General features: G+C 39.1%; 3 protein-coding genes and 5 long non-coding RNA genes across 12 annotated transcripts; 3 read left to right on the plus strand and 5 right to left on the minus strand.

Moving 5' to 3' along the window:
* Positions 1–3,187: 3,187 nt before the first annotated feature.
* LOC132787873 (zinc finger protein 675-like) lies at positions 3,188–7,696 on the plus strand. Its single transcript, XM_060795211.1, has 2 exons — positions 3,188–4,189; positions 7,586–7,696. The coding sequence occupies exons 1-2, from the start codon at positions 3,188–3,190 to the stop codon at positions 7,694–7,696; spliced, it is 1,113 nt and encodes a 370-aa protein (XP_060651194.1).
* Positions 7,697–9,355: 1,659 nt separating this feature from the next.
* On the minus strand, positions 9,356–12,122 carry LOC132785881 (uncharacterized). The gene is made up of 4 exons (XR_009632370.1): positions 12,069–12,122; positions 11,475–12,004; positions 11,185–11,369; positions 9,356–11,109 (listed from the first exon to the last, which is right to left on the minus strand). It is a non-coding gene; the product is annotated as an uncharacterized LOC132785881 (long non-coding RNA).
* Positions 12,123–12,150: 28 nt separating this feature from the next.
* Positions 12,151–13,978, minus strand: LOC132785880 (uncharacterized). Its single transcript, XR_009632369.1, has 4 exons — positions 13,759–13,978; positions 13,453–13,683; positions 13,021–13,377; positions 12,151–12,960 (listed from the first exon to the last, which is right to left on the minus strand). It is a non-coding gene; the product is annotated as an uncharacterized LOC132785880 (long non-coding RNA).
* A 1,616-nt stretch (positions 13,979–15,594) lies between these two features.
* Positions 15,595–19,139, minus strand: LOC132786887 (uncharacterized). 2 transcript variants are annotated; one of them, XR_009632485.1, is made up of 6 exons: positions 18,952–19,139; positions 17,144–18,869; positions 16,764–16,965; positions 16,297–16,699; positions 15,991–16,221; positions 15,596–15,915 (listed from the first exon to the last, which is right to left on the minus strand). It is a non-coding gene; the product is annotated as an uncharacterized LOC132786887 (long non-coding RNA). The 2 variants fall into 2 exon arrangements; XR_009632484.1 differs by having other exon boundaries at positions 15,595–15,915; positions 17,144–19,139.
* A 26-nt stretch (positions 19,140–19,165) lies between these two features.
* Positions 19,166–23,362, minus strand: LOC132786888 (uncharacterized). The gene is made up of 2 exons (XM_060793598.1): positions 21,298–23,362; positions 19,166–21,238 (listed from the first exon to the last, which is right to left on the minus strand). Exon 1 carries the CDS (start codon positions 23,340–23,342, stop codon positions 22,140–22,142), a length of 1,203 nt encoding a protein of 400 aa, XP_060649581.1. The 5' UTR covers positions 23,343–23,362; the 3' UTR covers positions 19,166–21,238; positions 21,298–22,139.
* Positions 23,363–25,954: 2,592 nt separating this feature from the next.
* Positions 25,955–27,020, plus strand: LOC132786125 (uncharacterized). Its single transcript, XR_009632411.1, has 2 exons — positions 25,955–26,229; positions 26,301–27,020. It is a non-coding gene; the product is annotated as an uncharacterized LOC132786125 (long non-coding RNA).
* LOC132786124 (uncharacterized) lies at positions 26,249–36,415 on the minus strand. Of its 4 annotated transcripts, XR_009632408.1 has the most exons (5): positions 36,217–36,415; positions 35,724–36,035; positions 35,538–35,656; positions 27,068–27,141; positions 26,249–27,004 (listed from the first exon to the last, which is right to left on the minus strand). It is a non-coding gene; the product is annotated as an uncharacterized LOC132786124 (long non-coding RNA). The 4 variants fall into 4 exon arrangements; XR_009632407.1 differs by lacking the exon at positions 36,217–36,415 and having other exon boundaries at positions 35,724–36,060; XR_009632409.1 differs by lacking the exons at positions 26,249–27,004; positions 27,068–27,141; positions 36,217–36,415 and adding an exon at positions 34,171–35,471 and having other exon boundaries at positions 35,724–36,060.
* Positions 36,416–52,006: 15,591 nt separating this feature from the next.
* LOC132787883 (uncharacterized) lies at positions 52,007–55,188 on the plus strand. Its single transcript, XM_060795221.1, has 6 exons — positions 52,007–52,086; positions 54,280–54,351; positions 54,411–54,464; positions 54,519–54,721; positions 54,802–54,961; positions 55,067–55,188. Exons 1-6 carry the CDS (start codon positions 52,062–52,064, stop codon positions 55,186–55,188), a joined length of 636 nt encoding a protein of 211 aa, XP_060651204.1. The 5' UTR covers positions 52,007–52,061.
* The last annotated feature ends 16,651 nt before the right edge of the window (positions 55,189–71,839 follow it).

The raw sequence follows: 71,839 nt of genomic DNA on the forward strand, positions 1-71,839 counted from the left end.
TTGTCCGTTGGCCAAATAAAGCAAGGTCCAGAGTGTCCAATCCTCCAAAAGACAAGCCTTGGGTGGATTGTCTCGGGGCGGTAAAGCCGCCGTACAAGTCGTACATAGCTTTATTCGTCTGTTTTGCGTCAAAAGCGGTTCACTTAGAAATTGTATCCGATCTGTCATCTAATGCATTTCTAATGGCTTTCCAAAGGTTTGTTGGTCGAAGAGGATGCCCGAGCCGAGTCCATTGCGACAACGCGACGAACTTCGTCGGAGCAAGTCGCCATCTGGAGGAGCTAAGGAGGCGAGTCGAGGCCGAGGAGAACGCAGTTCGCGACTTCGCATCAAGAAGCGGATGCGAATTTGCGTTCATACCGCCGAGGGCTCCTCACTTCGGAGGACTATGGGAGGCAGGTGTGAAGTCTGCAAAGCACCTACTCCTACGGACGGTGGGCAACGCCCTGCTCACGGCCGAGGAGCTGCAGACAGTGGTCGTGGCGGTCGAGGCGGTGCTCAACTCCCGCCCGCTAGGAGCCGTAAGCCACGACCCCAACGACGGCGAGGCGCTAACCCCAGGGCATCTACTGGTGGGCGGTCCACTGGTGGCACCGGCAGCATCGCGGACCCCGGACCAGGAGGGTCTGAGTTGCTTAAGGCGATGGCGAGCTGTCTCGTCGCTCAAGCGAGCGTTCTGGCAGCGATGGTCCCGGGAGTATGTGCTGGGCCTGCAGGCACGGGCCAAGTGGGACCGGTTGCAGCCAAATCTGCAAATCGGAGAGCTCGTCGTCGCCGCAGAAGACAACCAGCCGCCGATGCAGTGGATGGTGGGTCGAGTCGAGGCGGTGTACCCAGGAGCAGACGGGGCGGTGCGCGTCGCAGACGTGCGAACTAGCGCAGGAGGGCTGTATAAACGGCCAATACACAAATTGGCGCCTCTGCCAATCGTATGGAGGCACAGCCGTTCATCGGGGCCGGTGTTGGCGCATTTGAGTAGTATTAGTTAAGAGCATGAAGTACCAAATGAAGTTGTTAGAATTAGGGCGAAGCGAGAGCGCAATAAAGCTTTCGTTTGTTGCTCTCTGAGCGAATTCGCCTCGCTTCGCCACTCTAGTTAAGTTAGGCTTAATGTAACTTAGCATAGAATTATAAAAGTAGTTGAAATCAAGAACTTATCAGCGCGTCATCACTCGTTATCTTTTCGTTTTCGTTTTCGTTGTACCAACAACAATTAGGCCTACTCTTTGTGTTCGCGAATAAAGCGGAATATTAATAATCATAAAAACTCTTGTGATTTTTCAGAAGGAATCATGCTCTTCGCGTCCAGTCGACATTTTATTTCACTTGCACTTTTCTTCTAAGTGATTTTTTTTTGTTTTTGCTATTTATTGACAGACACTTTTTTTTTTTAATATGAACACTTTCTCTTCAGCACGCAGACAATCATTCATTGATCAATTTTGCTCGGTCTTCACTTCCAATTTTTAATTAGACACCAACAACATTACCATCATTGAAAACAAATTTGTTTAAACAAATTACATAATTTAATATACATTGCTAAACAACAATGTATAAATAAATTAAGCAATTAAACACAATAGTTCAATAAAAATAACCAACAACCAACAAAGACAAAAAACATCAATAATGAACAACCATCATCAATGGGGAATATCGCATTTTCTGCCAACATTGCCTTCATGTAGGTATGCACTGGCATTTCTACGCCCGCACCGAGTTGCATATATACAACTCTATCTAACTGGTGGACGGAAGAATCAATCAGATTGTTAATTGTTGGAATACCCTTCTTGAAATAGTCAAAAATACCATTTATTATATTATATAAGTATATTGAATGTTGGGCATGTTGGTCACATTGATGTGTTCTCTCTCACTTCGTCCGTAATCTTTGAAGAGTTTACATGTGGTCTGGTGTCGAGCAAAATAAAGAAATAAACAATAATTAAGTAATTAAAAGGACTATAACCAAAAGCTCGTGTGTCTCTTTAATATAATTGAGCGTAATAATATTAAGCGACGTATTCTCTAATATATGTTTGACAATGTCGGAGCAATATTAGGATTCCCGTTGAATTCCTAAATGAGGCTGGTTTAGCACTGATCCCTCATTTGGAAAGGGTGATGACTTCCCACCTATCATCAAAATGCAAATGTAAGTTGTTTGCATGATACTCAAGTTGAAATAAAATGAACAATGACACGGATCATCAAGTTGGAGCTCAATATTTATAAATGTGATCTGACGAAAGACTCTAAACATTTTGAGCTTCCTCGTAAATTAAAAATAGAAAGACAGTTGTTAATGCACACAACAATGATGCGTTCTGTTTTAAGTGGGTAGTAATTTTGGCCCTCAAACCAATAAATAGATCATACCATTGCAATAGCTATGGTGTTGGGATCACATCATCAATGAGATGAACAACGTAAAGGATGACTTAAGTGCATTAACATTCCCCATGGAAACAAGGAAAATAAAAGAGTTCACTCAACGAAACCCCCACTTCAGCTTACACGTTTTCGGGTAAGATGGGGAAACCGATAAAGTAGCGAGTTAAACGTTGGTTATACAATCAATGCTTACAATACTCAACGAGTGAGGAGAGGGCAACTCAACATTCATCGAGATGCAGTCGGGTGGTTACCGAGGGACCTAGGAAGGATAAGAAGATTTCCTTTAATAACCGTCACTTCCAACCCGAGGTCCATTCGTCGTGTATGCAGACTTTGAATGCATATTGGAACCAGTAACTTTAGATGTAAGTGAAAACACAAAAATTATAAAAAAGCATGTGCCAGACAGGTAATGTCGTTCGCACTTTTGTTCAAAATATAACGTCAGACTTGTCCGATTTATGTGACAACCACATAAAGAGAGTGGTTCCAATGCGCATAAGTCATAACGACTTAGTTGATTTTACGAAAGCGACCAATTGTCATATGTGTAAGGGTACTTTAGATAATGATAGAGTAAAGGATCACTGTCATTTTACAGGTAGATATAGAGGTGCAGCCCATAATTCTTGCAACCTCAAATACAAGACAGGTGATTTTATACCCATATTCTTTCAAAATTTCTTAAAATACGATTATCACTTATTTGAGCTCTGTCTGTAAACACAAGACAAAATTTGGTTTGCTGCAAACAATGTCAACAACTTTGTCACATCAGGACACTATGAATGACGACGAAGCGGATCCACGCAATTGTCGAACCTGCAATGTATTAACCACCCGCTACTTATCGCTATACGAGCCCTACACCCATGCCGGCGAACTGACAACGCTAGCAGCGCTGCTGAGCAACTGCGCCAACTTGGAGATTTTACAATCGGAGCGCTTTCTGCCCAGGCACATGTGCGAGCAATGTGTGGAGCTACTACTGCAGTTCTGCGACTTCCAACGCATGGTATTGCGCACAGATTTCAAGCTACGCAAACGTCATGCCCATACCCAGAGAAAAGTGAATGCGCCGCAGTTGTCCAAGTGTTTGACAGAGCAGCAAATAGAGGAGGATGCGGCTGCCACTGCGGATGAATATGTGTATGTGCTGGAGGAGACCGTCGACAGCATAGTGTCCGAGCAGCGTCTCGATAGCGCGTCGCCCAAAGTGGAACTGTTTGAGGTTGACTTTGAGCCCGAAGAGAAGTATGTAGAGAAACAGCACGAACAAGAGGAGGAAGAAACTTCAATAGCAACAGTGAAGACAGAGGAAAGCAATGTCAAACAACGTTCCCAGCATCGACGCAAATCCTATAATCCCGCTCTACAATGCCCGATGTGCAGCATGCAGCTGAGCACGAGTAACTCCTTTAAATATCACATGCAATTGCATGGCGAGGATCGTCCCTATGTGTGCAACATTTGCGGCGATTCATTCAAGACACGCAACGCGTACGATGGCCATGCAAGGCTTTACAATCCCAACAATCCCAACAAATGTCGCACGTGCGGTAAAACGTATCGTCAGGCCTCTTCGCTGCGTTCCCATCTCTTGAGCTACACCGGTGTCAAGCCCTTCACTTGCGACATATGCGGAAAGGGTTTAACACAGAAGTCCGGCTACAAGAAGCACATGCTGGCGCACACGTGCGAAAAGCCGCACACCTGCGACAGCTGTGGACGCAGCTTCCGCTACTCCAGCAATTTGATTGCCCACAAACGTTCGCATTCCCGCAAAGTTGGTGCCGTCGATATATATATATATATATATATATATGTATATATATATATAGTCGTATATATAGCATTATTCGAGCTGCTTTTGTTGATCGACGGCACCAACTGTTTTGTTTGTTGATTCTTGTACATAAGGTTTTCATAAGGTGGAAGTGTTTTGGCTTCGTGGTGGCTTCTTCTACTATATATATATATATACACGAAGCCAAAACACTTCCACCTTATGAAAACCTTATGTACAAGAATCAACAAACATCAATCGCCAAATTGCTGTTAAGTTTACTTCTAAGTGATTAAGATTAGAATTCGGCTGGCACCGCATTTTCCATTTTGGATATTCATGCCCTGCGGCAAACTTAATAATCACCTAGAATAAGTAAGATACATTTTAATATATTTTAAATGTAGAAATTCGAAAGATTTGACAGCGAAAGTTTTCCTTGTAATTTCACTTATTATTGTTGAAATTATTTTATCTTTTAATTTTGGAAGAGTTGTACTCTAATTGACATTTGCTACTAATATAAATCTTCTTAATTATTCTATTTGTGAAAGAACTATTTTAAGTAAGGAATTATATATTTCAATTTCGAAATATCTCCCTCTTCGGAAAAATACGTTAAAAATCAGGTTTTGGAAATTCATGCCCTCTAGTCTAGACTCACTCGTCGGGGAATTTGAGTGAGGACAATTTCAATGTGCTGAAATCACAGTACACAAACAATTCCGATTTTGAACTACTTCGCAGGAAAGGTGTTTTCCCCTACGAATATTTAGATTGTGTTGAAAAACTAGAAGAAACTTCTCTCCCACCAAGGTCTATGTTCTATAATAATTTAACAGAGTCAGAATATTCAGAAGAGGATTACGCTCATGCCATCCAAGTATGGCATCATTTCAATTGTCGATCATTGAAGGAATACTTAGAATTGTATTTGAAAACTGATGTTTTATTGTTAACAGACGTTTTTTAAAATTTTAGAGCAATTTGTAGTTCAATTTACAATCTTAACCCCGCCCATTATTACACTACACCAGGATTGTTGTGGGATGCTATGTTAAAAACCACAGAGATTGAACTCGAGTTACTCACTGACATTGATATGATTACATATTTTAAGAGTGGAATTCGGGGTGGGTTGGTGCAATGTAGTCATAGGCATACAAAAGCAAACCACAAATACTCAAAAGATTTCGATCCTACTAAAGAATCGGAATTTTTAATGTATGTGGATGCAAACAATTTATACGATGAGTGGCTAGACACGAAACAGGTTTAATTTAATAATTTAATCCAGAAAATATTCCTGAAAATAGTGAGTATGGGTATACTCTAGAGGTTAACCTAGAATACCCTTACTCAATCCACGATTAACATATTGACCTACCATTCTGTCCGGCTAACAAGCTACCATCAAGCACTATATCATTTACTATAAGACATTAAAACAGTGTATGAGAATTGGCTTGAAATTAAAAAAAAAAAATCACTCCATCCTTCAATTTAGGCAGAAAGCCTGGCTCAAATATATTGATATAAACACTGAGCATAGGACCAAAGCCAAAAATAATTTTGAAAAAATTATTTTCAAATTATTGATTAATGCTGTTTATGGTAAAACCATGGAAAACAGTGAAAAAAGGGTGGATGTACGAATAATAACGGAACGGGAGTATCCTATTGAAAATAATAATAATATCAAAATCTAATTTTCATAGTGCATCAAAGTTCATTGAAACTATGTATGCAATTCAAATTTGTAGTGTTGGAGTTGTCCAAATACAAAATGCATGACTTCCATTATGACTACTTGAAACCTAAGTTTGGGAAAGCACTAAAATTAAATTATATGGATACGGATTCATTTATTTACAGTATAAAAACAAAAGATTTTTATGAAGATATTCAGAATGATGTGGAGTTAAAGTTTGACACGTCCGAATACTCAGATGAATTGGCCGAGTTGTATAATTTTAGGAAATGTAATAAGAAACGATTGGGTTTCTTTAAGGATGAGTTGCATAGTAAACCAATGACTGAGTTTGTTTTTCTACGCCCAAAAATGTATGTACACATGTGCTAATTTTGCATAATAATAATAATAATAAATATGCATAAAAAAAATAAGGGGGGCATGTTGTTTGAGGGACATTACATTTTTGAACTATTCAAATACTTTGTATACAGATATTTAGGTCTAGAGGGCATGAAAAAGGTACAGTCGAAAGAACAAAAACTACATTAAAAAGCAAGGATAATAAGCGGATAATAAAAAAGATAGGATTTCAACTCTAGCGAGAGCACATTATTTAATAATTCCCTTTGAAATTGAGAGTTCCATATCAATTCTAAAAGCACAGTCAAGAGTTTGGCGCAGTCAAATGAATGAGCTAGAGAACACACACGGTACTCAAACTAGTGTGAATAAAAGAAAGTTGGAGAATAATGAAAGTGCGATCGACATTTATGAAAGAGAAATAATATTGCATTTCATGTTAATGGATGGGATGAAAAAAAGCAAACTAGATGATTAGAATAATAAAACAATACTTTATTAAAAATAAAAATGTATAAATAAAATAAAGAAATGCTTAAAATTAAGTGTACATATTAGTAATTTAAGAAAAAAAAAATAAATAAAAATAAAAAATATTAAATAACTTGAAATAAATTTAAAAAAAATTAAAAACACAAAATTGTTTTCAATCTTATGTTATATTATTACAAAATTTCATTCTTATGAATCCAGCTGTCTTCGGTTTTGGGGAAACCCAACCAGCACACTAGAGCTCTATTGCCTTTCTTTTTTAACACTTTTTCAACCAGATAAGTGTTAGGAAAACTTGTTTTTTTCAGTTCCTCTTTGTAGAAACCACCTTGAATTGGATTCCCATTGAAGTCTTGTAGTAAGTATGTTGTTGGGTAACTATTTTGTACTTTGCTTATTTTAAAAATTTCAGTTGTCCAATTAGGAGTATAGCATTTTTCAAATACGTGTTTGTACTTGCTGATGCGTACATAATCACCCATTTTCAATTTGCTACCCTTAAACATTTTAATATTGTTGTAGACAGTTTTCAAAATATGTTTCTCATTATTAGTGTTTACATTAACGGGTGGCATTCGTATAGTTCTATGATGTCTATCATTGTAACCGGAAATTAGCGTTTTAAATATATCTACCCACTTATATGTCCCATTGAAACTGAATTCACGCCACATTAGGCCTTTTAATGACCTATTAAATCGTTCAACAAATGACGCCTTTAGACTACTAAATGTTGAATAGTGGTTGATTCCATATCGTTTCATTAATAACTTAAATTGAGTGTTAAAAAACTCTTTACCATCGTCTGTTTGAAGATTTTTGGGGAATCCTCTCCCTGATTGAAATAGTTTCTCCATGGCCTCATTGTCTCGTGGAACCTGAGCCCCACTGTGGCATTGGAATATCTGTTAACGTACCAGATACACGTGGCATTCCACATCACCAAAAACGGGATCTAGACGAATCGAAATTGGCAACGAGTTGATGTTCAAAAAAGTTGCATTATGGAGAAAGGAAGCCACAAAGGAAATAAAGGAAAACGACCCGGTTCCAAAGTTGCCGATGTTGAGAAAGCTACGTGAATTGCTCGCTCTCGCAGTCGCAGTCGGACGAGTTTTTTTTTTCTTCTTTTTTGTTTGTTACTGGTTATGCGACAACGTTGCTCATGAAGTATGTGCTGGATTTAACGGCCGTATTGTGGATTTGATTTTGGCCAATTCAGGATTGAGATGGACTTGTGAACACTGTAGGGACTCTGAACGCGATATTGCTGGGTTTATACGGCAGACGCGAACTGTGGTTTTAAAGATATATTGGCGGGTTTTAAAAAAACTCTCCGACAGCTTTTCTGCCTTGGATTCTGGGTTTAAGAGTATGAAGCTCTTGACCGAGTCTCCGAAGCGTAAAAAGGCCAATACGCGTCTGTCGATTACCCCAATCGAGCTTTCTGTCCCAGTTGATGTTCAAAGTTTATCTGTACCACCTGCTGGGGAATTAATGTCATTTAGTTCTCCGTCCTCTCAACCTTCGGTAGCTCTGGATGTTCCACATCATGACATTACGTCATTAAGATTGGAGTCTCCTGCTCCGGCTTCGATTTCGTTGTCGACTGAGATGGAGACAGTTGAAGAAATTCAATCATCACCATCCTCTGTTGAGATCGTTAGTGCTGTAACGATAGAAGAATCGTCTCCAGCTCCTACCTCAGTTGTCCCTGATACGACATCTAATGATGTTCGGGCTTATATTAAGTCCAAATCTCAAGCCAGGGTTAAAGTGGATAAATTTAATTTCTCTTACGAACGGGAGATTTCGTCTTTTAAAATAAGTGTTCCCGCTGAACAATTTAGCATGATGTGCAGGAAAGAGTTTTGGCCGGAACACCTATTAGTCAAAGAATTTGTTGCTAAAAAGAAAAATCGGTCTCCGGTTTCTCTTCCTAGTAGTGGCAAGAATTCTATTTCAAAGCCTTCTTCTATGTCTGTCAGTTCAAAAAACTAGCATCCTCTTTACTTCTTGGCTATCAGAATGTAAGAGGTATTTGTAGTAAACTTACTGACTTATATTTAAATATATATATATATATATCTTTATATATCTTTTCCTTTTAATGTCATTGCCTTTACTGAAACATGGTTAAAAAATGACATCCTTGATACGGAAATCTTTTCTGGTAGATTTTCCGTATACAGACGTGACCGCAAGGTACGTCGCGGTGGTGCGGTTTTAATTGCAGTAGATGCTCAGTTAAATTCAGAGTTGATTGAGCACACTTCTGATATTGAGCTAGTGGCTGTTAGATTATCCTTAGGTAGTTTTAACATTTTTATTTCTTGCTCATATATCCCCCCTGCTTCAGATGATGCTTTATATTTAGCACATTTTTCTATTATTAATAACATTTCTAATATGCTATCTGGTCGTGATAACTTTATAGCCCTTGGTGATTTTAATATCGCTGGGGTGTCATGGCATTCCGCCAAGAATCTCAGTGGACTTTGCCCCTCTGTATCCCATGTTTTTATTGATAGTCTCTTCGGGGTATCATTGTCTCAGATTAACGGTACTCCAAATTGCTTAAGCAGGTCTCTAGACCTTATTTTTGTTTTAGACCCAGATTCATGTTCTCTATCGAGAATATCTCCTATATCTTCCCCTGAAGACCCTTACCATCCCACTTTAGAAATAATGTTGGAGCTCCCATTTATTGCGTCAGAGTCGAGTGTACGTTGTGGTGAGCTTTCTCGTTGTTTTCGGAAAACCGATTTTGAGAAACTTGCTCTGCTTATATCTCAAACTGACTGGTCCCAACTTTCTTTGTCTACAAACTTCGATATAGCGGTTGAATTTTTCTATTCTACTTTAAACTCGCTATTTGATGCTTGTGTTCCATCAAGTATTCCACATTTGGCTGATAAACCCTTATGGTTTACAAAGAAATTATCGAATTTAAAAAATCGTAAGTCGAGATTTTACAAAAAATTCAAGGGAACTGGCTCTTCTTTAGATTTTCTCCGCTATTCTCTTGCTCAAGCTGCTTTTCGCACTCATAACAATGTGTTATAAGAATTATTTGAGTAGGTGCAGAATAAGATTTCAGCGTGATCCAAAACGATTTTACGACTTCGTTAACTCAAAGCGTAGATCCGTGTCATCACCAGCATTTATGTCTTTGGAGAATATGACAGTATCTAATGGTCATGATGTTGCCGATTTATTTGCGGACTTTTTCCAAACGATATATTCTGTCCCAAGTTCTCAAAATTCCTTTTCTTATCCTTATCAGTTAAATTCATCTAATTGTATTTTTGGTCCTTTAATTACTGAAAGCTCTATTTTAACGGAACTATTGGCTATAAAACCTGTTTTTTCGGCTGGTCCGGATGGAGTACTTAGTTGTGTGCTAAGGTATTGTGCTGGTAGTATCTGTAAACCGCTTTTTATATTGTTTGAATTATCCGTTAACTCATGTTCTTTTCCTAAAATCTGGAAAAAATCATACATTATACCTATCCTAAAACAAGCGAGCAAATCTAAAGTTCAAAATTATCGCGGTATATCTAAATTGTCTGCGATTCCGAAAGCATTTGAAAAAATTATAACTTCTCAACTGCAACATCTGTGTAAATCTATAATTTCACCTTACCAACATGGGTTTGTGAAGTCTAGATCCACTTCTACTAACTTATTGGAGTTCACTTCTATTGTAATTAAAGGATTCGAGAATAAAATGCAAACGGATGTCATTTACACCGATTTTAGTAAGGCTTTTGACTCTGTTAATCATCACCTTTTACTGTATACGTTTAATGCTTTAGGGTTTCCTCTTAGCCTAATTGAGTGGATATCCTCATACCTTTCCAACAGAATTCAGAATGTTTATTATATTAGTTTTGTATCTAAATGTGTCCAAGTCACTTCTGGTGTGCCCCAGGGCAGTCATTTGGGTCCTCTATTGTTCACTTTGTTCATAAATGATCTTCCTTCTGTTATTGAGCATTCCCGTGTACTTATGTACGCCAATGACGTAAAGCTTTGCCTGACATTTAATGATAGTCTTGCGAGCTCACTGTTACAATGTGACCTTAATTGTCCAGAATCTTGGTACAGAGTAAATATGTTACATCTCAACTGCAATAAGTGTAAGCTTATGACCTTTTGTAGGGGTTCTTCCCAGTTAAATAACTATATGTTAGACCTAGACTTTAGTATAGACGTCGAGTGCGCATCAGCAAATGAACAGATTTATAATGCCTAATCGCATAGGTGATGCTGCAGCTTATCCAAATCTGGACTCTGGCCCAGGCTCAATTCCAAGAGTGCTGCCAGATCCAGATAGCCATGACACCCTCAAGATCGCCTTCTGGAATGCCTGTGGAGTTAAGAATAAAATAAACGAATTAGAAATATACATCAGACGAAACTCGATAGACATAATGATACTAACAGAAACACGAGCGCCAATCAACGACAGTGTGTTCGAATTGCCGGGATTTGCCAGATACTTTGCCGTCAATCCGAACACACACCGCAAAGGAGGTGCTGCCCTCATGGTACGTTCTGGCATCAGTCATTCGGCACTGCAGCCAATTAATGAAGATTTGATCCAATGCGCACCCATTTTGCTAAAAGCTGCTAACAAAAAAGAGTCAATTATAATAGCAGCAGCATATTGCCCGGCGTTTAAATGGAGTAACGAACATTTCACGAAACTGTTTAAACATATTGACAACTTACCTGGCGATACAGCGGCCCGCTTCCTCTTATGCGGTAACTGGAATGCTAATCATTCATGGTAGGGAAATCCACGTGCGTGCCAGAGGGGTAGGGCATTGTGCGAGGCTATCCATGCAAGCCGCAGGTACAATGTCCTGGCCACCGGTGGTGCCACTCACTACCCGCATGATCGCAGGAAGCGTCCGTCGGCCATTGACTTTGCCATCACCAGTGGCATTGATGGCAACGTCATAAACATTTCATCCAGCACTGAACTGAGCTCTGACCATTTGCCGCTTAAGATTGAACTCTGTGACAATGTAAATGCAAATTTGCGCTGTTGCCGAGTAAATTCCAGGCTGCTGGCCAGAGGCGCTGATGTCAGATGCTTTCAGTCGTCTCTCGAAAACTCCATTCACCTGGCAACACAGATTAACGTGGCCACTGACATCGATGATGCTGTAAGCATATTACTCAGCAATATCCAAATAGCTGCAGCTGCCGCGTTTACGCGAGCAAGACAGCAAAACCGCCAGAGACAGCAGCATAACCTAGTATTAGATGACGAAACTAGAGAACTATGGAACGACAAAAAACGATGCAAACGCTACTTACTCTTGACGCATACGCCGGAGGCTAGACAATGCTATCGAGCTGCACAAAATCGTCTGAAAAAAACGCAGAAAAAGAGGAACAACAATAACATTAACAAACTATTTGAGGGTATAAACACTCAGGATCCATATACAATTCCAAAATTGTGGAAACTGACAAACAAGATAAAAAAGCAGCCGCAAACAAATCACCCTTTAAAGTACTCAAAAATCTCTATTGACACGGCCGGCAATGTTACTGACAAAATCACGTGGACGAAAACTACAGATGAGAAGCTGAAGTATTTGTCTCCCAGCTGGAAGACAGATTTACTCCAGCTCTCTTAAACACGGAGGAAGACCGCGCAGATATTAAAGAGGATTGGTGTAAGCGACACCAGCAGTTGCAACAAGGCCATAAACTAAACTTCAAGCCAGTAACATTGACGGAAATAAAGATGGAAATTGATGCACTGCAGCCAGCCAAAGCACCTGGATACGACAAAATCGAGAACAAATTAATAAAATTACTGCCGCAGAAGGCTCTACTATATTTGATACTCATATATAATTCTTTTGCGTATAGGTTATTTCCCTAAATGTTGGAAATATGCCGAGATCATCATGTGTTTCAAACCAGGTAAATCTCCAGAAGATGTGGCATCTTACAGACCAATCAGCCTGATATCTGGCCTCGCAAAACTCCTTGAGAAACTCCTGCTCAAGCGCCTATTTGAGCACAAGGATTTTGCCACTGCAGTGCCTAGCCACCAATTTGGCATCCGTCGCGAGCACGGCACGGAGCATCAGCTGGCCAGAGTGACTTAGCACATACTTGCCGTTCTTCGTATGCCGGCAATACTGCTCGGCCATCTACATTGACATATCGGAAGCGTTCAATAGGGTCTGAGGGTCTGTTGAGTAAAATTATTAAAATCCTGCCTCTAAATTTATATAAAATCATTGAAAGTTACCTGTCTGATCGCACTTTTGCAGTTAAATGCAACGATGGAGTAACATCCAGAGTCGGCTGCATATCAGCTGGTGAACTACAGAGCAGCGTCTTGGGCCCAATTTTATATACAATTTACTCCTCTGACATGCCGCTGCCACTACTCACGCAAAATCGTCGCCATCTCGAGCCGAACGAAAGGTCGATGCTGTTGTCAACATATGCGGATGACACAGTCATCATGTGCTCCGCTGATCATCCGGCCAATGCGATAAACGAGACCCAACAGTACCTGCACCATTTCGTAAAATGGTCTAAGAAATGGTGCTTCAAGATCAACGCGACAAAGACAGCGCATGTCATATACATGCTGCGTGACCTGAATGAACGAGAAAGGACAAGAATGATTACTATAAACGAACATGAAATTAAAATGAAATCTAAACACACGTACCTGAGAGTGACACTTGACTGCAAATTAACGCTGGCCACACACGGGACAAGATTATGCGTCAAATCCAAAGCAAGAGCTATTAAATTGGGCTGGCTTATTGGGCGTAACAGCAAATTGGCAAAAGACTGCAAAATGATGATTGTTAAGCAGCTCATCATGCCAATATGGAAGTATGCTCTGTCCATCTGGGGCGCTCTCACCTCAAATTTCCAAATCAATCGCTTGCAGCGGCTGCAAAATAAAATCATTAGAAAATCGCTAAACGTATCTTGGACACTCAGAAATGAATGCATCAGAAATACTTACCAGCTGTGTACAATTGATGGCGCGTTCCATGTGGCCAGCGAACGATTTGCAAATTCTCTGGCTGCACATCCAAACCCAGAAGCGACAAAGCTGGTTAGAGAACCACTTGTCGTGCAACGCCTGCAAAGGCCCAGATATACGGAGCAGCTAGACAAATTCATAAGGCCGTTGAGCGCAGCGCTAAATGCAAATACAACAAATGCAACACACTTGCGGCAGATGCAAGGCGAGCACCTGCGTGCTGAATCAAACCAAAGAAACAATCAGCAAATTTTTAGAAAACAGATTCGGCCTTTATTACCAACACTGATTCGCATACAAGAGGAGTATAATGAAGCTAAAGTGAACGAGGAACGAGAACGCGATCTTGCACAGCGGCGGCGACAAACTGATATACAGACAGCTGCGAGATTTAATGAAATTAAAATCAATCAACTGAGACGTAAATATACACAAGGTCTACTCACCAGATTATGGATCACATACGTGGCCAGCCAGCGCAAATACAAAAACTGGTACTGCCGGACATCACAGCGGAGGAGCAGCAAATTCTGCGCAGAAAGCTGCCAGAACGTTTCTGCGAATCGACCGTAAATACGCTTCGAAAACGCTTGAGAGATGGCCTCCTCGCCAGATGTGATGCTCTGGATATCATCAGAGGGCAGCCACCTGAAATTAAAAAGATTATAGTACCTGACATCACCATGGACGAGCATATGGCGCATCTTGAGTGCACAATGCAAACAATTGATGAGCTACAGACTGAACAGCAACTAATACCAATCATCTGTATTGAAGATTCGCCACCATTGCGGCATACAAATTCACAGCTGCAATATCCACTTACCCATCACGTGGTGACACGTCCTCTTTTGGTGCCGGCAACTGCAAACGAGACGCTTGACTATGGCCTAGAGCTGGTGAGCAGACGCTTGGAGCAACTCCTGGACGATGAAGATCCGCCTGTTCAGGCATAGCAACCAGCGCACACAGCCGAGAAAAAGTCCAGATGCAAGCAGAGACGCCAGCGAAATACACAAAGCCCAGCAGCGGCGGCAGCAAACCTCCTAATCTTAGGATGGGCCGCCATTGCCAGCATTGTATGTATACCTGCTGTCGCCTCATTGCGAGATTCTATTTTTCAGACTCGGCGACGGCTGCGTACTCCAGCAGACAGATGCTCCATCCGCTGCCCAAACAACTGCTCTCTCCCAAGACGATGGCCAAGCAGACTCCTCGACGAGGCCACGAAGCATCCAGGGCCACGACAACTGGGCCACTGCCGGAGACCCATTTCTTGAAGCTGAAGGATCTTGAGGTGGGAGCCATCTGATTTGGGCTCGATTTCAACTTCAAACAAGTTATATGGCTAATTTGTGAACTTGTTTCTAATGGCTTTTGCGTATAGGTTATTTCCCTAAATGTTGGAAATACGCCAAGATCACTATGTGTCTCAAACCAGGTAAATCTCCAGAAGATGTGGCATCTTACAGACCAATCAGCCTGATATCTGGCCTTGCAAAACTCCTCGAGAAACTCCTGCTCAAGCGCCTGTTTGAGCACAAGGATTTTGCCACTGCTGTGCCCAGCCACCAATTTGGCTTTCGTCCCGAGCACGGCACGGAGCACCAGTTGGCCAGAGTTACTCAGCATATATTAAGGGCCTACGAAGAACGACAATACTGCTCGGCCATCTACATTGACATATCGGAAGCGTTCGATAGAGTATGGCATGAGGGTCTGTTGAGTAAAATTTTTAAAATTCTGCCACTAAATTTATATAAAATCATTGAAAGTTACCTGTCTGATCGCACTTTTGCAGTTAAATGCAACGATGGAGTAACATCCAGAGTCGGCTGCATATCAGCTGGTGTCCTACAGGGCAGCGTCTTGGGCCCAATTTTATATACAATTTACTCCTCTGACATGCCGCTGCCACTACTCACGCAAAATCGTCGCCATCTCGAGCCAAACGAAAGGTCGATGCTGTTGTCAACATATGCGGATGACACAGTCATCATGTGCTCCGCTGATCATCCGGCCAATGCGATAAACGAGACCCAACAGTACCTGCACCATTTCGTAAAATGGTCTAAGAAATGGTGCTTCAAGATCAACGCGACAAAGACAGCGCATGTCATATACATGCTGCGTGACCTGAATGAACGAGAAAGGACAAGAATGATTACTATAAACGAACATGAAATTAAAATGAAATCTAAACACACGTACCTGAGAGTGACACTTGACTGCAAATTAACGCTGGCCACACACGGGACAAGATTATGCGTCAAATCCAAAGCAAGAGCTATTAAATTGGGCTGGCTTATTGGGCGTAACAGCAAATTGGCAAAAGACTGCAAAATGATGATTGTTAAGCAGCTCATCATGCCAATATGGAAGTATGCTCTGTCCATCTGGGGCGCTCTCACCTCAAATTTCCAAATCAATCGCTTGCAGCGGCTGCAAAATAAAATCATTAGAAAATCGCTAAACGTATCTTGGACACTCAGAAATGAATGCATCAGAAATACTTACCAGCTGTGTACAATTGATGGCGCGTTCCATGTGGCCAGCGAACGATTTGCAAATTCTCTGGCTGCACATCCAAACCCAGAAGCGACAAAGCTGGTTAGAGAACCACTTGTCGTGCAACGCCTGCAAAGGCCCAGATATACGGAGCAGCTAGACAAATTCATAAGGCCGTTGAGCGCAGCGCTAAATGCAAATACAACAAATGCAACACACTTGCGGCAGATGCAAGGCGAGCACCTGCGTGCTGAATCAAACCAAAGAAACAATCAGCAAATTTTGAGAAAACAGATTCGGCCTTTATTACCAACACTGATTCGCATACAAGAGGAGTATAATGAAGCTAAAGTGAACGAGGAACGAGAACGCGATCTTGCACAGCGGCGGCGACAAACTGATATACAGACAGCTGCGAGATTTAATGAAATTAAAATCAATCAACTGAGACGTAAATATACACAAGGTCTACTCACCAGATTATGGATCACATACGTGGCCAGCCAGTGCAAATACAAAAACTGGTACTGCCGGACATCACAGCGGAGGAGCAGCAAATTCTGCGCAGAAAGCTGCCAGAACGTTTCTGCGAATCGACCATAAATACGCTTCGAAAACGCTTGAGAGATGGCCTCCTCGCCAGATGTGATGCTCTGGATATCATCAGAGGGCAGCCACCTGAAATTAAAAAGATTATAGTACCTGACGTAACCATGGACGAGCATATGGCGCATCTTGAATGCACAATGCTAGCAGAGGATGAACTGCAGACGGAGCAGCAGCAAACACAAATCATCACCATTGAAGATTCGCCACCATTGCGACATACAAATTCACAGCTGCAATATCCACTTACCCATCACAAGGTGTCACGTTAATTTTTGGTGCCGGCAACTGCAAACGAGACGCTTGAAAACGGCCTGGAGCTGGTGAGCAGGCGCTTGGAGTGGCTGCTGGACGATGAAGATCCGCCTGCTGAGGCATCGCATACAGCGCACATAGCCGAGAAAAAGTCCAGATGCAAGCAGAGACGCCAGCGAAATACACAAAGCCCAGCAGTGGCGGCAGCAAACCTCCTAATCTTAGGATGGGCCGCCATTGCCAGCATTGTAAGTATACCTGCTGTCGCCTCATTGCGAGATTCCATTTTTCAGACTCGGCGACGGCTGCGTACTCCAGTAGTCAGATGCTCCATCCGCTGCCCAAACCACTGCTCGCACCCTAGACGATGGCCAAGCAGACTCCATGCTGGCCGGCAATTCACGGCGAGGCCATTTTGGGAGCCTCGAAGCATCCAGGGCGACTACCACTGGGCCACTGCCAGCGTCCAAACGCTAAACGATGACCCGTCAGCAATTCGACCGTGGCAAATAAATCATATACATAATTATTTTATTTTTATAGGTAAACTTGGATTCCGATGACGAGAACTTGCCGCCACCTCAAATGTAAAGAACATTTGATGTCAATCTCAGCTGGTAAGTCAAACAATTTTACTATTATAATCAATAAATCAATTATAATACATAATTACTGGCAGGCAGGGCGAATATGACAAATTTGCGGACTCGTTTAAAAAGCAGCAAACACCTCAATATGTCGGCCTCAAAGTTTTCCACATTTTAAGTAGGAATAATTTCAAAGGTCGAGCTGAGCCAAACAAATTGCAATTGAAAGTCCAGGGAGATTCGTGAAATAGACCTATAATTTGTATGAATAAAACATTTAAACATTTAAAGAATTGTACGGAAGGCGATGAGATGATTGATTTCCATAAAAACTAACAGATAAATAATAAATAAATAATAAATAATAAAATTGCAAACTAAATTGTGATTGTCTGTGCCTTGCGATGTCAAGATTTTATTGAATACAAAATGCTCACTTAAAATAAGAGCGTATAGCGATATATTTTAGTAGTCGCGCACACAACGAGAGGAAACAAATCCAAATCTTTGTTGTTATATTATTCGCGTACAGTTTTTAAATTGTGCGCCAACTTTTGTTTACATTTGAACAGCTGACATTTCAGAGCGGCCATATTGAGAATTTTACCGTTGTCCATATTTCTCGGTTCGTGCCAATGGAAACCCAATTGAGTTTTATTAGTAGACAATATACAAGTTTTCTTCCAGTCCCGTCTTGTGTATATGCGGAACTGATTATCTACAAGACTCGTCGAGTATAAATTCTTGCCAAAGGGAAATTTAAATTTCCCTCGGCTGCGCTGGCAGAATTTGTACTCGACGTTTCTTGTAGAAAATATGCGGTGCAGCTCTTGCCGAAAATCTGTGCTTAGATTCTAGTGCGTAGTTCGGAATATGCAAAATAAAAATACGCTCAAAAATATATGCAGTAAATAAAATGTTTATTATACTTGAAATTAAATTTATTAAAACTAATACAATGAGTACTTAAATTTATATATAATATTATCTAAACAGTTTTACTTATAACTAAATAATATAATAGCTAAAAGAAAAAATTAATTTATTTCGCCGTTTTCAATATTCTTCGCCCTGAACAATGCCTTGTAGTTTCTATTTTTATCATCCAACGTAGCTCTTTCGTGGTCCTCAAAACTGTAAATATAAATACAAATACAAATATATTTTTTAATTTAAATCAGATTAGAATAGTAGTTTAATAATATTAACAACTTACCTCTTATTGTTTTATAAAAGACGCGCAGGAAAAAACCAACTTTCTTGTACAACACTCACAAAACAAATGACAAATGATACACAAAATTGCACATGTTCGAGAAAAGTAGGCGTTAGGGAAATTACGCGTTGCGCTAAGAGGGCGCGTACACCAGACTCAATGCAAGAAGCATTCTACTAGACGATTCATCTAACGATCTTTAAGGCACCTGTACTGTCTCTTGCAACAGTTTCTCTTTACATGATTTCATTACTGTCTCTTTCAACAGTGTCTTTTTCCTTACTGTCTCTTTCAACAGTTTCTTTTTTACTACTGTCTCTTTCAACAGTTTCTTTTTCACTACTGTCTCTTTCAACAGTTTCTTTTTCACTACTGTCTCTTTCAACAGTTTCTTTTTCATTACTGTCTCTTTCAACAGTTTCTTTCTCATTACTTAAATCCTTATTACAACTTTCAAATTCAACTGGTATTTGTCCATCCGGCATTTTTCTTATGTCATCATGAGCATATTTATATTTTCTATTATTTGTCAAAGACCTGACCATATATCTATCCCCCTCTAACAATTCAGTTATTTGAAAAGGCCCCCTAAATTTTGGACTCAACTTTGTTTGATGCCTCTCTTCATTTTTTAACAATACGAAATCTCCAACCTTGCATCCAACAACTTTAGTCTTGTTTTTATCAAATTGCTCCTTGTTATATGCTGCTGCAGTTAAAATATTTTGACCTGCTCGTGCTCTCACTTCTGCCAAGTCGACCTCTTCCAGCATATCGCAGGGAGGAAGCAATCCCAACGGGCGGGCAACTTTACCGATAAGCAATTCTAAAGGGCTTGCCTTTGTCACTCGACTAACCGTACAGTTCAAAGCTAATTGAACTTCTCCTAAGGCATCTTGCCAAGATCGATTGCTAGTTTCAACGGCAATTAATAAGTTCTTTAAAGTGCTCATAATGCGTTCGACTTGTCCATTCGCTCTACTCGCACCTGTCGCAATCAAATGCAATTTAATTTTTTGTTGTGAACAAAACTCACTAAATCTTGTGCTGGCAAAACATCTGCCTTGATCATGCGGTTTGGTACTCCAAACAGAGAAATAGCTGACGTGACGGCATTTATGCAATTTTCAGCATCAATTTTAAGCGTGTGGGTTAAATAAACAAATTTAGTAAAAGCATCCACCTGAACAATGATATACTCTTTTTGATCAGACTTGCCACTCAACTTCCCAGTTATGTCGATGTGAATGGTGTGCCAAGGTGTATTTACTTTTGGTATTGGATGAAGACTTACTTGAACTTTACCCGAAGAAGACTTTGACATTTTACACGTAATACAGTTCTCAACGAACTTCCGAATGTACTTGGACATGTTATCGAACCAGTAATAGTCATAGGCCTTATCTAAGGTCTTCTCCCATCCCAAATGCATGATGGACTCATGGATCTGATTTATTACGGACCATCTAAATGATCGAGGAACAATTGATAAAGATCGAGTTCTACCATTTCGCTGAATTTTTCGATATAATATTCCTGCTCTCAGCTCATAAGTTTTAGCAATGTCCTCAGCAAGAGAATTTTCTTTCAATTTATTTACAATATCAACAATTTCAGAATCTTGACGCTGTTCGGCCAAAAGCCAATTGTCCGATATTTCTGCCAAATTAACTCGTTTTTCCGGAATTTTGCAAGTCAACTCTGCTGAAGGCAGATTTCTTGAAAAGAAGTCAACATGAGACATTCGTTTACCTTCTTTATATTGTATGTCAAATGTAAAGGACTGTAAGTACGCCCACCATCTTTGCACTCTGGGACACAGATCCTGTTTAGTTCTTGATGCTTTAAGTGAGTTACAATCAGTGAAGACAACAAAATTTCTACCCAATAAATAATGGCGAAAATGTTTTATAGATAAAACAACAGCAAGAGTTTCTAATTCATAGGAATGATACCGTGATTCAGCAGGAGAAGCAGCCTTACTGAAATATTCAATGACATGAGACTTATTGTTGATTTTAATTTGTAACAAGATGGCACCGTATCCCCTAGAACTTGCATCGGTATGCAACTCAATAGGATGGTGAGGATCAAAAATTACTAAAACTGGCTTTTGTGTAAGAATAGAAATAACTTTCTGTCTAATTTCTTCATGTTCCGATCTCTAAACAAAATCATTCTTCTCCGAAGTCAAAAGGTACAACGGTTTCATAAAACAGGAAAATCCTTGCATGAATTGCCTGAAATAAGACGCTAATCCAATAAATTGGCGTAAAGCAGAAACTGACTGAGGAGGTGGCAAGATAGTTAACGCTGTAACTTTAAGCGAATTTGGGCGGATTTTACCTGCACTCACTTCATATCCTAGATATTGAACTGTCGACTTAAGGAAAGAACATTTTTTTATATTGAATGAGAATCCAGCATTCGTAAGACAATCAAGAGTAATTTGCAACCTTTCCAAAGCCTCACTTTTTGTTGCAGCAGCCACCATTACGTCATCCATATAAACGACAACAAACGTATTTGCAAGGTCTCCAAGTGCTTGCATGACTGTGCGTTGAAATACTGAAGGTGCGTTTCTGAGACCAAAGGGCATTGCCAAAAATTCATATTGCCCGTCTGGAGTGACAAATGCTGTACACTCTACCGATTCTTTGTGCATGGGAATTTGGTAATACCCGCTTGCCATGTCTAAACATGTAAAATATTTCGCTCCATAAAGTCTGGCTATCTGGTCCGATATGAGGGGCAAGAGATATCTATCTGCAACTGTATTAGAATTTAATTCACGGTAATCAACACACAAACGATGAGTGCCGTCTTTTTTGTTAACCAACATTATGGGACTTGCGTATGGTGAGCAACTTGGCTGTATAATTTTACATTGTAATAATTCATTAATCTTGTCTCGTACCAATTCTCTTTCATTTGGGCTGAGCCGATATGGTCTTCTTTGAACAATTTTTCTTGGGTCTATTAATTTAATTTTCATTTCACCCGAACTAACTCTAGTCGAAGGAATTCCATTAATAAAAGATTTTGAATATTTTTCCAACAAATCTTGTAATTTATCTTTATCTTCCCCAACAAGATCAGTATTTAATTCACAAAATTTCTCATCATTTGAACAATAGTTTACAGTTTTTGATCTAATTATTTCGAATTTTCCCGATGATATTATAACATTAAATCCAGCCGCCACTACCAATACCCTTCAGCATCTCTACATTGTTAATTCTTTTACCAACTAATTTGTGACTTATCTTTTGTTTTATTAATGAACATTCCGCTCCAGAGTCGAACGTTGTTATAAACGTCTCACCTCGATGAACCATCTCTCCTTTGGGCTCAACAACTTCGCAAAGCTCCACTCTTTTCATCTGATGTGTATCCTTGATCTTGTCCACTTTAGGCTTACTGCAATGTGTTGAAATATGACCAAGTTCACCACACTTAAAGCAGGTTACATTCGCTTTTTGATGGTGGCCAGATACACTCCTGCCGCTACTGTTTGTAGCATGAGAAGACGGATTTTGCTGCTGCTTAGCTCGACATTCCATCATCTTGTGGCCTAATTTTCCACCAAAATGACATTTTATTGTTGAAAGTTTCGAACGCTTTCTGTCAGGTGACGATATTTCTTCTTGTAGATTTTTCTTCCTCTTGTTGAACGCGAATGCTTTAAGCTCGGTTTGCAATTCACTTCTGGTGCGCATATTTGAAGTAAAGGTTAAACGCTGCAATCTGTTATCAACATGAGCCATCTTCGCAAGCGTCACAGAAACTGCAATTTCCTCTACTTTCATGTCACGCCATTTCGTGATAAGTGACGTCACCATACGACTAGCATAATTGGAGAGACATTCGCCATCGGTCGGACAATTAGCTAGCATTGACAAAAACATGGCCGCTGGCGTTTCTACAATGTCAAAACGCTGCATGAAAAGTTCTTTAAATTCATCCCAAATTATCTCTGGATAACATATTTGCGGAAGCCACTGCGACGCACTACCTTCCAACGATGCACTCAAAGCCATTACCAACTCGCTGCCTTTTATAGTATTTTCTGCCAAAATTATGTTTACGGTTGAACACCAGGCCGACGCGTCGGCGCCATCAAGGTCTGCGTTGAATTTTGGAAGCACAATTGTTTTTTTGTTTGTTGTTTCAGGTGCCGCCGATTGTACAGCTTTAATAAGCTCGATCAAGCTTTTATTTTGCATTTCCATCAAAATTCGCCATGGTCCATCTGAATCATTAGGTAGCGAGCCAGATCCCACTTCTGATGTTGCAGCGCCGTTATTTTCCGACATCGTAATAGCACAGCGAGTTTCGGTTTTACACACACGACGATCTATATGCAACTGCCTGCGTCGTCCCTTCTTCATTCTATGCTTACCACCGAACCACACTCGGCGACAGCGACACTACGCTGTCGCCCTGCTAAAACGACACTTCTTAAAGCGACAACATACACACACAATTAATCACGGCGCAATTAGTGACTGATGCAATCATGATACAATAATACAAGGTAGTCCCGTCGTCAAAAAGCTGTCCGTAATCTACCCCGTATATAAGTGCGAGTGAAACGACTGCGCCTAGTGAGTGCGAAAGAATCGACAGTAGAGCTTTGTGATTAACCCTTCAATGGCGCATAGGGTTTAATTGTTCCACTATATAAAAAAGAGTTGAAATGTTTTTATAATTTAATTATTTACAGTTTAGAAGTTGACAGTAATCGTTACTTTTGTTTTTGATTACTAATTATTTTGTTCAGGTTCTTAATTCTATCATAAAGTTCAAATATATGTATAATATAATTGCAATCTGACATTTTTGTCTTGCACAAGGGTTAATATTTAGGGAAAAAATCGTCCACATACAAACTTTCCCTTCAACAAACACGAGCGCACTGAGCGATAACACTCTGTAACCGAACGAAAAGGCGTACGACGGCACTACCTTGTATAATTGTATCATGGATGCAATATTCCTATAATGATGAAATTAAGCCTCTGGTGAAATTCCTACAACAGCATACCCACACACTCACACCAACATACACACACACACTCTTAGTGTGCGCCGACATACATATATATAAATAGAGTATTTAAATGTAATTTTAAATTATAGTAATATTTGTTTCATTAAGTTATTTTCTGCAAGTATTTGAAGTCCCGCCAAAGTCCAAATGGTGTTATTCAACACTGACTGGTTCCACGCTGGTTCCAGTGATTTGATGCACCTGCGAAATGAACTTGTTTTTGCGGGTTAGGAAAAGGTCAATTTTCTCAAAAACAGATAATTGGATTTCAACCAAAATTGCTATATATCTTCCTTATAGTTGTATCTACGAAAGTATAATGTGCGCTATGGCCGACAAAAAAGTCAAAAAAAAGTTACGGTCATTAATCGGCAGCATTGATTTTTTGTGCTCATTTTGTATGGGGCTGGAGCTGAGGTTATCGTACTTTTCCTGAAATATCTCAAAAACGAAAAGTTTTAAAATTATGAATTTTTGAGGGTATATTTATAAAACAATACTCTATAACTTGTCATAAGCGGATTTGGCCGACAACTCGTCAAAGCCGAGATATTTGCAAAAATGTTGCTACCCCAATTTTTCAATCACGATTTTAGTGCATAAATACTGCATGAAATTTGACGAACATGGATTTAGTAGAAAGATAATTTAATTTTCTATTGTTTTGCATTTAAACTTTTTTAATTTTAGTTTAAATATCACGTAAAAAGACGAAAACAAAAAGTTTTTTTTAGCCGATATTTTTGTATCGATATGTGACGCTAAAGTTGCGGAGCTATCTTGACGCACATCAAATTTTTGTGCAATTTTTACAAAAACTAATCTATTTTACTTGAATTTATAGTGAACAATATTGGTGGTGTTGGTGGCTAACATCTTGGAGCCTTTTGAGCACGCTACTCGGTCTATTTCCCAAGAAAAAAACGCTTCAATATCGATATTAATTCCTCTCATATGTGAATTAAACAAAAAGATGGTTGATATTAAGCCAAAAATTAAGACTACAGAGGGGAATTTAATTTTCGATTTTCTAACGTCTCGTATGCCAGAGCGTTTCGCCCATTATGAGGTTAGAACAGTCCCAAGAGTGGCAACTATTCTAGATTCAAGGTTCAAAAAAGATGGTTTTCTCTCTCAGTCAAATTCAGACCAAGCTGCTAAGGCTTTAGAGAATGAATTGTACAACACATTGTCCAAAACACAGCACGATACGCCAACACCACCAAATCCAGAACCGGAAAAGAAGAAATTTACGTTCCTACAGCAAAAAGTCGCTGTTAAATCTAAGTCGACCAGGACAGAAGCTATTATAGCTCTAAGGCAATATTTGGAGGCTCCAAATTCCCCGGAGAACGTCGAGCCCCTAGAGTTCTACAAGGTTTGAAATTGTTCAATATATCCTTTTAAATCTAATGGTTATTTTTTATAGATATGCCCAGATTCCATGGAAGCTTTGAAAAGCATTGCAAAACGGTACTTTTGCGTTCCAGCATTTTCCACGGCGTCCGAGACGATTTTCAGCAAAGCTGGCCAAGTCATTAGTGAGCGCAGGAGCTCTCTCAAACCAAAAATAGTTAATATGTTGATATTTTTGAACAAAAACAGCTTCCTTTATGATGTCTATTAAATAAGTTAAATTTAAACGGCGATAATCGATGTTTTCATCCCAAAACATCGACAACATCGATTGTGGCCAACATCGATGTTTTTCCAGCTCTAATGTCCATATATTGCGACACATTCAGTCCCATTGACCATTTGGGATTGTTGTGCGGGAACAAATTTCACAGAAAAAACTGCACCAGAATAGGGCATGATTGACGAAATTTACTAATCAAAAATAATTAATAAAAAAAATCAAATTAATAAAAATATTGTTTTACTAACGTAGCTTTATATTTTGGCTATCATCCTAATTGTCTGGCGGTTTCTAGCGTTTTTCATATTGTTACGTTTTGGATATCGTTTGTGCCAGCAATGTTGGGGGGGTTATCGATATATCGCGAGGCGATGTATCGGGAGATAGGAAATGGCAACTCCAGGGGGGGGGAAATTTGAAAATTGCTCCTCCTGTTAAATAGGAGTTCAAGAAAGAACGTCAAATTTTTTCACGGGAGGTTACAACGTGGATTTTTCTGGCTCGAGGAGTTGAATTTGGATGAAGGTTGGAGACGGTCGAGAAAAAGAAGAGAAGACTCTACTCCACGTGTTTGCTGCACCCTAAAGTAAATATTATATACGAAGTTACGCAAAAATAAAGATTTGTTTAGTATATAAAAAAAAATTCCGTTACAAGATCGTAAACTAACAACAGTGTGAGCAATGACAAACAACCATTAATGGCAACAACGTGCGTGAAAGTATTAAAATAAAGTAAAAAAAAACCCCGCGCAGCGAGATAGCGCCGCACAAGATCGAGGAGAACCAGAGCAACCTGGACATACTCAGTGAGGCTCAGATTAAGGCCGGCGAGAACAAATACTTCACGCTCAAGAAGCTCCAGTCCGGTTCAACAAAGGCGCGAGTCGCTTTCTTCGAGCAGCAACAACAACAACGATAGCGCCAGCAACTCTGAATCGGGCCGCGACGGCAACCGAGAAAAAACCGCAGCAGCAGAGCATCGCATCTTCAGCTTCATAATCTTGTGAGGGCAACAGTTGAGCGTAACCCAACTCCGCTTGGAGCAAACAATCTGCGAGGGAGCGAGAAGGAACTTGGCCAAGCGACACCAGCGGCCACAATCACCGCTGGATAAGTGCGGGCAACCATCCGCGAGACACACGGCGCTTTAACGACAGGAGTGGCATCGACGGCGTGAGACAGCGAGCGCTGAACGACGCATCCAGCGACGAGCAAGAGGAGGAGCCTGTCCGAGTGAGTTAGTGCGGCGGCGCCAAGCCGTTCCCTGTCCAATTTTAATGCGACACCGTCAACTCCCGATTGATGACGACCGTCATCGGCGATCGTAGATTTCTCACTCCAAAGAATTCGTAATTCAGTCTGAAAAGAAACCAAATTGAAGTATTAATAAATATAGAAAGAGAATATAATTTGATAACTCACCTGAAAACTAAACCACAAAAACTTAATTTTGAAGTCTAGAGCAATATTTAAATTATATTAAATTGAAGTGAAGACTGTAGAAAGAAACATATTATTAATTTAGCAGAAAATATAAGAAACATATTAAAAGACAAAACTTATAAAATCATATTAATGTAAATTAAAATTCCAAAGGCATTAAATAAACTGCAAAGTGAAATAAAGTAAAGTAAATTAAAGTTCGAAATACGAGATAAATTAAAGTAAATTCAAATTTATTTTCTTGTAAATAAATGACAGAGTAGGGACGACAAACACCTTCATACATACATTCTTAAAAATCTACTTGCTGCGGGATTATACGTTTATATTTACTAATTTATATATATATATACATACATATTCTCTATCACCACCCATATCGCCCCCTTCACCAATCCCAAGAGCTCTTAGGTAGGTTAAGGTTGACAATAAAGCGACTCAGATAAATATATATATATATACTTACATAAAAACATACGTATATAAATTGGTGAATAAATATACAAGTTAATTATTTATTTAAAAATAATAACAAAAATATATTTCATTACGATTCCGATTGGAACCGTTCTTTATTGAAATTGAATTAAAGACTAAAGACTAATTCTAAAGCTAGCCCTATATAAAGCTGCGAGTTTCAGCAGCGGCGTCGACAGCGCTGCTTTGGTTGGTGAATTGGGTGCAATGCTTCTTGTTCCTGGAATTGCTTGCACCGGCATGTGGCGGATGTATTGGGCAACTTGGCTTGGGTCTTCTTGGAATGTTTTGCAGGTGCACTCGGCGCGTGCAGGAAGTTAGTCAGACGCTGAGTCTGCATTTTGGACTTGTTGGATTTGTTGTTTGGGTTTTGAAATGTTTTGTCTGTTAACTCTTCCCCCTCTAATTCGTGCTTGTCCTCAAGCAAATTTTATTTCTCAAAAGTATGGGATGTTGTTGAATTGAGGCAGTGGATTTTTCTGTAAATCTTCTTGCTTGCGGAGTGGTGGCTTCAATGTTTCTGATGGAGCTGGTGTTGGTCCAAGTTGAAGGGTAATGGTGTTCTTCTTCCGACTGCAAGCGTGAAGTCCTAACGCTGTTATCAGGATGACACCGAAGAGCGTTAACATTGTAATGCTGTTGACCATGGAATGCGTCTGTATGTATTGCAGCTTGTTGGTGTTATTGAGATGAAGCGCTTCCAGTGCCTCTAGGGATAGAATCCTTAAACGTTCAGTTTCTTCGGCTGTTATTCGTGAGATTGGCACTTTTGGTTGCATAATGACTGGCTCCATATTGTTGAATAGCAGCTCTTTGATTTGCATGGAATCGTTGATTAGGTGTATTAGAAATGACCCTTCCAGATGATTTCCGGTTCTATTCCAGACCAAATTGCCGTTGAAGTTATTGAGGAGAATTATACCATTGTCGATTTCCTCTATCTCCGGGATGTGATCCGCGTTGCTGAAACTGCACAGTGCTCTCTCTCCCTTAACTAATTTCGGAATACAATGTGTTTGGCTTACATCAATAACATTCTTTTTGTCGCAAACTTTTATGTTTAAGTAGGTTTTACAATTTTTTGGTATGCCATATACTATATCATTATACAAAAATAGTTGACTTATTTCTAAGTGTACAATTGCGTTATTTTTTACTATTGGTTTTAATAAAATATCTTGATATTCAATTTCTTCTAGGTTAGGAATTTTGACAATATACAAAAGTGTAGTTTTATTATGAAGCATTGATATATCGGAGAATTCCATTATCTCTTCGATTGACAATGGTGGCATATTGCCTTTTCTAAATATTTCTCCAATTTCTGTTAGTTCATTTTCGTTTAGTAAAAGAGTATTTGCTATATTTAATTTGGCCCACTGAGTGGCATACTTGATATTTACTATTTCATCTTTTAATAATCGGATTTCATTATGAAGGCTAATGGCTACCTCGTTACTAAGAAAACTACTTTTTGTATTGAATTAGTTAGGAGTTCGATAAGGACGTAAGTTTGTTAATTCTTTGCTCCAGTTGTGTATTAACTATAACCTGTTGATTATTATTACTGATGAGATTATTGATATTTTCTTTTAACATGACGAGATCGTCATGATCTGGGTTGCCTGCTATGTACTTCCAACCTGTGCCTAACCAATTTAGTGACCTAGATTTTCGTTTATTTGGGGAATCTGTTATTGTTTTGAGTGCGTTAGTGGTAGCGATTAACTCATGATGTATTGTTGAATATAGCGGACTACGCTTTAGGCCCTCTTCAGTATGACTGTTAAGTAGGTCTAGTGCTTCCTGGATTTGATTAAGGTCTATTACATGTACTAATTTTGTTGAGGATGTCTGTAATTTTCCCAGTCCCTATGAATGGTCACTGTCTGAGCGTTCGTGTAGTTTGTAATGTCCATCGTAGCTTCCGTTATTGTCCATAGTAATACCCTGCGAATATTATGATTTGATGTTACTTTTATGTACGATTCTTCCAGATTCTGTTAAAATGTTTGTATTTTTATCTTCTTTAACTAATTCTTTCTTAAATCTTGGGGAAAGTTTTGAACCTAAACGAGTGTTTACTTTTACATATATTTCTTGTCCTGGCTCATAAGTTATTATTTCGTTTCTGCTTTTGTTGTGGAATTGTAAATTTTTATTTTGTGCTATCTTAAGTTTGTCAATATTGTCTTGTCTGGCCTGTTCGTACTGGTCTGGGTTTGTCGTGACTCTCCTTCCGAAGAATACCTCTAATGGTCGCTTTTTGGTCGTGGAGTGGAAAGAGTAGTTATATTCGTATATGGCTCTATCTAGAAGTTCTTCGAAGGTTCTATGGTGGTTTTCTTTCTGTAAGCATCTCATTACTTCGGAAAGTGTCGAATGGAACCTTTCTACTTGTCCATTAACTGTACTCTTATATGGTGGCGCAGTGTAAATTGTAATATTTAACTGATCCTCAAGCATGAATTTTATGGACCTTGAGTTGAGAGATTTCTCATTATCTATTACAACGAACTTAGGAACTCCATAATAGAAAATAATGTCCCTAAGTGGTGTTCGAATGTCTTCTATTGCTTTTGAATTGATTATGCGTGCCTGTGCTAGTTTTGAGAATTTATCTATTGCTGTAAGAACTAAATGGCCTTTGGTTGAGTAAATGTCAATGTGAATGATGTGACCGGGATATTCTGGTATTGGAGTTTTTTTTTATTTCTGGATTAGGGGGATGTCGGTCATATTTAGATTCCTTACAAATTTTGCATTGCCTTACTATGTTGCTTATTCTTTGTTTCATTTTGGGGAAGTAGAATTTTTCTGCTAATTGAATTTTATTTTCTTCGGCACTGCGGTGTGCTCTATTGTGGATTTTGAGGATTTCCTCCTCTTGTCTAGATTCGTTGGTGAGGTCTACAGTCATAGATTGAGAGAATCGGGTTTTGACGTTTTTGAAATATTTAGGATATAATAGTTGTATTTTCCCCATTATATCCTCAGTTGTTTGGATGCCATTTATAACCGAAGGGTTGAGGTATTTTTTTAGAGTTTCTACTAATTCTTTATCGTTAAATTCCTTTTTGTATATTTCGTGTCGATGGAACGTGGGGAATGGTATAGAGAATATGTAGTCGGATTTATCTGATTTGTTAAGAAATATTTGGTTCTTGAAAACATTAATGGGGACTTCCATACTGGGTATTAGTTCGTGACTTGAGCTTTCTGCACTATGCTGAGTTGAGGCTATGGAATTGATTTGATCAGTTGCTATTCTCGAGAGTGCGTCAGCTACGACGTTCTCCTTTCCTGGTTTGTAGAATATTTCGTAGTCATATTCTTCTAGGTAGGATTTCCATTTTTAATTCTAGCATTTCCGTTCCAACTGCTCAAAGAATGTGTTAGGGGTTGATGGTCGGTGAATATTTTGACTTTTGCTTTCCCATATAAATAATTTTTGAGAGCTTTAAGTGACCAAATGATGGCCAGCATTTCCTTTTCGTTAGCTGCATAGTTTTCTTCTGCTTTTGCTAGTGTTCTCGATAGGAATGAAATTGGTTGGTTGTCTTGCGATAGGACTGCTCCTATTGCGTAATTAGACGCGTCCGTTGTCAAGTGAAATTCTTTAGTAAAATCTGGATAGCGAAGAATTATTTCCTTTGAAATAAGACAACTTCGTAGTTTTTGAAAAGCCTTCAATGCTTCGGAGTCAAGAGTAATTGGTTTTTTTGATGACCTGTTTTGGACACGTGTCCATCTTCCCTCTTAAAAGAGACGTAAGGGGTTTTGCTAACTTAGCATAACTTTGTATGAATCTTCGGTAGTAGCCGGAGAGTCCAAGAAAAGATCTCAGCTCTTTTAGTGTTTTAGGGCAGGGATAGTTGGCTATCGCTGCGACTTTATTTGGATTTGTTTCGATGCCTTTATCGGAAATTACAAAACCTAGAAATTCGACTTTATTCTTCATGAACTCGCATTTATCTAACTGACATTTCATGTTGGCATCTTGTAAAGTTCGAAAAATTAACTCCAAGTTCCTGTAATGGGATTCATCATCTTTACTAAATATGATGATATCGTCTATGTAAATGAAACATATCTTACCGATATGTTCATGAAGTATGTCATCCAAAGCTCGCTGAAATATAGCGGGCGCGTTTTTGAGACCAAATGGGAGTCGTGTAAACTCATACTTTCCGTTATTGACGGAGAATGCGGTCTTTTCTATATCTGAAGGTTTCAAAGGGATTTGATGAAAACCACTTTTGAGGTCTAAAACCGAAAATACTCTATTATTGCCTAGCTGTGCAAGTACCTCGCCTATCTCAGGAATAGGGTATTTGTCTGCAATGGTTACTCTGTTTATTTTGCGATAGTCTATTACGACGCGATATTTCTTTTTTCCTGAAGCGTCAGCTTTTTTGGGTACGATCCATACGGGAGAATTGTATGGGGACCGAGACGGTCGAATTATTCCATCTTCTAAAAGTTCTTTTATCTGTTTATTCACTTCATCTTTCAGTGACATTGGATACTGATAGAACTTGGAATATACAGGGGTGTCGGTTGATGTTCTTATTGTTGCTTGTACCTTGGTTGTGTAGGTCAGTTTTTGGTTTGGATTGGCGAAGAGGTTTGGAAATTTTTTTAAGAGTTGGTTTAGATTTGTTTTCTGTGTTTCTGACAGGTGGCTTGTTCTTGGTACTATTGTATTTACTGCTTCGAAGATTTGTTCTTTTAAAGGGATTTTTATCTTGTTTCTGATTACCATTAGGTTTTACTTGGATTTATCTCTGCTCCTAATTCCTTTAAGGTGTCGTTTCCTAAAATAGCATCAAAAGTTTCTAGGTCTTTTAATAAGAAAAATTTCATCTCAACATCTGTTATATTGAACAAGTTGGCATTTTTGTGGTGTGTTACCAGTGTATTACCTCCTATCGAGACGGCGTGAAAAGGGTTTTTATTTGGAGTGGGGTTTTCTACAAATTTCGGCTTGATGTAATTTCTATTGGATCCAGTGTCAATGAGAATTTTAATTATTTGGCCGTTCCTCAATCTACAAGTAAAGTATGGGAGAGAGGAACTCTTTACTCTAAAAATTTAGTGCAGAGTAGTCATAAAATTCGCAAGTGTCATCTTCATAGTTGTTGTCGTATTGGTCTACTTGTTCTACGTATTCTTCTATTGTTTGTTCTACGTCTGCGTGAGTCTCGTATTCAGCGACTGCTTGTTCATAGTTAGTTGTGGTATCGTAAGTTTCTGTCGAAGGTTCTGTTATTTCGTCGTTGTTTGTCTGTATGTTAAAGTTTCTCTGTCGTTTCTGTCCGTCTGGTATAGGACCGGGGGGTCTTTTCCCAGCTTCGAATCGTGGCCTGTTCATGTAGTTGACAAATTTCGTTTGAACGCTGGAATCCACATCCATTGGTTCTGGACGCGGTAGCGGTTTCGGGGCCATTGGCCTAGGTGGTGCAACCTGTTGAGAGGTTGTGGCAACAGTGTATTGCCGTGGGTTGGCAATTGGTTGATACCCAGAATTTGGGAAATATTGTCTTGGTAGTGGAGTTGGTGGTAGTTGTCCGTAGTGTAAGTATTGTCGTGGCTGTTGTTGTCTGAAAGGGATTGGTGGTGGTTGTCTGTTTGAGAAGATGACATTCCGTGGGGCTGGTATGGGTTTACCATTACTGTTTCTAAAATGTGTTGGATGTCCTTTAAAAGTGGCATGTTTCGACCTAAAGGTTTGATTTTCCATTTTAAGCAGAGATGTAGTGCGGTAGGTAAGTCTGCTGGTTCTTTCATGCCTAATAGCCGAGGCAAGTCACCTTGTAGCCCTCGAATGAAAGTGTCTAGCGCTTTGTCTCTGTATAATTTTGTCAACATTGCTTCCCCGTTTCTGTCAATATCCATGCTACTCGTTTTATTTAAAATTAGAGACAAGTGTCTGTATACGTCTTTGTGGAAATCTTCCACTGATTGATTCGGACCTTGTACTAATGTAGTCATTTCATATTCTAGGGTTGCTATGTCTCGTTTATCTGCATAATGCAGTGATAGACATCTACACATGGCATCCCAGTTAAGCGGTACCTTATATGCTTCTAAAGCTTGGTCTGCACTTTTCGTTATCTTGTCTCGGATGGTGTGCAAGATATTATGATATTTGGGCGTACCTTGGTATGAGTTATATGCTTGTAAAACACGCTCTACACTTTTTTTCCATGAGCTAAATTCTTCGGGGTTTCCACTAAACTCTCGCAAACCTTTTGCTATGTCGGGTACTCTGTCAAGATCTGTCAAATTTCTTTGATGTTCTGGCGCAATAACATGATCTGGGAGACTTAGAAAATCTTCTACAGGATTGGTATGTTGCCTTAATAATGTTGGCAATTGTTCGGCTAATATTTCGCTTATAGCGGCTGTTAGAGCGGCTCTGTTATTTTCGTTCATGGTGGGTCTGTTTTGTTGATGTTCTAAATGCCTATTGTTTTGTCTTTCAATTGAACGTTGCCTTTGTGCTTCGTTCACTTGTTCTATTTCTTCTGGATCTAGTATGGGGGGTCGAATTAAGTTATGACGATTGGCCATAAGCGATAAGATGAAATTTAAACGCTATATTTTTCCTTTTTTTTTTTTTTTTTTTTTTTTTTTTTTTGTTTTATATTATAAGTTTATAACCAGTGGATGGTTTTTTCCTTCTACCTTGGAGGGTCCCTTGGGAATCGCAAAGTTGGAATAAGTTATATCACCGTTGTGATCTTTTTGTTTGATTTATCGCTTTACGCTTATTTATGTTATTTACTCTTTTACTATGGACTCTTTTGAGTCTTGTTTACTTTGCAATGATTCGTTTCTTTTCTTATATATTTTTTTTAATTTTGCTTTTCGCTTTTAGTTTTATTCATTTGCTTGTGATTTGCTATATTCTATATGGACTCCTTGGAGTCTTGTGTATTTTCACACTTTGCTTTATGTTTTTAATTTCTGTTTTTGTTTTCTTTTCTTTGTAAAATTTCTTATATCTAGCTTACATTAGCAATGATGTGGCCACCTTTCCTGATGGGACGGGGTTGTTCCTTTTGCAGCTGCTACTGGGGCTCCGTGATCCATACCTCCTGGAGAGTATTCTGAGAACGGATCTTGCAGAATATGTGGTCCACCGATGCAGTTCTCACAATCTCACCTGTTACACTAGCTAACTTAATGGCTTGGTACAGGTTTATGTTGGCTAACTTAATTGCCGAGATTGTTTGAACTGTTCCTTCAACTGACTAATTTAATAGTCGCGAAGGTTTTGCAAATTTAATTGCTTTGGTAGCACTTGGTCGAATTAACGTCCTTTTGGCTTAGTTGCACTTCGTCAAATTAATGTCCGATTGGCTGGTTGTTATTTCCCAGTGATTGATTATCACGAGCCTTTATTGGGATAATAACTTGGTTTGAATCGCGCACTTAGAAACTGTTTTGCTCTGTCGATGCACTATTCGCTTTCACGCACTTAGAAACTGTTTTGCTCTATCGTAACGCGATTTGACCGAAAATGTTCTTTGGCGCACTTAGATACGGTTTTGCACTATCGATACGCGAACTTTCCGGTCCCTGCTCGGGCGCCAGTTAATTATTTATTTAAAAATAATAACAAAAATATATTTCATTACGATTCCGATTGGAACCGTTCTTTATTGAAATTGAATTAAAGACTAAAGACTAATTCTAAAGCTAGCCCTATATAAAGCTGCGAGTTTCAGCAGCGGCGTCGACAGCGCTGCTTTGGTTGGTGAATTGGGTGCAATGCTTCTTGTTCCTGGAATTGCTTGCACCGGCATGTGGCGGATGTATTGGGCAACTTGGCTTGGGTCTTCTTGGAATGTTTTGCAGGTGCACTCGGCGCGTGCAGGAAGTTAGTCAGACGCTGAGTCTGCATTTTGGACTTGTTGGATTTGTTGTTTGGGTTTTGAAATGTTTTGTCTGTTAACTTACATACATATAAAGAGAAGTTGTCCTTTACGCCGTTGCGGCTACATGTTGGTTTCGCTCGTCCTACTGCGTGATTTTGTTTGATCTTGCTCCTTTGCCATTTTGTCCAAATATTTGTTATGATATCTGTAAATAAAAATAAATTAAATGTTAGTGATTAAGAAAAACTCATGAATTATAAAATAGTACTTACGTTGAACATGGTTGTGTGAGTCTTCTCATCATGGAGGGGAGGGGGATTCCACAGCACTACGCCGGATGAGGAGTAGCCACTGAGGTGGTGGCCAACGAAAGGGAGATGGCGCCGATGTGGCCATCTCAGGCAGGGAGGGTACGCCGGGGTCCAGTTGAGGCCCTATTCAAACACAAGATGGATCAGTCAGTTGTTTATTATTGTTTTTCTTTGTACTTATCGTCGTCAATAGTTTGTTTTGAATTTCCTTTTGTTTTTGCGCAATTTTCCAATTGCGCGGCAGCTGTTTTGTTTTGTTAGTGATGTGTTTTTCTGTTGTAAAAAAAACAGCTGTTAATATCGGTGAAGTTATCGATTGTGCGGACTGCGGGCCAGGGATGGGACTCCACCTGAGTACCGATGAGCCAGCCGGCACGGCCCCAGGGAAGACAACCAGTCCGCAACAATATGTTACTTTAGCTATTTTATGAACAGAAGAATTGGCAACACTGACTGTATGCGATATTTTCCAGTGTTAGTCATGGTTCAATTTCTAACTGATACAAAATTTGTGCCTGGTGGAACAGAGTCATTTGTTAAAATAATATGTGTGAACATACAATTTTATGAAAAATTTAAATTCTTTGACAGCATTTGTTATGTTTACACACAGATCAAGTTTGTTTCAAATTTTTGCCACGCCCACTTCCGCCCCCCAAAATTAAAAAATCGAATAACAAGCGTAACTTTACAGCTAGAGCAGCAATTTTGGTATGTAGAATAATAACTATAGTAATTGTGATTCCTGAAAATTTGGTTGCGATCAGATAAAATTGTGGAAGGTATTAATTATTTTGTATGGGCAAAAACGCCTTCTATGCTTTTATTTGTATGCGTCTATGTACATATATACACACATTCTCGCCTATATTGGTGTGTGCAGGTAGTGTGCATTGCACACGCTGTACAGCTTGTGTGTTGACTGTGTTCAACTGTGCAGATGAGTGCAGTATTTTTTAATCAGTGCATAAACATGGATTATAAGGAGAACGACGCTCGTGCAATGAACTCACAATATAATGTAAGTTTTTGTCATAATATATGTACATATATGTTTTGTAACAAAGTAGTATATGTGTTGCTTTATATGTTTGTGATTGTCTTTTGTATGTTTGTGGTTATTGAGTGCCAGAGACCCAGGCAAAAACAGTGATTGTTAAATATATGTACATATGTATGTGTCGGATCTTAAATTATGGTAGTCAGTGTAAAAGACTTAAATCAAATACGCGTACCAAGTGACATTTCTTGTCTCTACACTATAACGGTTGTTTGTTAGTACGCTTTGATCCTTCTATTCGCCAGATGGTCAGAATAGTTCGATGCGAACATGAGAGAGAGATGTTGCGTGCGGTTAGAGGTTCGAAAGAGAGATACACACTACGATTGTTGTGCGTGTATGCTTGAGCCACTGCGAGAGACAGAGATAGAAGTATGTTCGTTGCAGCTTTTCTGAAGAGCATTTTCGGTATGCAAAAAGGTTGGCGAACACTTCTAAGTTGGCAGTGGCGTAATCAAGTTTATTCGCCGTATACAATCCGCGTAATTTAATATAGAAGAAAATAATATTAACCCGACATCAGAAGTGGGATCAGTGCCAACTCCTGCATTTTCTGAAGATCAGTGGCGTACCATTATGGAACTGCAAAATCGTAATTTCGTCGAAATGCGTAAAGCAATGCAAGCGTATCCACCGTACTTGCGCACATGGCCAATTTTGACAACCGTTTGCAGCGTATGGTGTTCTCGTCAAATGTACAAACTAGAAGTCAAGATGCCAGATGGAACTGAAAGCATTTACATTTGACAAAAAGCGTAGTGCTGGAAGTACTGATGATAATAGCGGCGACAGCAAGCGAGCCAAAATTGTGTGCCACTTATGCAAGAAACCAGGACATAAAATGGCGGAGTGTAAATTAAAGCGGTCTGGATCGGAGAATAAACAGCATCGCGATTTGCAGAATGTGACCTGTTACCGGTGTGGACAACTTGGGCATCTTGCGAATCGGTGCACGAACAATGCAGCTAAATCTGGAGCAGTTACTGAGAAGAAATGTAATCAATGTTTTGTGGCTGAGCCAAAAGGAGTTTTGACACATCAGGGTGAGATCTTTCCTATTTGCTTTGACTCTGGAGCAGAATGCTCGCTTATTCGAAGTAGTGTTGCCGGTAAATTTGATGGCAAACTTATTAATAATATTGTCATAATACGAGGTATTGGCGACGCTGGCATTTCCAGTAAGCTACAAAAACTATGTAAATGTATTATTAATGGAAATATTGTAGAAATACTGTTTCACGTCATAGCAGATAAGTATCTCACAAATGATATTGTAATTGGTAGGGAAATCCTTAGTCAGGGATACGAAATCATCTTGAAACCTGATAAATTTGAATTTGTTAAGTCTAAATCTGTAAACGTTTGCAAAGTATCTGAGCCATCTGCCTTGTTACTTAATGTTGATACTGAAATGATTGGTAATGACAAGGAAAACTTAATTAAATTACTTGAAGACTATTCAGCTGCATTTATTGATGGAATCCCTTGCACAAAGGTTAATACGGGTGAAATGACTATTAGATTAATTGATCCAAACAAAACTGTGCAGCGGCGTCCATATCGTTTGAGTACAAATGAAAAGAAATTGTACGTGAAAGGATAACGGAATTGTTAAACTGTAACATTATTCGACCTAGTTGTTCTCCCTATGCTAGTCCTATACTCTTGGTTAAAAAGAAGAACGGATCCGATCGACTTTGCGTTGACTATCGTGAACTGAACAACAATACTGTTTCGGACAGATATCCCTTACCACTTATTAACGATCAGATTGCTAGACTAGCGGGTGCAAAATATTTTACTTGTCTGGATATGGCTAGTGGATACCATCAGATACCCATTCATCCCGATTCTGTTGAATATACCGCGTTTGTTACACCTGATGGGCACTATGAGTATCTGACAATGCCATTTGGCCTCAAGAACGCCCCGTCTGTTTTCCAGCGAGCTATTATAAACGCATTGGGAAATCTTGCATATTCTTATGTAATAGTCTATATGGACGATATAATGGTGGTGTCATCTACCATAGAATTAGGTATGCAAAGATTGAGGATTGTTTTGGAAATAATATTATTGCTATCCTTATAAATGAGCCTGTACTTGTTATTTTTGATCCACAACATCCAATAGAGTTACACACAGATGCTAGCTCTTACGGTTATGGTGCAATGTTAATGCATCGAATCAATGGTAGTCCTCATGTAATAGAGTATTTTAGTAAAACTACTTCCCCTGCCGAGTCTAGCTACCATTCATACGAATTAGAAACCTTGGCAGTGGTAGAATCCGTTAAACAGTTCCGTCATTATTTAGTCGGTCGTACGTTTGTAGTGTATACTGATTGTAATTCTCTTAAATCATCGCGGACGAAGATTGAGCTAACACCAAGAGTGCATCGTTGGCGGGCGTACTTGCAGTCGTTTGATTTCAAAATCGAATATAGAGAAGGAAAGCGCATGGCGCATGTGGATTTTTTATCGAGAAATCATATTCAGGAAGCAACCAAAGTTGAAAAGTCTTTAGTCCCTGAAAAGCGTGTAAACTTAGCAGAAATCTCAAGTGACTGGCTTGCTGCTGAACAGCGCCAGGATTCTGAAATCACTGATATCATTAACAAACTTAACTCTAAAGAGTTGACAGATGATGTTGCACAGACTTATGAGTTGAGAAAAGGTGTTTTGTTTCGTAAAGTTCAGAGAAATGGAAGAACCCGTTGTTTGCCAGTAGTGCCCCATGCATTTCGATGGTCAGTAATAAATCAAGTGCACGAGTCCATCATGCATTTGGGATGGAAAAAGACTCTTGACAAGACTTATCAATATTATTGGTTTGCTAAGATGAATAAATATGTTAGAAAGTTTGTCGATAGCTGCATTACATGTAAAACTGTTAAGGGTTCATCTGGAAAGATACAAGCCGAGTTACATCCAATTCCAAAAGTGAGTGTGCCATGGCACACGGTGCATATCGACATTACTGGAAAATTAAGTGGGAAGAATGATCTTAAGGAATATGTGATAGTACAAATTGATGCTTTAACAAAATTTGTTTATTTGTTCCATACTCAAAGATTAGATTCTGACAGTTGTATTCAGGCAATGAAATCATCTATTTCTTTGTTCGGAATACCGCAGCGTATAATAGCTGATCAGGGTAGATGTTTTACTAGTGGGAAATTTTCAGAATTTTGTACATCACAGAAGATTAAGCTTCATCTTATAGCTACAGGAGGCAGCCGTGCAAACGGTCAAGTTGAACGTGTGATGAGTACACTGAAGAATCTACTGTCAGCGGTTGAATCAAGTCACCGATCTTGGCAGGATGCTTTAGGTGAGGTACAACTTGCCTTGAATTGCACAGTTAGTAGTGCAACCAAAGCAAGTCCCCTAGAGTTGCTTGTCGGCAAGGAGGCTCGTCCTTTGGGCTTGATTCCACCGTATGATACAGAGATGGAGGTAGATAAAGTTAATGCTAGAGATAGGGCAATTGAAAATATGAATAATCAAGCTAGTTACGACAAAATAAGGTTCGATAAAAATAAAGCAGCAGTTGAACGACATAAAGTTGGAGATTTTGTTTTACTGAAAAACGAAGAACGGCATCAAACTAAATTGGATGCAAAGTTTAAAGGACCGTTTTTGGTTAGTGAAGTTTTAAAAGGAGATAGATATATCTTGAAGTCATTACATAATCAGAGAACTTATAAATATTGTCATGAAGATTTGAGAAAGATGCCAGATGGTTATGTTCCGAGTGAATTGGAGTGCCCGCCTGAGAATTGTTGAAATGGTTATAATATATCCGTGTGAGAGGATATGTTATGTGATTAACAAAATATCCATAAAGAGTATGGAATGGTTGAAATGAAGTTGCAATAGACTTCGATGAGAAAATGTTTGTGAATGGCGGATGTGTTTGAGAATTCGAATGGAAATAACCTGGCGGATGCAAAGTTTATGCATGGTTGATGAGACAATATTTGGTTGAGATGAGTTAAAGATATGGTTTTGAGATTTGGGCTATCTACGTCATTGGGCAAGCACAAGTGAAAGACGAAAGTTGGAACATGGCGTGTGGCGCTCTTGACGGGACTATGCTCTTAATCAAAAGGAAATCATAGTGACGATAACTAGAGTCGAATTTTGAATTGTTGAGAAACAAATGTAATGAATTTAATGTTAACATAAATTTGATTATGTAATGAGAATAAGAATTGAAATTTGTTTATAATGTTGCGTAGAATGTAAAATATAGAAAGACTATGAAATAAGAGAAAATGTTAAGTGTAAGGCAATATATCGAATAAATAAATGGTATTTGAAATTGATGAGTAAAAGAAAACACAAGCTATAATCACGGATTTATAAGTCATATTTGTAATATTAAGGTTACAGTACACGAGGACGTGTAATTGTCAGAATGGCCGTGTCGGATCTTAAATTATGGTAGTCAGTGTAAAAGACTTAAATCAAATACGCGTACCAAGTGACATTTCTTGTCTCTACACTATAACGGTTGTTTGTTAGTACGCTTTGATCCTTCTATTCGCCAGATGGTCAGAATAGTTCGATGCGAACATGAGAGAGAGATGTTGCGTGCGGTTAGAGGTTCGAAAGAGAGATACACACTACGATTGTTGTGCGTGTATGCTTGAGCCACTGCGAGAGACAGAGATAGAAGTATGTTCGTTGCAGCTTTTCTGAAGAGCATTTTCGGTATGCAAAAAGGTTGGCGAACACTTCTAAGTTGGCAGTGGCGTAATCAAGTTTATTCGCCGTATACAATCCGCGTATTTTAATATGGAAGAAAATAATATTAACCCGACATATGTATTTCATGTTCATTTGTAGTATACATTTTGTACAAAATTATTAAAATAAAATTATTTGCAATCAGACGCTGGACACAGCAAATGAATCGTCTTTTAAAGAGTACGCCTAAGCCTACTGATTCATGTGGTCGGAGCAAAGTGTTGGACACCTTTTCACGACTGGTCAATACAAACGGCATAATGACAGTAGAGTGCAACATATGCAAAAACATTTACAAATTTGAGAAAATCACATCATCATTATGGCCAATAGCCGAAAGCGCAGTCTTCCTGTCGTTGATGTATCCACCGAAACCAAAACGAAGTGCACCAATCTGGCAACGGAGTGGACAATAAAGAATGGTCGACCGTTTAATTTAATTTCGGACTCTGGGTTAAAAAACTTGGCACAGTTTATAATTTCTGTCGGTGCGCTCTATGATTTTCACTTCAATGAAGTGAGCGAAATTAATGAGCAGAAATAGTACGGATATAACATATCTGGACGGACGATTTCCTTAAGGAATCTTATATTTCACTGACTATGCATTATGTCAAAAACAAGTAAGAAAGTTACAGTCGAGTGTGCTCGAATGTGAGATACCCGCTACCCATTTTTAATAAGGGCAAAATATTGCGGTTTTATTTTCAAAATATACCGAAAATACTAAAAAAATACTAAAAATATACCAAATGGTATGTTTGGTATATCGATACAACACACCATTCAAAATATACCATAGACGGCACAATGTACCAGATTGTCGGCCAAAGCAACTAAGAGCCCTAGTAAGTAGGCGATTTGCCCATACAAAAGTATTTCTTTAATAACTTCCACAATTTTTATCTGATCGCAAACAAATTTTCAGGAATCAAAGCTACTATAGTAATTATAATATATACCAAAATTCGCAACTTGTTATTTGATTTTTTTGATTTGCGGGGGTGTAAGTGGGCGTGGCAAAAATTTGAAACAAACTTGATCTGCGTGCAAACATAACAAATGCTGTCGAAAAAAAATTAGTAGTCCTATCTCTTATAGTCTCTGAGATCTAGGTGTTCATACGGACAGACGGACATGGCTATATCGTCTCGGCTGTTGACGCTGATCAAGAATATATATACTTTATAGGGTCAGAGATGCCTCCTTCTACCTGTTACATACATTTCCTGTCGGCACAAAGTTATAATACCCTTCTACCCTATGGGTAGCGGGTATAAACAGCCTGCTATCAGTGAAATCAATGGAGGGAGAAGTAAGTAGGCGGTTTTGCCCATACAAGAGTATTTCTTTTATAACTTCCACAGTTTTTATCTGATCGCAATCAAATTTTCAGAAATCATAAATACTATAGTTATTATTACCAAAATTTGCAGATGTAACTTGAAAATTACGCTTGTTATTAAATTTTATTGATTTGCGGGGGCGGAAGTGGGCGTGGTAAATATTTGAAACAAACTTGATCGGCTGTCGAAAATTATAGCTCTATCTCTTGTAGTCTCTGAGATCTAGGTGTTTATACGGACAGACACACAGATGGACAAACAGACGGACATGGCTAGATCGCCTCGGCTGTTGATGCTGATCAAGAATATATATACTTTATAGGGTCGGAGATGCCTCCTTCTACCTATTACATACATTCCCTGCCGGCACAAAGTTATAATACCCTTCTACCCTATAGGAAGCGGGTATAAAAACAGACAAATTGTATTGAAGTATTAAACAATAGAAAAGAGAACAAAATTTGAAAACTCACTTAAAAACTAAATAACAAAACTTAACTTAAATTAAATTAAATTGAATTAAACACTATTGAAAAAACATGATATTAAATAAGTGGAAAATATAAGAAACATATTAAAATTTAAAACGTATAAATTTATATTAAAGTAAATTGAAATTCCTAATTAACTTAAAGCAAATTAGCCAGGTCAAGGTAGGCAGGTCAAGGTAGATGATTAAGCGATTTAAATAGATATATAAACATACATAACAAAACATGCGTATATAAATTGATAAATAAACATATACGAACCGCCAATATGCGTAAGAAATAAAATAAGTTATCCATTGCGCCGTTGTGGCTATTTGTTGTTTCGCTCGTCCTACTGCGTGATTTTTGAATTTTGTTCCTTTGCCATTTTGAAGTCCAAATATTTGTTTATTATCTGTATATAAAAAAAATTAATTAAATGTTAGTATTTAAGGAAAATTCTTGGATAATATAATTGTAATTACGTTGAACAAGGTTGTGTGAGTTTTCTCAGCATGGCGGGGAGGGGAATTCCTCAGCGCTACGCCGGATGAGGAGCAGCCAACGTAAGGGAGATGGCGCCGATGTGGCCATCTCAGGCAGGGTGGGTACGCCGGGGTCCAATTGGACCCTATTCAAATATAAAAAATGGATCAGTGAGTGTATTTATTGTTGTTTTCTTTGTACTTACCGTATCAATAGTTTTTTTTTTTTGTATTTCCTTTTGTTTAGCACAATTTTAAATTGCGCGGCAGCTGTTTTGTTTTGTGATGCGTTTCTTCTGTTTTAAAGCAGCTGCAGGGAGAGAAATGCAAGTTCGCAGAGGCATCATAGAGCTGATCAGGAGTATAGGGAAAGTGAACAGATTAGAAATATTCAGCGACGTTTAGTAAGGAGACGATCAGCGCGAATTAGGCAGCATGAGCAAACGGAAGATACAGTCCAAAGAAGATTGAGACGCACAGACCCCGACTATCGACAGAACGAACAATCGGATAATACAGTAAATAGAAGACAACGACGGAAGAATTCAGCCAGAACAGGCGGCTGATACTCTGCGACAATCGAACCGTAGGCAGGGCACTGACTATCAACGAATGGAACAAACAGAAAACTCAGAATTTAGGAGACTACGACGAACAACAGTATCTTTTAGAGAGCCTGAACAGCAGGCTGATACTGTACGAAGATCGAGGCGTAGGCAGAACGTACAGTACCGGACAGTAGAGCAGATTCAGAACACTGAATTTTAGAGGGAACGACGGGCGGACGTAACTTTTAAAGAGCCTGAACAGCAGGCTGATACTGTAGGAAGATCGAGACGTAGGCAGAACGTACAGTACAGGACAGTAGAGCAAATTCAGAACTCTGAATTTAGGAGAGAAAGACGAGCGGACGTGACTTTTAGAGAGCGTGAAGACGTATACGTAGACGGGATACACTGTACAGGACCAACGAACAAAGACGAAACTTGGCATTAAGGGCAGCAAGACGGACAGATCCTGAAGGGCGTCTATTAGAAAGGGAATTAGGATCGGATTAATGGGTCACAGGTTAGAAATATTCTTACGAAGTGCCCGGTTATTGGCGCGACAAGCAGCATTTGACGCCTCAAGACGACTTAGCCAAAGAGTTAGCCAATATAGAACAAATATTAAAGATAGATTAGTAGAAAACCGTCGTAATGCTGCCCATAATAGAGAAAACGTGCGAATAGTCTTCAGGAAGAGAATTCACCCAGACCCACGAGAATCAAAGCTCTTATTGAGAATTTTAATAGAGTTATCATGATGGGCCCCAACAAAATTTGCCTTTCTTGTAAAGGTCTCTGGTTTCCTCATCAAGTAATCCTACTTGACCTCGAATCATAATTGAAGACAATTATGAGTTTTCTGCGGAGATTTTTGATGTTGAACGTCAGTTCTCTTCATCTGACGGTTGCTTAACTTTTTGCAAAACATGTTGCCGCAAAATAAGATCTGGTGTTAAACCAAAAACTTCCATTTCAAATGGACTAGATTTCCCTCAATTACCTGATTGCCTTAAAGGCCTCACTCCATTAGAGGAACGCCTCATTTCTCCTCATCTTCCTTTTATGATAATAAAGCCTTTAGGTCATGAGCGTCAGAGTGCAATTAAAGGAGCTGTAGTTAATGTTCCAATACCAATAAGTAACATCGTAACATCCCTCCCACGGGCTTTTCATGAAGCCGAGGTCGTACAGCTCCACCTCAAGCGTAGAATGGAATATAGCCATGATTTCATGGCCGAAACCATAAGACCCTTAAGAATAGCTGACGCAATTAGGTATTTAGCGAATACAGAGCTTTATAAAAAACATAGTTAAGTTTTAAATGAACAGTGGTTGTCTACTTATACAACTGAAACTGTTCCCTTCACAGCATCTCAAGCAGACGCAGAATTTGTGGAGGGACTTGAGCGAAGAATTGAAAATCCAGCACATCAGGATGATGCTGAGATAGAGGAGCTCAATCCTGGGGGTCAAGAAACACTGCTTGAGAATAACCAGATAGACACCACTGCCATGCAGAGAATCACCCTGGCTCCAGGCGAAGGCCAACGACCCCTAGACATGATTCTCGATGCTGTCTCGGAAGAGTTAGCATTCCCTACAATTTATGCTGGCATAAAAAGACCTTGTCCCCTTAGCTTTCCCGCAATTGTAAAATCTGAGCTTCGAAATGTAGATAGGAGAGGTTGTCGAATTGACAAATTATTATTCAATTATAAGAAGTTAGACTTGATCCAAATTCGTAGTAATATTACTATTTGCATAAGAAAACAAAGCGCCCCACTCGCCATTACAGCCTCTAACGCTCTCAATGATGAGCATATAGATAGCATTATTCGCCACGATGAAGGCTATAGGGTCCTGAAGGGTGTTCGCACGTCTTCTGCTCACTGGGAAGCAAAAATGAAAAAGGTAATGGCGATGATTCGACAATTCGGTCTACCAACCTTTTTCATCACCCTGTCAGCTGCTGAGACACGGTGGTCGGAATTATTAGTTTTATTGAAGGGGAATATAGATAGGCAGCAAGTTACAGAAGTAGAAGCTTCGAATTTTAGTTTTAGTGAAAAGGTTCGTTTGATTAGGTCAGATCCTGTAACTTGTGCAATATATTTTGATTATAGATATCGTCAGGTTTTAACAATTATGAAGAGGGAGGGGGGGCGTGTTGAATTCCAACAGCGAGGTTCGCCTCATATTCATGGCATGTTTTGGCTGAAAGATGCCCCTTCTGTGGACTTTGAAAATGAATTGTCTATAGCCTCAGTCATTTCATGAGTGAGGGGTAACTCTATTTGTCGCTTCGGTATTTTCCCATGCCACAAACAGAAATTCATCAGACATTGGCTGAAGACTCTGAAAACATTTCTCTTCATCTAGAAAATTTAAAAAAGTTCAATCTCTTCTAAATTTCCTTTTTGATTCTGACACTATAAGTCAATTAAGCATATTTGAGAATTTCTTATCTCATCAACAATTGAACCTCAGCCATTAAAGTTAACACTTACAATAAACATATTCTCTCAATTCAAAGGGCCAATATGGATATTCAGTTCATATTGGATACCTTTTGGATGCATGTTGCAGTTATATAATTAATTATATCAATAAATCCCAAAGAGGAATCCCCAAATTAACTTCAGCATTAAACAAAAGCTGCAACATATTGGCCACAAATTTTTTTCCGTCACTGAGATTTCTGCTCAGGAAGCCGCCTAGTGTGGTCTCGAAGGCCTGTGTTTAGCCGATTTTGCTGCAAATTATAATTTTGCGAAATCCTGTCGGTCAACACGTCAAGATGCAGATGATGACATTCAGGCTCTTCGCGATGGTAGTGGCTTTATTAGGGAACGGACCAAACCAGCAGTTATTATGTTTAGGAAGTTCAATCTGAATGCCGACAGAGAGAACTATTTTAGGGAACTTTTAATGTTATATTTTCCGTGAAGGGATGAACAGGTAGATTTGCTTAGTGTTAATTGTGAAAGCGTGTATACAGGGAACTTAGAATCTATTGGATTCAGGTATAGGAAATATAATGTTTTAGAGGATTTAGAAGACGTGCTTAGAAGGGCCATAGAAGCTGAGGGAAATTTTGAAGAATTTTAGGGCTTTGGCGATCCCTGAAATAAATTCTCAAGTAAATGTTTTGGACTTAAATGCCGTTAATGTTCCAGAAGATTCGGACAATGTCATCCGACTTATTAAGCTCCCGCCAATTATATCATGTGATGACATAGCAAGCATAGTTAAATCTTTGAATCTTAAGCAAAAAACTTATTTCACGCATAATGCTAAAGAAATGAAAATATTTTATGAGTTTGTAGGAGGTGGAGCAGGTGTTGGCAAGAGTAGATTAATTTCAGCTATTTTCCATTCCCTTTCGCAACTATATAATAGTAGGCCAGGTTGTGACCCCACCTCTGCTAAAATACTTTTGTGTGCTCCCACGGGTAAAACAGCTTTTGGAATTGGAGGTTCAACCCTGCATTCCATGTTCTCACTTCCAGTGAATCAGTCCGAAACCTCCTTTAAAGATTTAGGTGCAGATTTGCTGAATACACTTCGCTCAAGGTTTAGAGACCTTAAGCTTTTAATTATTGGTGAAATCGTCGGTGCCAAAATGTTATCTCACTTAGATGCTCGTCTTAAACCAATTTTTGCTAACAGGGAAACCTCATTTGGAGGAATTTCAGTAATTGTTTTTGGCAATCTCAGACAACTACGTCCCGTAGAAGATTGATGGATTTTCCAATTCTCTTCATCGTCGCATGATCCTTACAGTGCTATATTTGGGTCTGCTTTGTGGGATATTTTTAAGCGCTTAATAACATGGCATCCGGTCAGATGACAATAAATGACATTAATTTACTAAGAGCTAGAGTTTCGGTCTTAGACCAATTTCCTAATGATGCTAGTCATTTGTTTTTTGCGTAATGAGGATACAAATATTTTTAACACTGCTAAGTTAAACTTGATACCTACGGAGCAGTTCATTTCCACTGCTCTTGACTTAGTTAAAGCTGCACACCTTAATTCAGAAGCTAAGTCCAGGTGTTTGGAATCCATTAAGGATTTCAAAACATCTCAAACTCAAGGACTTTGCACAACCCTGTATATTAACAAGTAAGAAAGTTACAGTCGAGTGTGCTCGACTGTGAGATACCCGCTACCCATTTTTAATAAGGGCAAAATATTGGTATTATTTTCCAAATATACCGAAAATACTAAAAAAAAATACTAAAAATATACCAAATGGTATGTTTGGTATATCGATACAGCACACCATTCAAAATATACCATAGACGGCACAATGTACCAGATTGTCGGCCAAAGCAACTAAGAGCCCTAGTAAGTAGGCGTTTTTGCCCATACAAAAATATTTCTTTAATAACTTCCACAATTTTCTGATCGCAACTAAATTTTCAGGAATCATAACTACTATAGTAATTATTGTATATACCAAAATTCGCAACTCTAGCTTTAAATTTACGCTTGTTATTCGATTTTTTTTGATTTACGGGGGCGGAAGTGGGCGTGGCATAAATTTGAAACAAACTTGATCTGCGTGCAAACATAACAAACGCTGTCTGCTCTATCTCTTATAGTCTCTGAGATCTAGGTGTTCATACGGACAGACGGACAGACACACAGACGGACAGACACACAGACGGACATGGCTATATCGTCTCGGCTGTTGACGCTGATCAAGAACATATATACTTTATAGGGTCGGAGATGCCTCGTTCTACCTGTTACATACATTTCCTGCCGGCACAAAGTTATAATACCCTTCTACCCTATGGGTTGCGGGTATAAAAACCACTGCTAAATTCGTGATGACCGTCAATATATGTAGATACTGCAGATGGTCTTGTTAATGGAGCTTCAGGTTTTCTTATGGAGATAGGTTTTAATACATCCAACTCCCCGCATGTTCTTTGGATTAAATTTTAGGTGAAAGTGTTGGAACTAATGCTCGATCTAGGTGCACTCATCGTGCTGAACCCTCTTGGACCCCTGTTCTGAAAACTGTGAAAAGTTTTCAATATCATTCAAATGAGCAAGTTTTTATTGGCCGCAAATGATTTCCTGTTGTACCTGCAGAAGGTATAACTATTTATAAAAGACAGCGTGCTACATATGTATACCAACCTGGTGGTCCACACAACTCCTGGTATGCCACAAGTGCGGCTGGCCTTTATTGTTGGGCAATTTGTGCCCCCGAAAGCTGACCGTCAGTCAGTGGTAGAGCAAGAGCTTGCCAGTTTAAGATCCACAAAATTGATAGATTCCCATTTCAGCTGTCTCTTTGACAATTCTAAAGTCAATGCTGTATTCCATAATACACAAAGTTTACATTGCCACATTACTGATATTTGCTCCGATCAGTTAATGCTTCAGTCTCAATTTCATTTTTTCATTGAGGCTTCTACATATTCCAATGAATCGTATGATATTTCTGGCTACCGTTGTGCTATTCGTCTTTATTGCCAGTCGACTTCTAGTGGATCTCGTCCAAAGAGAGGCATTCTTATATTCGCCAAAAACGAAGTTTTTGAGAATGTTAGTTTCTGCTCAAGCAGACGTTATTCATTCTGACCCCAATAATTTAGCTTGTTCCGCAGTGTTCGATTATAAATATAAGTCTTTAGGATTCCTCAGAAGTCCAACATATGCTTTGCATAAGTTCGAAACTGAATTTGAAAATGTATTTAAGGGATTACCTTTTTGGATAGCAGTAGTATAGTGCTAGGAGATTTTAATTTGGGTTTACGGACCCTATCTGGTAGTTGCAGAAGGGTTTTCGAGCGGCGACATATTTCAAAAACCAATTTTATATTCAATAAAATTAATATTGTATGATAAAATAAGTATACTTATAATACGGAAGAATTAAATAGACTTTAATTTACAATAGCAATTTTGGGCACATTTTCCAGATTTCTTTTTTTAATATAAGTAGCGGGTATCTCACAGTCGAGCCCACTTGACTGTAGCTTTCTTACTTGTTTCTTAATCAGATTAAACATATACATACATACATAAAATGTTTATAGAAATTTACCACTTTTTAAACCATTCCTTCATTGGCAATCTAGAACCACTTGAAATTTATAATATGCAAATTAATAAAATTTGCTGTTTACGCATTTCATTTATGTAAACAAACCTGCAATTATGCCACAGAAATTTGACATTGAAGCACAAAAGAACATTGCACACTTTTGAGTTCAGCATGCAAAGAACTTAAAGTAAACAAGTAAGAAAGCTACAGGCGAGTGTGCTCGAATGTGAGATACCTGTTACTCTTTTTGAATAAAACCAAAATATTGCGGTATTATTCTCAAAATATAGCAAAATAATATGCCGAAAATATTCCAAATGGTATATTTTTAATATTTACATAGTAATAAATTCAAGATATACTATAGAGTAGAGCACCCTAGTAAGTAGGCGTTTTTGCTCATACAAAAGTATTTCTTAAATAACTTCCACAATTTTTATCTGATCGCAACCAAATTTTCAGAAATGATAAATTCTATAGTTTATGTATACACCACAATTCACAGCTGTAGCTTGAAAATTACGCTTGTTATTTGAATTTTTTGATTTGCGGGGGCGGAAGTAGGCGTGGCAAAAATTTGAAACAAACTTGATCTGCGTGCAAACATAACAAATGCTGTCGAAAAACGATTATAGCTCTATCTCTTATAGTCTCTGAGATCCAGTGTTTCATACGGACAGACGGATAGACACACAGACGGACAGATACACAGACGGACATGGCTAGATCGTCTCGGCAGTTGATGCTGATCAAGAATATATATACTTTATAGGGTCGGAGATGCCTTCTTCTACCTGTTACATACATTTCCTGCCGGCACAAAGTTATAATACTAATAATGTTAAATGTAATAAAGCTAAATGTAAATAATTAATCTAATTGTGTGTGTTTATACTAATATTTTGTAATTTTTTAAAAGCTTTTTAAGCTGGATTTTGAAAAAAAATGTTCAACTTTGGAAATGATTTTGAAAATTAAGTTAGCATAAGTTAGCAATAACTTTGTGTTTGCCTTTGATGTCAAAACAGTCGATGTACCGATGTCACTATCGATGTTGAAATTTTTGCACCTGTATTGGTCACACTGATGTGCTCGCTCTCTCACTTCGTTTCTATAATAATTGGGTGTATATTTCAAGAGGTAATGTAATATAAGTGTAAATATTCCAAGTGTGTAAAAAGTGCAACTACAAATAAGAAAAAACGGCGCGTGTTCTGAAAATTTGCAAGGTACCTGTGTATGTGTGCATAAACTGAGCCGCCGTTAGTAACGCATATTAATTTATGTTGGCGGTGTGCAGAAGCTTTTGCTAGGCCGCAAATAAAAAAAAATTACCAACAGACAATAAACGTTGTTGTGTTGCCTGACAATTCGTCCACATATGTACGCGTATGCCGCTTACACACACATACATACAAACGTATAACCCAGCAAGCAAAGTTAGGAGGGCTCTAAATTATGTGTCCAAAAAGAGCCGATTTTAAGAGTGTTTTCTGAGTAGGCACATAAATAAGAGCATTTTCTGAGCAAATTTGGGGGTTGTTCCACATAGGCTCAAAAAGAGCTCATATGTGTGAGCATATTCGGAGCTACGGTAAGTAAGAGCAAAGTAAAAACACAGCTTAAAATAACGGTATGCAGATCGCTTATCGCAAAATGTTCGAAAATTGACAATTTTAGTTAGTTTGAACATTGAAGAAGTGTAAGTCTGACGTGCTTAGAAAAGTGTAACAGAGTGCTTAAAATTAAGTAAAAGAAAGTGTTTCAACTGAAATTTAAAACAAAAAGTGCTTAACAAAAGTGTAACGAAGTGTTTAAAATTTAAAGCCAAAATGAGTCTCCAGAGATCAAGCCGGTCTGAGTGTAAACAAATAATAAATGCCCTGAAGGCAAAGAATCGACGCTGTGAGGAGCCTCTGCCAACAGAGGACGTCATCAATGAACCAATAATGAATGCAGGACCTATTTTGGAGCAAAATTTTATGGAAAATGATGGATACTCCACTGACAGCAGTCACCTGTCTGAACCTTCAGAAGACCTCGAGATCAAATCTCTTCGAGATAAATTGTCGAACTGGGCTGTTGCATTTAATATTTCATGCTCGGCTTTAAATGAGCTTCTTAAAATCTTGCGGCATATATCACCTGATTTGCCGTGGGATTCCAGAACTTTAAAAAAAACACCTAAAGACAGTTTTTGTGTCCCAATGAATGGCGGCGAATATATTCATTATGGAATCGCTGATTGTTTGACCGATTTTTTTGAAAACTTTTCTTTTAATGAAAAGGCATTACATATTAATATAAATATTGATGGATTACCTCTCTTTAAAAGTTCCAACATACAGGCATGGCCGATTTTAATAAATGTTGACAGAACTTCCCCTGTATTGCTAGCAGGCGTCTATTGTGGAGAGAGCAAGCCAAAAGATATTAATGAATACCTTAATTTATTTATTTCTGAACTTTCTTCTCTTATTTCTTCTGGTTTTTTATACAAATCCTATCATTTCGAAGTCAAGGTTAGACCCTTTATTTGCGACTCGCCCGCTAGAGCTTTTGTTCTTGGAAATAAAGGCCATAGCGCCTATTTTGGTTGCCACAAGTGTCATCAACGTGGTGAGAACTTCCAAAGAAGAATAATACATCAACTTCAAGAAAGTTTACCAAGAACAGACGACCAATTTAGAAATAGATCACAAGTCGAACACCATAACATTCTGCTTCCACTTAAAATTGAAGAGCTTCCAATAGACATAGTCCGCCAATTCCCATTCGATTATATGCATACAGTTTGCCTCGGGGTAGTGAAAAGTATGTTGAATGGATGGATAAAAATTAGAGGCCAGAACTACTCCCTAAATAAAGAAAAAATAGATTATTTAAATAACCTGTTCATGTCTTTAAAGACAGATATATGTAAGGAATTTGCCAGAAAACCCAGAAGTATGTTGGATATGGATAGGTGGAAAGCCGTTGAGTTTAGGCAATTCCTACTATATACTGGACCAGTAGTTTTAAAAGGAGTTTTAACTGAAAGCAGATATGAACATTTTATGCAATTAAGCATTGCTATAAGAATTCTGCTCAGTGATGAATATTGCTTAAGTAAAAATGTGTGCGCTAGAGAATTGATTCGTAGCTTTATAAGCAAATTGCCAGAGCTTTATGATGCAACTTTTCTTAAATATAATTTTCATTGTTTATCGCACTTGGCAGATGAATGTATTTTTTACCAATCCAATTTACATTCTTTTAGTGCTTTTAAATATGAAAGTTATTTATGCAATGTAAAGAAAATGGTTAGAAAGGGAACACAAGTTGCTACACAGATATATAATCGTCTTGTAGAGCAGAGTATGAATAGCACGTTAAGAAGAGATTCGAAATCAAAAGTTTTAAAAAGATGTGTGGATGGAGATATTTCCTCAATTCAAAACAAAAGCATATATATGTCCATAAATGCTCCAGACCACGTATACATTGTAGATTCTAGGGTTTTTAAAATTAATAATTTTGTGGAAGAAAACAACGAAGTATTTGTAAAATCAAATGAAATTTTACTTAATGAAGACCTTTTTACGTTACCTCTACAATCAAGCCTTTTAGGCATACAATTATCCCAATCATTAGTAATTAGTGACATACCAATAGTTCACAAAGTAGCAGACGTTACACGAAAAGCTATTATTTTTAATCTTTCGACACCAGCGTGCATAATCGTTATCCCTTTAATACATAATGAATGATTTCACTGACCAATTTTTGAGCAATGGCACGCATTCAGCTGAATCAACTTTGGCGAATGAAGTTGCCTATACCCAGCTAACTTCTAGCTATGCGAATCCATCCACATCAAGTAAGTATAGTTATGAAAATCGATCTTTAAACCAAACTAAATAATTTTGCCCTTTTTAGATATGTTGCAGCAGATTTACGACCAACTGCAAAAATTAAACAAAAATGTGGAAGGTATAGAATAATGACTTTTAAATTTACACACAAAACCAAAATATATTTTTATAGATCTTAATGAACGCGTAATTAAATTGGAAGCTGATAACACTATCATTCAAACTCGAATTTTAACGGAAGTGATAGCACAACGAAAGCTTGTTAAAGGAAATAAGCCTCGTATGTTGCTACCACCAAAATCCTTCAATAAAATTGAAGAGATAGAAAAATTTGAAGAGGAATTAAATAATTCAGCAGAATTGTGTGAACAGCTGGTAAGAAAAATTAAAAATGCTCTGTAATTTTCAATAAAACGCAGTCGTTTCCTTTTTTTTTATATTTCTATTTTTTATAGGATGCTGAAATCAAAAATTACAACATTTCTGATCCTGCCAAATTTTTGCGCACAATGTGGAAGAAAATTTTTTCGGATGAGATTGCTCTTAAGTATTCGTGGAAGGGGACTCACACTAAAAACTGTGTTCTGAGCATGGCGATAACGACAGCCATGAGAAGTAATAATTTTTGCACTTTAAATATTTGACTTTAATCCATTTTTCCATCCTTTTCCCAAATTAATTTTCTATGTTTTAAAACAACGTATTTTTTACTCTTTTAAGGTGCTTTTAATCAAAAATTTGCAGTGGATGAAAAACAGTTTTCATCAATTTCCAGCAAATGGTTTCAAACTGCAAATGATAGAATTAAATATTATAACAAAGCTAAAAAACATTTGACTTAGAAAAATTAATAGTTTATATATGGCTTAAAATTTAAGATATAGTTTGTAAGATTTCCATTTTTTTTATAAAATAATACACATATCCATTGAATTTAAGAATTAGTTTGTACGATTTCCATATTTGTTATTTAATAATACACATATATAGAATTTAAGAATTAATATTTAAGATTTTTCCAATTTTCACTATACTTTTTCAGAAAAATAAAAAACAAATATAAAATATAAATTTTATTGATTTAAATTACTTCAAAAAAAATGTTTCAATTATGTGTCTGAAATGAACCTTTTTCGGTGCGATTTAAGTGCCTAAAAATTATACTTTTATGAGTATTTTCGGAGCGTTTTCAATGCTTGATTAGGAGGGTGAAAGCACTTATTTCTGTGTCAAAAAAGAGTCATATTAGACTCAGAAATTGCCCTCTTAAAGTGCGACCGTTTTCACGGAAAAAAACGCTCTTTCCGGACTCTTTTTTGGGCACTTTATGATGTAAAATGCTCATAAAAAACTATCAGAAAACTGTCAGAAAACGCTCAAATTGCTTGCTGGGAAGCTTGTATTCGAAGTGACAAAGCATCATATGCTTCTAGAATGCAATTCTAGAGATAATCGCGTGTTTTGTGTCATTGTGTGTCATTTCGTGTCTGCTTTTTGGGCAGACTATTTTGCGTTTACTATATATTCATAATTACTAATGAAAGAGTAATGCGAAAAAAATCAATGAAATTAATAGAAGAAAAAATAAGTTAAAGAAATAAAAGTGAGAGTTTATTTTTAGAAGAAATTGTTTGAATATGTCGAATTTATCGGTTTAATACCCAATCTACCCTTAGATTTGGATCTTGTTAGGCAAATTGCGCAACAGAACAGATAAAACGTAAAGGACTCGGAACAGACAGAGAAAGAAAAAGCGAAAGAGGGAAAGAAAAAGAGCCGCATAAGAAATGTAGGTTCAAATGTGACCGTAGATTGAAGAAGAAGAGAATACAGTTCCATGACAACTCTCATACTGTGAAAAAAGGAATTGTCAGAATGACAGTCTACATTTTCAGCAGTTAAAAAGTCAGAGAAACTAACAACTCTCAAGTTTAAGATTCTTAATTTTTATACCATACAGTCAAGTACTTCTAAAGCAGCGAGACGCAATTCAAATAGAGCCAATAAACGGTCAACGGCTCCACTTATCCAAACAAAACACGACAAAACACTTAGTACCATTTTCCGAAACAATACACAATTTTCTACAACTAAACAAACAACAAAATTTTTTTTTTTTTTTTTTTTAGTTTCTTTATTTAAGTATCGAACCAGTACAGCAAGAACAAAATAGTACTATAACAACACAGGTACAAGAAATGTTTATGTTTGGGCCAAACCTCATATTAGTTTAAGGTGTTTCTGAGAAGTTCACTATTGGGTGAACGTTTTGGCGAACCCTTGACGCTTCAATCGCCTCAACGGTCTAGCTGGTAGTAGTCTCCTAGAGAGTCTGTTTTTTATGAGTTAGCAACCTATCGCTATATCGGCTTGTGTGTCTGCCAATTTGCTCCTCTACAGAATGTATTTTCAGATCGCGGTGTAGGGTGGATCCTCTCACGTACCAAGGGCAGTTTGTAATTCGCCGTAACACCCTATTCTGCAGTACTTGGATGCGTTTGTAATTTGATTTGGCAGCAATCCCCCCAAATCTGCATTCCATATATCCAGATTGGCACTATGCAATGTATGTATACTGCTCTTTTTGCTCGAAGAGACATTTTGCTTCTTTTGTTGAGCAGCCAGCGCAATTTCTGTAGCCTTTGGCCACAGTTCTTGGTGACAGCTTTTAAATGTGGCGCAAAAGTGAGTCTCTTGTCTAGAACGATACCAAGATATTTTGCAGAGGTAGGTTGTTCCAGTGTCACGCCTTCGAAGTGAATAGCTGGAGTGGTGGAGATTAATCTTTTCAGCGTAAAACACGGGTTAACTGTTTTTGTGGAATTAACCTTCAGATTCCACCTTCTGCACCAAGCTGCCAAGCTATCCAGGTATCCTTGGAGTCCGTTTGCAGCTTCTACGCTGCTTGGAGAGTTGTATAATACCGCAATGTCGTCCGCATAAGTTGCAATGAGAGCCTTGGAGGGATCTTCCATATATGCACCCATTGGGATGGGTAGGTCATAGGTGTATAGGGAGTACAGCAGAGGTCCTAAAACACTACCCTGCGGGACTCCAGCTCTCATTTGGCATGTTGAAGAAAATGAGTCTCTTACTCTGACCTTGAATTCGCGTCTATCCATATACGATTTTAAGACTCCGTAGAATGGAGCAGGTAGCAGCATTTTTATTTTACACAGAAGGCCATCGTGCCATACTCTGTCGAAGGCTTGTTGCATGTCTATAAAGACTGCGTTGCAGTACTCTAGGTCGTCAAACGCTTGCAGGATATGTTTTGCCAGCCTGTGAATTTGTTCCACTGTACTGTGCCCTTCGCGAAAACCAAACTGGTGCTCCGGCCAGATGTGACGCTCTCTCATGACATCATGGAGTCTATTGGCAATAAGTCGTTCAAATACCTTCGATAACGATGGGAGCAGGCTTATTGGTCGATAAGATTCTGTTTCAGCTTCTGGTTTGCCTGGTTTGTGAATCATCACAATCGTAGCCATCTTCCACTGCTTTGGAAACACCTGTACTCTTAGCATTGCATTGAAAATGTTAGCAATAGAGAGTATAGCCTTCATTGGCAAAACCTTCAACGTGCGATGGCATATCCTATCTATGCCAGGAGCTTTTTTGGTATTTAATGATTTGATGACGTCACATATCTCCTCAGTTCTCACTGGCTTAATGGGAAGTGACATTTGCAGAGCCGTCTGTAGATGGTGTTGCGTGATCCTGACCGGTTCCGTTGAGGTAAAATCGAATGGAGTGAATCGAACTTCTAAGTGGGCTGCAAACGCATTAGCTTGCTCTTCTTCATTTCTGGCAAGGCCACCACTAGGGCACTGTACTGGAACTTGCCTGAAGGGTTGTCTTTTCAAGGCTTTTGTGCATCTCCAGAGCGAGTAGTTAGCGTCAACCGTGTAGTCTAGTGATGCTAGTTTTTGCTCGAAGAAATCATTCCTTAGCTGCCTTAACATAGTTTTCAGCTGCCTTGTAGTCCGGTACCACATTAATCGATCCCAAGGGTCTTGAGAACGGATAGCACGTCTTCGGAGTCGTCGTTTTTCTGCAAGAAGCTGTTTGGCTTCTCTTGTGAGGCTAATTCCGTATTCGATTCCATCTGGTTGAGCAGAAGGTGGAGTCGAAGCCGCAGCAGCCCTGTGTATGGAGTCAGTCAGTATGTCAACTGCCTCTTCTATGTCATCTCCAGAGTCCAGGGCTCGATTTAATTGTAATGAGCCTTCCAGATGCTGTCTAAATGCTGGCAAATTAGTGCGTTTAGTAATGAGCCGCGGAGAAGTAGTGACGCTGATACTGTTTGTGTTAACGATGACGACAAGGGCTAGGTGATCTGAGTCAAGATCCCAGCTCTGTTTTATATTTATTAGCAAATCAGGAATTCCAGCAAAGTCAATGCAGGTAGGCGTGTGGTTGTCAACATAAGGGTACCTTGTGGGAGATCCTGTAGCAAGAACTTTGGCACCGCAAGCAGAGACGGCTTCAGAGAGTTCGCGTCCTCTGGGTGAGTTGTATGTGTCACCCCATATCCAGTGTCTAGAATTCCAATCTCCGCCAATTATATATCGTTGACCGCTAGCACGAAGTATGTCAATGAAGTCTCTTTCTTCAATTCTATTTCTTGGAGGGCAATATATAGCACTAACCTCCATATCTCCTAGTTCAGTAGCAACTTTAATTGTTGATACTTGAGTAGTAAGTGTCTCGATAATTCTTCGAGGAAAGTGGCGTAGAGTACTTCTTACTAAAACAGCTGCGCCGCCTCCACTGTGATTGTTGTTCGATGGCTTGTAGGCGGGATAGAAAACATATCCAAAGATTTTAACTGTCTGTCCTCGGTTGAGCCTAATTTCCGACAGCAGAATGATATCAACGTTATTGCTGTGCGCAAAGAGTTCAACCTCTTTGGCTTTTCCAGCTATGCCGTTGACATTCCAAATAAAAATCTTTAGTGGATTCATTGTGATTCTGAAACGTTAAACTGGAGCTGGGAGTTAAATTTACTTCCAGACCATTGACGAATCATGTTGGCCATGTCAAGCACCATTTTTTCCAGTCTTTCCAGGCGATCGTTGTCTTGCTTGCGTTGTTGTTCTTGCTCCTGTTTCTGCTGCTGTAGCCACAGAAGGAATTGCTGCTGTTGCTGTTGTTGTAGTTGTTGCTGCCAATTTTGAAATTGTATCTGCTGCTGCTGTAACAGTGTCTGAACAGTGTCAGCTGGCTTGCTCATAGCTTGTTGTTGCAGTATTTGTTGCGTTTGGAGATTATGGAGTCGACGCTGAGCAGGTCCGTCATTACTTCTAGCAACTGCAGCATAAGAGAGACCACTGCTGGAAGTGCCAGGCTGTGATTGGTGTATGATTGGGTGTTGTTGTTGCGTCGCTTGACGTTGGGATCTTGTGCTAGGGCGAGCCTGTTGCAGCCTGGGATATTGCTCGAGAGGCCTAACGTTCGTCCGGCCCGTCGGTTTTGCATTATTCCGGCTCTTAGCAGGTGCAGTTGAACGACGCAGAAACTCCTGGAACCATTGGCAGCCTTTGTAGCTGGCCATATGACTTCCTGAGCAGTGATAGCAAGTAGGTAAAGCATCTTGGGAGCGCGTACATTGTGAAGTGTGATGGTTTTCTCCACATCTGGCACAGTTTGGATGACGGCGACAGTATTTGGCAGTCTGCCCATACTCCTGACATCTTAAGCATTGCGCTATTTCGGATAATTTACGCATCCTTTCAATTCTCACTTTTTGACGGCAAAGAGTGTTTAATTTGTGAATTTCATTAATGTTAGCACAAGGCTTAACATTAATGAAGAAGATGTTGAGTTTACCATCAGTATTTGTTCTTGATTTTGGATTGTGAATTTGTAGAACTTCATAGCCAAGAGTTTTGAAGTTCTCCGTTATGTCGCTGTTTAACGTGCTATGGTGTAGGCCTTTTACAATGATTCTATACGGCTTGTCTGTTTTCAATTGGTAGGTATGAAATTCCAACCCAACGTTATCCATATGGTCCACAATGGCTCTGTAGGTATCACTGTCTTTAGGGAATATTCTTATCGTTTCGCCTTGATTGACTTTAACGATAACTTTGTCTCTACAAGCAACCTCATCTATGAGTTCAAATAGGTCGCTTAGGCTATTTGCGTGCACTACTATTTGTGGTGGCTTTGAATTTTCTCTACGTCCAGGAGCAGCCTCATCGTTATCATTATTGCTAACTGCTGCGTTGTTCACTGTGACATTAGTATCACCTACAGTTGTTTCATCAGCATCATCCGTATCATCATCCGTGTCCAACAGAGCGAACATGTTGCTTGCCTGAGATCGATTGCTCTGTGTCAGTAGAGCAGCACTTTTGCTGGTGCTTGGCTGATCACTCCCAGCCGAGGTTAAGCGTAAGCTTTCATGACCATTGAACGCCCTCTTATTCTTAAGGGGATGCGACAATGGTTGCTTTTTTCCTTTGCCGGTTGATGGGCATAACCACTACGGCTATCATTGGCTATGCCAGAACAATTGCTGCTAGTTAATGTAGTAGCCAGGTTGTAGGGGCTAGTTGTGGTAGTAGCCATGGAGTACGTGATGTTGCTGGTAGCTCTCGTAAATGTTAATGTGGTAGTTGTTGTACTGTTGTATTTTGTTTCTTGTTGTAACGCATAAGGCGTATTACCAGAAACATGGTGTATTCTTTCGTGAACAGCCTGCTTGTTTCCAAGTATGGAGTCAGAAGAAGTGCTATGATCCATTTGACAATTCTAATATTTAATTTCTTAAATAATAGATTGTCCAAATTTGCAGTTGGTTTGTAGTTTTGCTGTTGTTTCAAGCAAATGTGCCAGCAAAGCAGAATATCTGACAGAGATAACGGCACATGCGCAGCGGCTTGCCCGTTTGGGCAGGCGCACACTTTCTGCAACAACAGTTATTTGTCGTTATTGTCTTTGTTGTCTCTATTACCGACACCGACTTGAGACGATGTCTAAAAATAGATTATTGTTAGTGTAAATCACAACTTGTACAATGATTAGATCGAACTTTGCGCGACACAACCGTCTGCTTTGAAAGCATGTACAAGACTAACCAACAAACAACTAAATAGTATAAATTAATTAGGACAATAAATATTCAAATAAATAATATAAAAAATATCTACACGTATGTGTAGAAAAGGAAAAAAATGCATACTTTTAGGCTGTGCTAAATTTCTGCTGCGACAAGCGGCCTATTACACCGTATGCAATTGGATCACTAAGAATTATATAGAGTATTTGTATACCCTATATTTTTTTCAATTTGTTATGTTATATTTGCACGCAGATCAAGTTTGTTTCAAATCTTTTCCACGCCCACTTCCGCCTCCGCAAATCAACAAAAATCGAAAATCGAGCCGCGAATGGTATATAAAATAATAACTATAGTAATTGTGATTCCTGATTTGGTTGCTATCAGATCAAAATTGTAGAAGTTATTAATGAAATACTTTTGTATGGGCAAACACCTACTTACTAGGGAGTCTTCTTGCCTTGGAAATCTGGTATATTTCGCACACTAAAAATACTAAAACTAAAAAGTATCAAATGGTATATTGATATCGTACTATATTCAATAGTATATCTTGATCGATATAGATATACTATTGAAAGTGGTACCATATGAATATACCAATATCAAATGGTATTAATATATTTTTTATTTTTAGTATTTTTGTGGTATATTATTTTGGTATATTTTGAAAATAATACCACTTTTATTCAAAATGGGTAGCATGTATCACAGCCGAACACTGTAGCTTTCTTATTTGTTATAATTTAAAGCCTAATTAAAATATTTAATTTTTTCTTTTTTCCTCAATTGGGGATTTCATTTCATGTTACCAGAACCAGCAATCAAATGGCCCAACTATGAGTGACACAGGGGATGATGTCATCGAGGTAAATGGGGACTTACGCGCTTATGCTCTCTTTGTCAGGACGTTGTTGACGAACCGTAACCATACGATGAGTGAAGAGGAGAGGAAAAAACTGAACAAGCTCATCGAACTCTTGGAGAGCCTGAAGTACTACATTTTGCTACAAATGATCATAATTACAATACTAATCAAATCTCCTTCCTATATAGCATGTCGTCGGCGAATTGTGCGCGCTGTGAGGAGTCGGTAAGCCTGCTGACAAATATTCAGACGAGGATTAACAAAGCCGTATCCAAATATGAATCTGTAAGTAGATAGTTTATCGATCTCATCGGACTTGCTGAACTCATTATTTCTTATCATTTGCAGTTATTGCATCCCAAGAAGGTGATCTAGATAGATGGCGAACAGCAAAGTACTTCTCAAGCAGCGAGGCGCAATGCATATAGAGCCAATAAACGGCCACCGGAAGAAGCTGTCGAAAATGATCCGACTGTGGCTCAGCCGAATGTTGAAGAAAATACCGAGCAATCGAGTGCAACCAAGAAAAGTAGTTTCCGAAGGGTTGCCCAATCTGCCCAATGCGCCCACACTGGTTGGTATACCGAGCGCTGCAATAAATACGACAAAGTCAGATTTGAAACGCATATCGAAACGTCGAAAATCGATGGTGCCGACCAGTGCTGCCAATTTGGATTTTTCCCGTCAAAACAGGCTTTTTTGAAGGCTAATTGCGAGAAAAATTTGTGAATTGCGGGAATTGTGAAAAGCGGGAATTCTGACATTTTTAGAGATTCAGTTGGCTTTTTCCCAACTTTTTTTTGTGTTGTTAACACAAAAGTACAAAATATGGAAAAGTGGCAGCTTTACGATAGTCACTTGCAAACAATCTAGAAAATGTGGTTGCGTATCGAAATACGCTAATGTCATCACTCGCTTAGGGTTTCCATTTCAATTCGATCAAGTGGGCCAACATCAGCAACACAAACAAATTTTGGTTTGAGGTGCTACACTTTAAAGATTCTGGTGAAAACTGCAGATTTTTTGAGTTGGCAACTGTGGTCATCCAAATATTGTGTTTGCCTTGGTCATATGCGGAAATAGCCAAGTTAACCTAATTAAATCCAAATTAAGGAATGCATTCTAAGCATAAGGTAAAGTGTTAATTTCAAGCAATATGCTTCAGCATTTAAAGCTGAGCTATATATTATAGCTTGACAGTATTGCTTCCTTATTGACACTTCGGCGGATGCTGAAATAGGTTAACTACTTCGCGCCTAATTATTATTTCTTTATTCAGTATTGAATAAATTAATTATTTGTTTATTATTTTTATAGCAATGGCATTAGATTCACATGTAAAAATAAAACAAACAAAATACGTAGAATACAAAGAAATCGATTGATTAATCGATAATTTTTGCTTTTCTTGGATTAATTGCAATTAATAATTGTATGGTTTTAATTAATGATAAAATTCAATAATCGATTAATTTTTTTTGCCATCACAAGTTGTGACACGCTCATTCGCACTGATCAAGCTTCTTTTCGTGTTGGTCACCCTGCCCTCTTTTAGGGCTTTCTCATATACACATGTACATATGTATGTATTCTACAATAGTGTTTTGCGGCAAGCAAAATTAAAAATAAAAAGAGAACATTTTTTGATGCCACCCCCACACTTACAATGAAACGCCCATTAATAGGGTTTTTGCTCTCTATGAGTTTTTAGTAAATTTAAATTATAATCGATATGATCAACACCATCAAAGTGTCCTTAAAATTTCTGTGCTCCAGCGCCACGGCTCTATATGGTGTTTTTCATAGAAAGTAGTTAATGTCATATATTTTGTTATATTATTTGATTTAATAATCCCAATAATTACACAAAAGTATTTTTGTTTTATGTTTCCTTTTTATTATACCGCAACGCCAGCACCACACAACTTGTCTCCTTGACGATCTCACAATAAAAGGGAAGAGGATCGGTCAGTCAAAGAATGGCTTTGAAAAGTGGTACATTTTTACAAATGATTTTTGCTCTTTATCTAATTACGAAAATATTTGGGAAACTGTTAACTAAATATGATGTAATAAAGATATTTAATGATTTAATGAATTTAAATGGATTGATGGGTATTTTAAAAGTGTCGTATAGATATTTGCGTATTTAATGATGTATTGCTTTAGTGCAGGGGTGCTCAACGCCTATACACTGAGTGCACTTTTCTTTTTGTATATGCCCTGTGCTTATGGGTAGTGCGCCCATAAGCACCGTTCATATGGGCTTCGTTTTGCATGCGAAACAAAAACAATTTTGTTTCACCATTACATCTCTTTCTGTCGTTACGCTCGCAGACCGCAATGTATTTTGTTTTTGGTTTTTCCTCGAGCACGTGCACTGGAACTTATTCTTCTGTCTGAGTTGGGTTTTGATTTATTTCGTGGTGGACCATCGAAAGTGTTGTGTTAAATTTTTTGACGGGTCAGAAAAATGAGTGATGAATTGGAGAGCACTTTTTTACCAAAAACTTTGAATGTATAGTACAATGCGTAATGTGCTTTGTAGTTCTGGATGTAACAACAAAATACAATCGTAATATTTAAAACTGTTTTTCTTTCTCTCAGTGCACAACTGCGCCCCAACACAAAAGCACCGCTACATACATACATATGAGCACGTTTTCTTGTGTCTGCGTTAGTAAACGCACTGCCATAAGCAGTGCTGCCAGCAAAAAAAAAATGTATCAAAAAAGAGAAAATTGTCTAAAAAAAATAATTTATTAAGTTCATTTTTGTTTAAAAGATAAAGATTTCCTTTATTTTATCGTTATCTTAGTCTGTCTTATTTGCGTATGAAATATTAGTGCCTATCATCTGCAGGTATTTTACAGACACTTCATAGTCGACGCAGCATTTTCCCATCCTTCCAATCCGTTTCTCTATATTAAAATAAAAATGAATAGAGTATATCTTTTGCTTGAAATTAACACTTTACCTTATGCTTAGAATGCATTCCTTAATTTGGATTAGGTTAACTTGGCTATTTCCGCATATGACCAAGGCAAACACAATATTTGGATGAACACAGTTGCCAACTCAAAAAATCTGCGGTTTTCACCAGAATCTTTAAAGTGTAGCACCTCAAACCAAAATTTGTTTGTGTTGCTGATGTTGGCCCATTTGATCCAATTGAAATGGAAACACTAAGCGAGTGATGACATTAGCGTATTTCGATACGCCACCACATTTTCTAGATTGTTTGCAAGTGACTATCGTAAAGCTGCCACTTTTCCATATTTTGTACTTTTGTGTTAACAACACAAAAAAGTTGGGAAAAAGCCAACTGAATCTCTAAAAATGTCAGAATTCCCGCTTTTCACAATTCCCGCAATTCACAAATTTTTCTCGCAGTTAGCCTTCAAAAAAGCCTGTTTTGACGGGAAAAATCCAAATTGGCAGCACTGGTCGGCACCATCGATTTTCGACGTTTCGATATGCGTTTCAAATCTGACTTTGTCGTATTTATTGCAGCGCTCGGTATACCAACCAGTGTGGGCGCATTGGGCAGATTGGGCAACCCTTCGGAAACTACTTTTTCTTGGTTGCACTCGATTGCTCGGTATTTTTTTCAACATTCGGCCGAGCCACAGTCGGATCATTTTCGACAGCTTCTTCCGTTGGCCGTTTATTGGCTCTATATGCATTGCGCCTCGCTGCTTGAGAAGTACTTTGCTGTTCGCCATCTATCTAGATCACCTTCTTGGGATGCAATAACTGCAAATGATAAGAAATAATGAGTTCAGCAAGTCCGATGAGATCGATAAACTATCTACTTACAGATTCATATTTGGATACGGCTTTGTTAATCCTCGTCTGAATATTTGTCAGCAGGCTTACCGACTCCTCACAGCGCGCACAATTCGCCGACGACATGCTATATAGGAAGGAGATTTGATTAGTATTGTAATTATGATCATTTGTAGCAAAATGTAGTACTTCAGGCTCTCCAAGAGTTCGATGAGCTTGTTCAGTTTTTTCCTCTCCTCTTCACTCATCGTATGGTTACGGTTCGTCAACAACGTCCTGACAAAGAGAGCATAAGCGCGTAAGTCCCCATTTACCTCGATGACATCATCCCCTGTGTCACTCATAGTTGGGCCATTTGATTGCTGGTTCTGGTAACATGAAATGAAATCCCCAATTGAGGAAAAAGAAAAAATTAAATATTTTAATTAGGCTTTAAATTATAACAAATAAGAAAGCTACAGTGTTCGGCTGTGATACATGCTACCCATTTTGAATAAAAGTGGTATTATTTTCAAAATATACCAAAATAATATACCACAAAAATACTAAAAATAAAAAAATATATTAATACCATTTGATATTGGTATATTCATATGGTACCACTTTCAATAGTATATCTATATCGATCAAGATATACTATTGAATATAGTACGATATCAATATACCATTTGATACTTTTTAGTTTTAGTATTTTTAGTGTGCGAAATATGCCAGATTTCCAAGGCATCAAGACTCCCTAGTAAGTATGTGTTTTTGCCCATTCAAAAGTATTTATTTAATAACTTCTACAATTTTGATCTGATCGCAACCAAATCAGGAATCACAATTACTATAGTTATTATTTTATATACCATTCGCGGCTTGATTTTCGATTTTTGTTGATTTACGGAGGCGGAAGTGGGCGTGGAAAAGATTTGAAACAAACTAGCACAGCCTAAAAGTATGCATTTTTTTCCTTTTCTACACATACATACATGTAGATATTTATTATATTATTTGTTTGAATATTTATTGTCATAATTAATTTATACTATTTAGTTGTTTGTTTAGTTGTAGAAAATTGTGTATTGTTTCGGAAAATGGTACTAAGTGTTTTGTTTGGATAAGTGGAGCCGTTGGCCGTTTATTGGCTCTATTTACATTGCGTCTCGCTGCTTTAGAAGTACTTGACTGTATGGTATAAAAATTAAGAATCTTAAACTTGAGAGTTGTTAGTTTCTCTGACTTTTTAACTGCTGAAAATGTAGACTGTCATTCTGACAATTCCTTTTTTCACAGTATGACAGTTGTCATGGAACTGTGTTCTCTTCTTCTTCAATCTACGGTCACATTTGAACCTACATTTCTTATGCGGCTCTTTTTCTTTCCCTCTCTCGCTTTTTCTTTCTCTGTCTGTTCCGAGTCCTTAACGTTTTATCTGTTCTGTTGTGCAATTTGCCTAACAAGATCCAAATCTAAGGGTAGATTGGGTATTAAACCGATAAATTCGACATATTCAAACAATTTCTTCTAAAAATAAACTCTCACTTTTATTTCTTTAACTTATTTTCTCTTCTATTAATTTCATTGATTTTTTTCGCATTACTCTTTCATTAGTAATTATGAATATATAGTAAACGCAAAATAGTCTGCCCAAAAAGCAGACACGAAATGACACACAATGACACAAAACACGCGACCATCTCTAGAATTGCATTCTAGAAGCATATGTCACTAACCATACAATACATAGATGCGTCACGTCATACAACCAAAACGTCTCATTAAAAACAGTATTATTGCGACTCCAGTCGGGCCGTGCGCTGCGACTCGAACACCGAGCCTCTTCGGCTCATTCGAAAATTCGAAGTTCTAACGCAGCGCGCAGCGTTGAGTTCAGTCGCAGATCAAATGCGGAGCGATGAGCACGGGCGCATTTCATTGCGCTCTGCTTTCGTTTCTATGTATGCGTGTATGTATGTATCTACATGCTCGCCTATATTAGTATGTGTATGCATATGAAGTTTTGCAACGTGCAGTTGCCTCACTGACAAGCAGCTAGCGCACGTCAATTTTGTTTTGCCGCGACGAAAGTATCGAAGATGAAGTCGAGTGAATGTTCGTGCCTTCGACTCTTCGTGCCTATATACTGGCAATTTACCGTCAGCGAAAATCAAAGTGCGTTGGCTTTACTCGTAATGTGTTGGCGGGTGTGGAAAAGTGCTTTGGTTCAAATCCCGTCTTTTTTATTTATATTTTATTTTCATTTTTTATTTATCTTTTCATTTTTTACAAATTAAAAAATTTAAGTATTCATTTATAAATTCTTTATTTTTTTTATCAAAACTTTTGATTTAATTTTTTACTAACTAAAATATTACGAAATATAGGTTAGGTTAGGTAGGACCGGCTGCCCCAGTACGGGGCAAAGCATAGACCAGTGGAGGTCCGTAGCTGAACCGGTAGCTTATCTACGTCTCAGAAATCGCGCAGTATGGATGCATTTTTGGCAAAAGCCAGCAGCATCCTAGGAGATAGCCGTGAGACGTCCCGAAGATCGTTGTGGCACGGCGAATTAAGGTATTTCAACCGGAGTCGGGATAACGCTGGGCATCTACAGAGAAGATGCTCAAGTGTTTCCTTAACCCCGGGTTCGTTGCATTTCCTGCACTGATCACTGTTCGTGATGCCCATCTTTACAGCATGGACAGCTGACATACAGTGGCCAGTTAAAATGCCTAGCATTAGTCTGCAGTCTTTCCTTGAAAGCTGCATGACGAATTTGGTTAAGTTTTTGTTAGTAGAGGCACACATCAGCCTTGCAGTTTTGCACGAGTTGGCATTACGCCAGCTCGCGTCCCACTGAAGTCTAGAGCGCACCTCAATTTCACTGCCTAGAGTTCGCAGGGATATCGGAACATTGCACATGTTGCCAACATCGAGCCCCACTCCCTCTTTGGCGAGAGTGTCTGCGATCTCGTTGCCATCGATGCCCTGGTGGCTTGGGATCCAATAGATTCGCACGACCGCAGATGCGTTCAGCGACTCTATTGCTCTTCTGCTGTCCAGGACAACTTTGGACTTGACCACATCAGAGTGCATTGATCTTATTGCAGCCTGGCTGTCAACAAAGATGTTAATAGAGGTGTGATCACGCTGTAAACCCCGAGCCAATTCGGCAGCCTTGCCAATGGCAAAAACTTCCGCCTGGAAGATGCTGCAATGGTCTGGGAGTTTATAGGATTGTTTGGAGACCGGGTCCGGGCAGTATACGGCCGCTCCGACACCATCATCCATCTTCGAACCGTCGGTGAAGAGGTTGAGGGCTTCGGGAATGCATAACCCTTCCCGCCAGCACTCCGGTTCCAAGAATATAGTGTTAATATGGTCAGTACTGGTAAGGGGGATAGTATAGTCCAAGTCTCTACTAGTCTCCCTACCAATGGCGCTGTGACCATAGCCTAGCAGACCCAAATTGCCAGTTGCGGCAATCCGTAGGGACGATTTTGCGGCTATGGATTGCGCGTATAGGTGTAATGGTTCCACACCAGCTATTACCTCGAGGGCTTTAGTTGGCGTCGACCTGAGAGCGCCTGTGATACACAGTAGCGCTTGACGCTGTGTCCTTTCCATGATGGATAGGTACGTCCTTTTTTCCGTGGCCTGCTACCACACTAGAACACCGTAGGTGAGGATAGGGCGAACAACTGAGATGTATATCCACCGCATTAGATTAGGAGAGAGGCCCCAAGTGCAACTAAGCATCTTTTTCGCCATGTACAAGGCTCCGGTGGCCTTCTTCACCCTTTCTAACACATTGAGCTTCCATGTCAGTTTGCTGTCCAGGACCACACCTAGGTATTTTACTGCTAGGCTCGGCTTTAGCATAGTGCAGCCTATTTTTGGGGGGGACCACGCAGGTACCTTATACCTCTTCGTGAAGAGGATAAGGTCCGTTTTATCCGCGTTAATGCTGAGCCCGGCTGATTCGGCCCATGCTTTAACTTCCCGCAAAGTAAGTTCCATTACGGAACTAAGGGTGGTTGGGCATTTCCCAGTTATCAAAATGCTTATGTCGTCAGCATAGGCAATTAACTTGGGGCCCGTCTAGTAAATTTTAGAAGTAGGCTATTTACGACCAAATTCCAAAGGAGAGGCGAGAGAACCCCACCCTGGGGAGTGCCACCTCGCACTACCTTTGTAATGGCCGCATCGCCCCACGTAGCCACCACCCGCCTGTCACAAAGAAGGCGGTTGACCCATCTGTGGATCGCTGGTGCCGTGTTAATTGAGGTAAGGCCCTTCATAATAGCATCAGTGGTGACGTTATTGAAGGCGCCTGAAATGTCAAGAAATGCACCCAAGGCATATTCTTTATAGTGGTCCGCTTTTTCTATGGAGGCTACTAGAGCATGGAGAGCAGTCTCAATGGACTTGCCCTTTGTATACGCATGCTGATTTGGGGACAACAGATGCATTGAGTTGCTTCTGATGTGCAAATCAAGTAGCTTTTCCAATGTTTTTAGCAGGAAAGAGGTTAGGCTGATAGGCCGAAAGTCATTTGGGACCACATGACTGCATTTGCCCGCCTTGGGCAGGAAAATGACTTTCGAGGTCCTCCAAAGAGTGGGGATATGACCCCATGCGAGGCACGCCGAATAGATACCCGATAGCTACGGAACAATCGTGGGCTTGCTGGCTTGCAGCATTGCTGGCGAAAGTCCATCGAGACCGGGCGACCTGACCTTCGCAAAGGAATCGATAGCCCAAATTATTTTGTTATCTGTAATTAGACTGGCAGGGAGTCTCATAACTGGGAGACTAGGAAAGAGCTGCCAGTCACTATTCTCTATTCCAATACATCCGGGAAATGAGTTGAGAGCAGTGCTTCAAGAGTTTCAGCACTGCTCTCCGTCCACGCTCCATCGCCCGACTTGAGCAGACTAGGACTGGAAGCCTGCTTGGACAGCAGCTTCCTCAGTCTGGAGGTGTCTTTGATGTTATCCAGGTCCGAGCAGAAGGTTCTCCATGAAGACCTTTTGGATGATCGGATCATCTTCTTGTACGACTTCAGGAGAGACCTATACTCGTCCCAGACATATTCGTTGTCCGCCTTCTTAGCAAGTTGAAACATGCTAGTAAGCTCTCCACGTAGCGATGAGAGATCTGGGTTCCACCAGGGTGGCTTCGATCTTCTCGTCGGTCTTGAGAGTCTACAAGATTGGCGAAACGCTGAAAGTAGTCCTGCAGAAAGGACATTGACATTAGTTTCTAGGTCCTGCACCGAGTTGATGTTACCCGGCGAACCAAGAGACTTGGAAACAAGGCTAGAGAATTTCGCCCAGTTCGTGTTACGGGGATTTCTGAACGGCTGAGCCGCAGGTACCCTGTTAAAAGGAATGGTAAATTGAATGTACTTATGGTCCGAGAAGGAGGGTCTGTCCAGGACCCTCCACTCTTCAACATTGGTACACTCAGTTGAAATCGTTAAGTCCAGCACATTACTGGAGGTGGGACCTACATAGGTAGATACCTCACCCCTGTTGGCTAGTCTAAGCTTATGGTTAAGGATAAAATCAAGAACTGACTCACCCCTGTCGTTGATGTCGGGACTTCCCCAGACGCTATGGTGGGCGTTGGCGTCCGTTCCGATAATAATATGCTTATTGGAGGAGCAGACCATGTCCACCAGCCTCCGCATCTCGTCAGGTGGAGCCGGCTTGTCGTGGGCCATATAACAGGATGCCAGCAGCAAACATCCTTCACGGCTCTCCAGCACCACCACGGTTAG

The sequence above is a fragment of the Drosophila nasuta genome, chromosome 2R (assembly GCF_023558535.2).
Source record: "Drosophila nasuta strain 15112-1781.00 chromosome 2R, ASM2355853v1, whole genome shotgun sequence".
Classification (NCBI taxonomy): Eukaryota; Metazoa; Arthropoda; class Insecta; order Diptera; family Drosophilidae; genus Drosophila; species Drosophila nasuta.

Excerpts from the sequence above, each read along its gene's own strand:
- LOC132787873 (XM_060795211.1), top strand. The coding sequence starts at position 3,188 with ATGAATGACGACGAAGCGGATCCACGCAATTGTCGAACCTGCAATGTA. Across the intron at positions 4,190-7,585 it reads AACGTTCGCATTCCCGCAAA|TTTCTCCATGGCCTCATTGT; the intron begins GTTGGTGCCGTC and ends TGATTGAAATAG.
- LOC132786888 (XM_060793598.1), bottom strand. The coding sequence starts at position 23,342 with ATGAAGAAGGGACGACGCAGGCAGTTGCATATAGATCGTCGTGTGTGT.
- LOC132787883 (XM_060795221.1), top strand. The coding sequence starts at position 52,062 with ATGTGTGAGCATATTCGGAGCTACG. Across the intron at positions 52,087-54,279 it reads TGAGCATATTCGGAGCTACG|CTGAATCAACTTTGGCGAAT; the intron begins GTAAGTAAGAGC and ends GCACGCATTCAG. Across the intron at positions 54,962-55,066 it reads GATAACGACAGCCATGAGAA|GTGCTTTTAATCAAAAATTT; the intron begins GTAATAATTTTT and ends TACTCTTTTAAG.